The following is a 72,089-nucleotide window of genomic DNA, read 5'->3' as shown; positions in this document are numbered from 1 at the left end:
AATCCAAAAAAAATTGATTAAAATCGTATATTATAAGGCATTTTTGGTCAATGAGGTTATTTTCTCTTTGGGACCACCTATAGGGCCACTTAGATTTTTGCATAAGTTCGTAATGACCTGCTTTGTGCTCAACTTGCATCATTGGCGTGGAAGATCTTGGGGTCCGTTTGGTCAAAGCATAGCTCAAAGAGTCACCTAAAACATAAAATAGTAAATGCACTCTAACGCTGATGAAACATTATTTTTTTTTGAGATGAAATAGAATTTAATTTCACTGCAAGTCTTGAACACGATCGTTAACTTTGGATGATATCATCCTACGAGTTCATCATTGAATCTTATATTGCTAAATACTAATAATGGAATTTATTTTCACTTAAAAATTCAAATAATTTGTCCTTAAACATTTTAGCATTTTTGTTTTTTTATATCCTGTTGGTTCTTTGTACACTGCCAAACAATAGATTCTTTCAACAATTTAGAGTAGTTGTTCAAAATCGTTTTTAATTATTGACAATATATATGTTGTAAATACAATCGTTTAAACTCAAAACCTTTAAGAATAACAATATTATTTTTAACCATCGAAATCACTTGACACGGTTCTACATTTTTGTATTCTTAGGTGGCTGCTGCTTTAACTAGTAAGGTCGCGGGAATACATAAAAACGTGACAGGGTGGGGTTTTCTTCCATCTTATGGAACTAATATTTGTAATAAAGAAACGTGTGCAAGTTGAGCATATCGTTGTCCCTTGTGTCATGGCTGCTGGTCTTGAAGGTAGACGGAAGGTAGACGAAAGGTAGACGAAAGACTGGTATCGCATTGACCAAGCACTACAGCAAAACAAGTATATAGCGGCGTTTGTCACGGCGTTTTCAAAGCAAATGCCACTAAATTTGTACATATAACGACGTTTATATCCAAAACGCCACTAAATGATAACATTAACGGCGTTTTTCAACAAACGCCGCTAAAACTCGTACTTTAGTGGCGTTTATTCGACAAGCGCCGCTAAAGATAAGTACTTTAGTGGCGTTTTTAAAAAAAACGCCGCCATAGAATCGTTCTTTAGTGGCGTTTTTAAACAAACGCCGCAATAGGGTACATATATTGTGGCATTTTTAGATAAACGCCGCTAAAACCTAGTGCTTTAGAGGCATTTTATGCAAAAACGCCGCTAAAACTTGTACTTTAGTGGCGTTTGTAAACAAACGCCGCTATAGAATCGTTCTTTAGTGGCGTTTTTAAACAAACGCCGCAATAGGGTATATATATCGTTGCGTTTTTAAATAAACGCCGCTAAAACCTAATACTTTAGTGGCATTTTATTCAAAAACGCCGCTAAATACTCATACTTTAGTGACGATTTTAGACAAACGCCGCTAAAACCTAGTACTTTATTGGCGTTTAACCATTAACCCTTTCTCATTTTTCCCCCCTTAACCTATTTTTTCATTCCCGCCGTTTACCCAAACCATGCTTCTTCGCCAATCTCACTTTAAGCAACGCGAAACAATTGGTTTATCTGTGGGAAAAACGCCAATAAAGCGATTGAAATTTGCAATAAACGCAATCAGACAGATACCCACTTTTCTCTTTCAATTTACTTCTTACTTCCCAAAATCTGGCAACCGTAGAAGGACTGAGGGCTCGTTCATCCTTTAAACCTGAAATCTTTGATATTAACAGCAACGACGAAGCGTGTAGGCCTTGGCATCATAGGTTGTCAATGGCTTTCACCTGGGGCTCCTCTCTCAGAATCACTCTTCTTCTCCTCCTTATTGCTGCTATCGTTTTCTCTTGTTATTTCTTCATATTTTTTTCACATACAAGTGAGATTTATAATATTAATTGATAAAGTAAACTATCTAAAAATATAACATTTAAATTTATATATATAATATTTTATTTTATTTATTTAAAAATAAAAAATATTAATTATATCAAAATTAAATATAAATAAATAAATTTCAATAAAATATAAAATTACACCTCGTATTCATTTTGAATTATACTTCATTATAATTTAATTTTTATTATTAGATGACAATTAATATAAAATTTAAATAGACAAAACCTAATAAATATTAAATTACACCTTACATTCATCTTAAATTTTAATTCTATTACAATTAAAACTATTCATAGTTTTAGATAATAGTTATTGTTCTAAATTATACTTTTACTATAAATTAAATAAATTAAAATCATAAGATAAATAATATATTAATATTGAAATTTACAAGTAATTAAAAAAATAATTAACCACATAAATACACCTGTAATGTTACTTTGTAAAGAAAGGGTCATTCAACAACTTTTGCTTGTCCTTTCTATTTTTATCAGAAAAAGAATTGAACAATGGAACACGAAACTCAGCAGCAAGGAAATCCCAGTAACCCAACTGCCGATCAAAACGCTGCTTTGATCAACTCCTTCATCGAAATCACTTCTTCTTCCAAAGAAGAAGCCCTCTTCTTTTTGGAATCCCACCAGTGGGACCTGGACGCCTCCGTTTCCACCTTCTTCGACAGCAATTCTACCGCCGCACAACAACCGCGCTCAATCGCGCCTCCCGTCTCTGGCGCCGTTAACAACTCTCCGACTTCCTCACCCTCTGATTCCGCTGATTATTCTCCCTCGCAATCGCCTTCTAGGTCCCGCTCCCCTTCTCCTGCCCGCCCTTCTCGCCCCCCTTATACGCTTAGGTCGCGTCGCAACGCTGATAAGAAACCGTCTGGTAGCGACGGAAGCAACGCTCGTGGCGTTCGTACCCTCGCCGATCTGAACCGGTCCCCTCCTGGTGGGTCCGACAGCGATTCTGATGAAGGCCAGGATTATTTCACCGGCGGTGAAAAAAGGTATAACTCTTTTACCGTGGCCTTCATTTTTTGTTAGGATTTTTTGTTTTGCTTCTTTAGTTTGTTTATCTGGGTGAGCAGTGGGATGGTGGTTCGAGATCCTTCGAAGCATCACGATGTGGACTCGATTTTTAATCAAGCGAGACAAGCAGGAGCGGTGGAAGGATCTGATTATATTGCACTTTATTGCTTCTAGCTATGCACTGGAGTTGTTAAGATTTCGGGAAGCTGGAGTTGAAGTTGCCTTGAAGGTAATATTCTAATCTTCGATTCTAGATTTAATTGTATTTTTCATGATAAAGTTCCATTTTCATGATAACCTATATAAATATTTCAGGACTTCAGACATGGGACAGACATCCCCGTGCATTCTATAACTTATTTGGGCAGGCAGATAGGGTTGAGAAGGTTGCTGAAACCATCCAAAGATTGGTAGGGTTCGAGATTCCTATAATATATTTTGAAAGGTTAAAATAGTTGTTATGTTAAACTGTTGCAAAATGCTACATATTACAGGAACAGGGTGATCTGAAGCTTAGAGTGCAGACTTTGGAAGCTGAAAGGGCTTTCCAACGTGTTAATGTTGTTCAGAAGACAATAGGAAGTGTGAGTTAAATTTTATAATTATATATATATAATTTTTTTCTTTTTATCTAATTTTATAGTTTGGTATATGTTTTTAACTATGAAACCATTTAAAATTCCTTTAAACATTATTTTGCACTGCTGAATTATTGGCTTTCCCATATTTCCAAGTGGATGCAGGAAGTTTCTTTTTCTTTGGGTAACATTAAGTTCTCTTACATGCATCCTTCCATAGGTTGGCAACTTGTTAGCTAGGGATGTAGGCCCCGCATGATCCCCTTCCCTTACTGTACTTGCATTCCCTTGGCATTCTGTTCTAATGGGGTATTCTAGAGAACTTCGAAAGTGATGGGATTTTTGACAATGGAGTTCATGAGTTGCATGATGTGCATGCTTTTCATGTAATCGTTGTAATGGTTTTGATGGTACCAGTTGCAAAGTTGGGGTAAATATAAGCCAAGATTTATGAGGAATACAAGATTAAGTAGGGTCATGAATTCTTAAGGATTTCAGTTCTCCCTAGCTTTCCAAATATTATCTGTTAGTGCAATTACCCAGTTGGTTTTTCCCTCTATGTTGATGAAAACAAGTTTTCTTTGCAGATTCTGAAGGATTTTCTGTTATGGGTTGACAAGGATCTTGGACCTTGGGGTCCACTTGTGATGTAAGTCACATTGAAATCCTCCTATAATTTCTTTACGCTTCCATTAGCATCTATTTTTTTGTTTACTTTATGCATTGCATTTGATTTGCTATTGTACCAATCTAATAAACGAAATATATATTGTTCATTGTTGTCAAGACATTTTTCAACTGATTAGTTGTGAATAAAAATATCATAACGTTTTCCTTTCAACTTATATTTCTTTGTTGACTTGCAGGGTTGTTGCTTACTTTCCTTTCACACTTAAAGCTTTTGCATTGAAAGCCATTGTTCAGGTATTTTATAGTGTACTGGTTCATTAAAATAAAGAAATATGCATTTCAACGCAGAAGAGAGTGTGTATACATTCTGTCCATCGCTCTTATTAATAAATATATGTGCATCAATAACAAAATGGTTCAGCGAGATCTAGATGGAAATCGATGTTTCAAGTGATGAGCATTGACTTTTTATTTACTTCCTAATCTTTCATAATCATAATTAATTATAGTTAATTTTGGTAAGTAGCTTGTATTTCATAATTTTCATTTGATATATTAAAACAAGAAAATTGTAAGATTTCTTTTATCTTCTTGTGGAAAATTCACCATTAACAAAGGTAGCAAACCTTTGTATATGTTGTTTATCTTAATTAGGAACAAGTACAACCCTTTTCTAGGTTCATAACAGTTCCATGAATTATGCGCTCCTTTATTTTAAACATTGCTTTCAAAGTGCTCATATTTGTCTACTTGAATGGTTTATTTAATGTCCCTAGGTTTTCTGTGACCGATAATTTTAGGCTTTCGACTAACTATGTAAATTATACAATTTGATTCAACTAACTTTTGTCAAACTTCCTGTTCTAGGACATGGCAGGGTTGATAGGCCATGAATTGGAGATTAAGCTTGAGGAGTACAGTAGTGGGCAGCCTGCAAATATAACACATTTCTTCTTTCCCCTTTTCTGTATGACGAGAACTTTGAGTTTTATCACTAGTTCACTACTAGTGATGGTTGTAAATGGTCTGTTTGTGTGGTATAGACTACAAATTGTTCTTTCCCATCTTAGGTGTTATTATTGTTTATTCTAGTTAACAATGTTGAATTAAATTATATTTTACGTAATTTAAACTTTGATTTATTATTATGGATTTCAAGTTTCTTGTTATGGATTTCAAGTTTGTTGTTATGGATTTCAAGTTTGTGTCTTAATTAAAATTTATGGTTGTTAATTAGATAAAGCTAAATGATATTAAATTTAGGTGTTGTAGAGCAGAAATTAAATATGCAAAATCAATTAATATTAACTAATGAAAGGTAATTAGCGACGTTTGTATAGAAAAACGCCGCTATAATTCTCGACCTTTTGTGGCGTTTGTTCCAAAAACGCCGCTATAGATCTGACCTTTTGTGGCATTTGTTCCAAAAACGCTGCTATAAATCTCGACTTTTAGCGGCGTTTGTTCCAAAACGCCGCTATAGATCTCGACTTTTAGCGGCGTTTGTTCCAAAACGCCGCTATAGATCTCGACCTTTTGTGGCGTTTTTTCCAAAAACGCTGCTATAAATCTCGACCTTTTGCGGCGTTTGATCCAAAAACGCCGCTATAGATCTCGACCTTTTGCGGCATTTGTTCCAAAAATGTCGCTAAATATCTCGACCTTTTGCGGCATTTTTTGTTATCAAACGCCGCTAACTTTAGCGACGCTGGTATTACCGGTGCTTCTTGCGGCGTTTTTTCTATTGCCGCGATTACTTTTAGCGGCGCTTAAAAACGCCGCTATAGGACAATAAAAACACCGCTAAAGCTCTGTTTTGCTGTTGTGAAGTAAACCCACCCTTAGAAACTAAAAGTAATTATTGGAAGTGAGCGGATTCGAAATGAAACCTTTTAAACAAATTCCCTAACTTCAAATCTGGATAAATTGTAAGTTTTTGTACCATTTTAGTATCTAAATGTTGTTTTATAAAATTATATTGAATATTTAGTTTATGCTTTATTTTGATTTTAGCTTTTAAGTATTTAATATAATCGTTGATTTGACATTTTTTTCAATAATATAATATTATTTTATAATGATATATCAATATCACCATTAAGTGTTTAAAAATGAATATTAAAATAAAATCTAAATTAAATGTTAAACTGATTTAAAAATAAAATAAAATTTAAATACTTAAATAAAATAAAAATTAATAATTTAAGCATTAAAATATAGTTTAGCCTCAAAGTTTATCTCTCTTCCTTCATTGGCTTGTACAACATCTACACATGAGTTGCAATCACCATCTCTCTCTCTCTAGATTTTCTTCTTCCTCCTCCCACTCGTTCAATAATGCCGTTCAATATCTTGAATTCTTTACTAGTTAGTAGTTACTATATCAACCCCCACTACCTGCCTTTTCAAACCAGATCTTGTTCTTCAGTTGCCTCCCACTTTCTTTTACCATTTTAATTCAACTCTTGTTTGTTCTTCTCCTTCATATTTATATACCCTCAAATCACCTCCAACACCCAGATTTGTTTTTCTCTATACCTCCAATTTCTTCAATCCAATACCCTCTTTCATCAAGAATCCGGTCTAGTTTAATTCTCCAATGGCTAGTCCACTCTTCCACGAAACTCTCTCCTTGGGAGGCTCGGGCCATGGTCAGGGCCTGCAAATCCTTCCGTTTAAGACCAGTAAAGTGTCCTTGCAAGTTTTGCTCTTACATGGCAACTTAGATATTTTGGTCAAGGAGGCTAAAAACCTACCCAACATGGACATGTTCCACAAGAAGTTGGGAGATATGTTCGAAAAGATTGACTTAAAGTTTAGTAGCAAACTCGATAGCCACCATAAGATAACCAGTGATCCGTATGTGGCAGTCTCGGTGGCGGGTGCTGTGATCGGGAGGACTTTTGTTATTAGTAATTCCGAGAACCCGATTTGGATGCAACATTTTAACGTCCCCGTTGCACATTATGCCTCCGAGGTCCATTTTGTTGTCAAAGACGATGATGTTGTGGGTTCACAGATCATGGGAGCCGTCGGGATTCCGGTCGAACAGCTATGTTCAGCTACAAAAATTGAAAGAACCTTCCCTATCCTTAATGGCAAAGGGGAGCCTAGTAAGCCTGGAGCTGTTTTGACATTGTCAGTTAAGTACACTCCAATCCAGCAAATGGCTATTTACTCAAGGGGATTAGGTTCAGGACCGGACCATCATAGGGTCCCAGGTACTTACTTTCCTATTAGAAAAGGATGCAAAGTTACTCTATATCAAGATGCTCATGTCCATGATGGTTTGCTTCCCAATTTGGAGGTTGATGGCATTGTTGGATATGAGCATGGGAGCTGCTGGCAGGACATCTGCAATGCTATAGGTCAGGCCGTCGTTTGATACACATTGCAGGCTGGTCTGTATTTCATAATATCAGACTTGTTCGGGAAACCGATAAGGCATCGAATACCACGTTAGGCGATCTTCTTAAACTTAAATCTCAGGAGGGTGTGAGGGTGCTGCTCCTTGTATGGGATGATCCTACTTCTAAGAGCATTGTAGGATATAAAACGATCAGCAACTCAACAATCTCCTTTTATCTGTAATAGCATGTTCTAGCTTTGATAAGGCTCTGTAGGTTAAAGGGTCATTTTTCTTCCTTTCTTCCATTAAGAGTCTTTGTCTTGAGTAATTAAGGAGTATCGGTACCTTGTCATATAAGAATCAATTCGTTTGTTTTGTCCTTCAAGTAGAAATTAGTCTTTTTTTGGGCTTGAATACACCGATGGTCTCTAGGATTTGCAGGAAGGAATCATGGGTACAAATGATGAAGAGACTCGCCAGTTTTTCAAGCACTCTTCGGTGCAGGTATTGCTTTGCCCTCGATCGGCCCGAAAAGGAAGCTGGGTAAAAAAACCAGGTCAGGATCATTAGTTACTAGTTATGATCTGAGTGTTGTTGGTTCTGTAGTATTAGCAACTAATGCACTTTGTCGAAAAAAAGCTTATTGCCATATCCAGCAGGGGAATGTCACTTAGGCACATTACACTTGAAATACTCTAAAGCTGGAGTTTGTTCTCATTTGACCTTTGCTTACCAGTAAACTAGACCAATCTATACCCATCATCAGAAAACTGTGATTGTTGATGCCGATTCTAGTTACAACAAACGAAAGATTATGGCGTTTGTTGGTGGTCTTGATTTGTGCAAGGGTCGGTACGATACTCCAAACCATTCACTCTTCAGAACATTGCAAAGGGTGCACAAAGATGACTATCACAACGCTTGCTTCACGGTAACTTATTCAGTTTCCTCACTTTTCCCCATTGTTTGATTTTCTGTATGCAATATTTGACAGGAAGAGTTTATATCAACTGTCCAATATGATTTCTTTGACTTTTTCAATTAAATCACTAATGTCAAGTTGGGTTCATGGGAACTATAAGTGGCTGCTTGGTGCAAACATATGCATATAAGTGATGAATGTGTTAGTATCACGGTGACTGTTTTTATGCTAATCGATAACTAGATCGATATATAGCAATTATAATGCAGTATAAGCATATAGTATTTGGTACGAAGTGGAATAGACTTTGAATATACAAGCCCTGGTGTTGAGGAATCATCTACCACATGAGGCAACATTTTTACTAGCATTAGTCTTTCACCCTCTGTGGGAACCTAAAGCTTTTTGTCCAAGAGAACCTTGGCATGATTTGCATTGTCGAATTGACGGCCCGGCTGCTTATGACATACTCACCAACTTCGAGGAGCGAAGATGCATTTCTAAAGATTGAAAGGATTCCCGAAATTGTTTGGATGACCGAAAATTCGAGCAAGGATGATCCTGAAACATGGCATGTTCAGGTATTTTTCATGTTAATGAGCTGTTGGGGTTACTTATTTCTTTGTTCCATATTTGGCTTTTTCCTAATTCATTGTACCTGTTCCTACTTCCTATGCATTCCCTACTATGAAGGTTTTTCGTTCAATTGATTCCAACTCCGTGAAGGGTTTTCCGCATAATCCAAAAGATGCTACAAAAATGGTGAGAGAAGCCTATGGCTTTTACCTGTTCTTATCATCCATTGTTGAAAGATTAACGGATTATAACCAATTTGTATGTTTATATTTTGTCTAGAACTTGGCGTGTGGGAAGAATGTTCTTATAGACATGAGCATACACACTGCATATGTGAATGCAATCCGTTCTGCTCAACCCTTCATCTACGTCGAGAACCAGTACTTTCTTGGATCATCATATGATTGGGATGCACATAAAGATTTAGGTAAGAAACTTAGCCTTTAGGATGATGAATAAAGGAAAAAATATGAACTAGTCATGTAAAATTAGCTTTCAACTTAATTATCAATTGTTTGCAGGTGCAAACAATTTAATTCCAATGGAAATTGCTCTGAAAATTGCTAACAAAATCAGATCAAATTAGAGGTTTTCAGCTTATATTCTCATCCCAATGTGGCCAGGAGTTACAACCAGCGCTCCTATCCAAAGGATTCTCTTTTTGCAGGTAGACTCCAAGTTTTTGCATGCTAGATGACGTTTCGAGTAGTCATATTCGTTTCATGTCCGGCAGAATGCTCCGAACTGAACATGTGTTGAGTTTTAAGTTCTCCTTTTTAAGACCTTCTGTTAACTGTTAAAACTTGTTCATTCCATATAATTGTTGGTTTCTGCAGCATAAAACAATGCAAATGATGTATGACATCATTTACCAGGCATTGGTGGAAACTGGACTTGAGAATGTATATGAGCCTCAAGATTTTCTAAATTTCTTGTCTTGGTAACCGAGAGCCTGTCGATGGAGTTTCCTCTTTGAATGCTAGCGATCCCACCGCGTCAAATACTCCTCAGGTACCTCCCATCCCTACCTATGCAGACCTCAACATTCCAGCCTGCTAAAAAATGAACCGAATATTGTTAACGCAGGAGCCTGCGAAGAAGAGTCGCCGCTTTATGATCTACATCCATTCCAAAGGTATGATAGTAGACGTCGAGTGCGTCATAATAGGGTCCTCTAACATCAACCAACGCTCGATGGAAGGAACTAGGGACACCGAAATAGCAGTAGGTGCTTATCCGCCTAGCCATTCATGCTCAAACGAACGACACAATCCGCACGGGCAGGTAAGCCGAGATGATACATTACGATGCATTGATCCTAAATACTTGTGTTTGTGTTCCCCAATCAGACGTACTTAAAATGAGTGCAGGTGTACGGATATAGGATGTCACTATGGGCAGAGCATATTGGAGGTTTAGAAGAGAGTTTTAAGCAAATTGAGTGTGGAATGTGTAAGGAAGGTGCGGTCTTTAGGTGAGCAAAACTGGAAACGATACATAGCCGATAAAATGACCGAAATGAAGGGTCACCTTCTCAAATATCCTGTTGATGTCAATCGGACCGACAAAGCGAAGGCACTTCCTGGTTGTGAAACGTTCCCTGATGTGGGTGGGAAAATTCTGGGTTCATTTGTAGCCAGCCATTCAAGAAATTCTCACAATCTGAACCTATTCATCAAAGAAATATGGTGTCTTTTGTTGTAGCTTTGCTACCATGATGATTGGTTAGACCCTCTTTTATTCTTGTTTCGGAGGAGAAAATAGTTTGATGTGTATGTAGATTGAGGCAATTCATGGTTTCATTGATTATAGGTCAAATTTGTTCATTATAAGAGAAATTACGCATCAATATGTTCTCAAAGGAATGGTAAAAGGTCAATTGATCTTGGAATAGTGGACTCTCTTTCATTGACCTTGAATTTCATCATTGCTCTCTTATATAATTTCATGCTCAAAGGGAAAATGAATGACGTTTACTATAAAGGGTAAAATACGCGTTTAGTACCTAAACTATCAAACTTGATCAGTTTTAATACCTAAAGTTTTAATTATTTCAAAATCATACATATTGTTTAATTTTTATTTCATTTTAGTTAAAAACTTAACTTTAAGTTCTGAAAAAATTGAATTAGGTACTAAAACAGACCGAAATAATATTTTAGGCACTAAATATTTATTTTTTTAACGACAGGTACTAAAATGAAACAAAAATTAAACATTAGGTATGATTTTGAAAAAATTAAAAGTTTAAGTACTAAACATACTAAAATTGATAGTTAGATATTAAACATGTAATTTACCCTATTATAAAATAAGAAAAATAAATGAAAATAAAACGAAAAAAATTTACAACATAGCAAAAATGTACACATAACTTAAATTATAATATTGTTAACCCATAAAAGTTTCTATCAATATAAATTACTACACCAAAACAGGTATGTAGTACATATTGCGGTGCTTGTAAATAAAACGACACAAAATGGAGACGTTTGTGGCGTTTATAATAAAAACGTCGCTGTAGACTAATATGTGACGGTACAAAAATGCCATTATAAATATATATTTTAGTGGCATTTGTATAACAAACGTCGTAATAACATTCATAAATAGTGGTGTTTTATCTTGGATGCCACAATTGTATGACACTTAGTAGCGTTTGGTTTTACAAACACCACAATTGCACCAAATAATTCCTTTTAATATAATAAGAATATGAAAACCAAAAATTAAATTAAATCCAACTCACTCCAAAATCTTTCTTTTTTCTCCTCTTCTCTCTTCTACTTTTTTTCTTCCGCCACTGCGAGCACTGTTACTGCACTCGGTCATCGTCGACAATACTTCTTTTTCTTTTCTTCTCCGTCGTGTCGCTCCGGTCTCTCCTCACCAGCACTACTATCAAGGCCAACCTATCAATTGATTTCCTTATCTTTTGCCCCTTTTTTTATAAAAGGAGATTATGAATTTGATGATGAATGGATCGGTCATTGTTAGGATTAAGATGAAAGTCATTGAGATCAACGATGCTTAAAGCTGCTTGTTTTTGTTTATACAAATCATCAATTTAACTTCCTTAAACCTATGAAGTTTAGATTCATTTGAAGGGCAGCTGATCAAACATGTCGAATTCAGTTAGCCGATCACACATGAAGTTTAGATTCATTGGAATTCTTATGCCTTTCACAGGTTTTAATATTTTGGTGATCTTTTAGCAAATTTTGGAAATGGGAGGGGTATATACACGAGAATCTCAAAATCAATGAGTACCTTACGCATTACCATATTTATTAGAGAAAATAACTTCAGTGACCAAAAATGTCTTATAATATACGATTTATTCCAAATTCGTTGCGATTTGTTTCTTAAGAATTTTCTCTAAAAAGATAGTATTCGTGCGGACGTGTCGAAGACACGACCACGACCACGACCACGACCACGACCACGACCCGACCCGAGACGAGACGGTGGCGACGCGCGAGAGTCCCCCTTGTTCTCTATCACTCAACAAGGAAGTGGGAAAGCCAAGCCTTAAATATCATTCCCAATAGTGTTTCCAATACTATGTGGGATTGAGCATTACCAACACTTGTTTCCAATACAATGTGATTATTCAGGAAACAATTAACAATCTTGCACCTTAAAACAACTGAATCAGCAACCAATTACATTAGTATTATACGATTAAATATGTCATAATTAAAAGTCAATCTACAATCAATCGCGATTATTGCAATTTTAAGCAAAACATTCAAAAATAATATCACTATTTAAGGCTCAATTCCACATAGTATTGGGAACAAGTGTTGGTAATGCTCAATCCCACATAGTATTGGAAACACTATTGGGAATGATATTTAAGGTTTGGTTTTCCCACTTCCTTGTTGAGTGATAGAGAACAAGGGAGACTCTCGCGCGCCGCCGCTGCCGCCGTCTCGTCTCGTCTCGTCTCGTGGTCGTTGTCGTGGTCGTTGTCGTAGTCGTTGTCGTGGTCGTGGTAATACGTGTCTTCGACACGTCCGCGCGAATACTATATTTTTAGAGAAAATTCTTAAGAAACAAATGTGAACTTCGACTATCGCAACGCGAACTTGGACTATCGCATTGCGATCGCAATGCGAATATGTAAATCGTAATGCGATAGTCGAAGATCGTGTTGTGAATTATCGATCGCGTTGCGATTTAGTTGGTCATTTTGGCAAATCCAAAAAAAAATTAGTTAAAATCGTATATTATAAGACATTTTTTGTCACTGAGATTATTTTCTCTATTTATTACAGGTCAGAGTCTGATCTATTGTCTTTCCATCTATAATTATTTAATACAAATTTAATAATCATTTAATATGATTTATACATTAAATAAATAAATAAAATACACATATATGATATTCTAATAATTAATACATAAAAATAAAGGCAAAAAAGGCATAAAGGTCCATGTATTTTTTGAAAAAAAAAATCAATATTATCCTCGTATTATTTTTCTTTCAATGTGACTCTTCAACTCAAAAAATAAATTCAATGTGATAATTTGACTAATGTTTTTTGTCGTTGATTGTACAATATTGGGATGTCAGTTCACGATGTTGATGTGGTGGTACACGGTGCTAACTTAATAGCCGATATGCCATGTTAAAACTACCAATTTAAGTCATCTTCCATGTCATCTACCACGTTAATATGCCACTTTGAACTTTCATTTCAGCATCGTTAATTGCTACATCAGCACTGTAACGAAATGTGACCCTTTCACTAATATTTTTCCTTGTTGATTATACAATATTGGTGTGTCAAAGACATTTGATGTATTTTTGCCAAAAATAAAAGATAATATTAATGAGTTGTTTCTGTATACCGACTAAAAGGTACTCTTCACGTACTTTAAGGTCACCTAGAAAACTAGTTTTGTTTAAACAGACAAGTTGTCAATGAAAACAAGAAATTAAAAATGCGTGTGGGAGTAGTTTATCTTACAAGTGTGAATAATTTTTTGTTTATATTAGTTTTATATTGATTTTGAAAAGGGCTGTTGGAATATGTTTTTGAAAAGTGAACTTATAAAGTTGAATTTAGGTAAAAGGTACCTTTTCCCGTATTTGTTTAAAAAAACCAATGTGGATATTTTTTTGCAAGTAGGTTCTCAAACTTTAAAAAAGTCCAATGTATCTTTTTGATCGATAATTTTCTTTGTTGACTGCTATGATGATGATATGACATTTTATAATGTTAATGTAGCGATCTACAATACTAACGTGACAGTCCACAATGATTGATAATGTGACAGATGGGTTAAAGTAATTTTTTTAAGTTCGATGGTCAAATTAATTTTTTTTTAAAATTAAGGGTTTATTTGATTTTTAAAAAAAAAATCAAAATTATAAAAAAATTCAAAAACTTAAATAAAATAATACCAAAAATAAAAATTAAATTACTAAAAAATTAAAAATGTATATTACGACTTTTTTACCTCAAATTTAGCTTGACTTTTATTTATATAAATCCAAATTCGTTATTCATGCACAAATTTTATTTTATATATTTACATCTTATTATCTTAAATTTTAAGTGTCTTTATAAAACATACTTTACTATTTTTTTATAAAATCAAATTAAATAAATATTATAAAAATCTCAAAAATTAAAAATTAAAAATTACATTTGTTTATAAATTATCATTAAACTATATAACTAAAAAAACAAAAAAAAAATTATCCAATTATGAGGACCATTTTTAGTGAATATCACTTGATCTTATGAAAAAGTGAGAATATCGACTTATCTCATTAATTTTTATTAGATACAACTATATAAAGTCAAGGTAGATATGAACTTCACATGTTCAAAGATTTTTTTTATCACTTCAATATTTACTTTTAAAAAAATCCAGAAATGGAAAATACATCTCAATAAAATAAAATAAAATTTACATTAGAATTTAAAGGTGAATTTGAAATGAGTTTTTTTTTAAACAAAATAATATATATTTTTAGTTTTTAGTAATTTAATTTTTATTTTTGGTATTATTATATTTAAGTTTCTGAATATTTTTATGTTTGAATTTAAAATATTTTTATTTTTGAAAAAATAAAATAAGCCCTAAAACTTTTTTTAAAAAAATAATTTAGCCCTCGAACTTAAAAAAAATCCACTTTAGCCCATAAGCCACGTCACCAACTACTATGGACTGTCACATCAATACTATAGATCAACACATCAACATTGCAACATTCAACGACGAAAACTGTTGGTAAAATGATTACATTGGGTTCATTTCATAAGTTCGATGGCCACATTAAATGTAAAAAAATGTCGAGGGTCACATTGGTTTTTTGAACAAGTACAAAGGTCTCAAATACTCTTTTACCTAAATATTTATTAAAATGTTTTTGTTTTGAGTTTATTTCTCATAATATTTTAGAGGACTATCTTGATATCTATGGGTATAGTCGAATATCATAATGTAAAATTCTCAACTCTAATTTTTTTAAATTTCTTAAATTGTTTTATGGACAAATCTAATCTCGGATCTCAATACTCAGTATTAAAATTGTTTTTTTTTCTTAATTAGTCAATCCTTAATATCTACGGGCATCGAACTCTGTTCTTTATTATTTTTTATTCAATTATTGACTCCTTTCATTTTTACTCTTTTATTATATGTTTTTTTTCAATATTTTCTTTTATTATATATAGATATAATTTTATAAATTCTCATAATGTTTTTAATGTAAAAAACTTTGAAAAAATTAACTAAATTAATTGCACTAAGTGTCCCTAAACTATATCCTTTATTTTAAATTGATCCTTAAACTTTAAAATATTCCAATTTCATCCTCAAACTATGACCCTCATTCTAAATTACTCCTTAAACTTTTGAATATTCCAATTTTATTCCCAAACTATGACCCTCATTCTAAATTACTCCGTAAACTTTTGAATATTCTAATTTTATTCCCAAACTATGACTGTCATTCTAAATTGGTCCCCAAACTTATAAATCTTCCAATTTCATCCCTAAATTCATTCAAATATGTTATTAGTTCCAACCATAGTTTAACCTAATTTTTTTTCAAGGATATAATTATATAATTTTCCCTAGAAGTTTTATTAACAAGAAGTATATGTATAGTTTGGGATGAAAACTGTCTGTTCAAAAAGTTTAGGGACTAGTTTAGAATGAAGGTCATATTTTAGGGATGAGATTGAAATGTTCAAAAGTATGCCGACTAACTTAGAATGATAGTCAAAGTTTAGAGATGAAATTGAAATATTTAAAAGTTTAGGGACTAATTTAAAATAAAGATCATAATTTGAGGATGTATAATGTAATAATTTCTTATGTCTCTATTTATACAAATATATGAGTAAGAAAAATTCAAATGTTATGTGAAATTATTGACTTTTTCATATTTTTACCAATTAAAAAATAGAAGAATTATGAAATTTTTAATTGGTGAATAATTATTTTTTTTAACAATTTCACATAAAATTTAGGGATTTTTAGGAACAAAATAAAAAAATAAAGCACACCAATACATGTAAGGTTCAAATGATTACATATGTTAAATCTCGATATTGATGGATATTGAAGTCTAATATTAGAATTTTACATGGATTTGATTTAATTCAATTAATAAAGTATAAATTAAAAGAAAATTGAAGAAAGTAGGAAACATATATACTTTCAATGTTAATTAAAAGTAAAAAAAAAATATTTTTTGCATCAATGATTGAATCTACACCAGTTCTCAACACTTTTTTCATTAGAATATGGTAAATTTTCATCCTTTCACTTTCCATCCTCATCATTTATACATAGATCTTTAGAAGAGATCGCTAAATTAAATTTTTTTTTACTATATCACTGACCAATCAATGATTCTAATTAGGGATGATAATTTAATCCAGATCCGATAGATTTCAACATAATCCAACCCAATAAAAACATGTTTTTCCTTTAAAATTTTGGGTTCAAGTCTGTTTCACTATGTAATATTTTCGGGTTTGGATTGGAGTTGAATTGTGCGTTTCTTATATCGGACCAAAGTAGGAACATAATAAACATGACCGGCCCATTGTCATCCCTAATTCTAGCACCACAACTTTTATGATTCAATTATATTAAGCCTTTAATAGTTTTAAAATTATTAAAATCAAGTCTCATCTTTATGATTCTTTTTATTTAAATTATGGTTTAATACTTTATTATTTTAAATTATTGAATTTGAAGCCTCTATAAAATTTATAATTTTATTTTTTTTAAATCAATTAATCTTAAAATGAATAAAATTAAACTTTATTTTCTCATTTTTTATATCTAATTTTTTAAACCCTATAAAATTTAAAATTAAACAATCTAATCCTTCAACTTTAATATTGTCACCTACAAACAAAGTTTTGTGATGGTGGCACATCACATGTAGGAACAAAGACGATGGGTCACACTTGGAATATCTATATTGATTTTCTATAATAATTGATTACGCGTGAGATTCATCGTTGAAGAACAAAACGAAAAATTTATGGTACTTGTCAAAATGAAAAGTCCCCATCAACATAAAATTTCCTTTTAAAGTATAAAACGAGATTTTTTTTAAAAAAAATAGATTTTAATTTTGCTGACATCGATGTATTGTCCACTCTCATTTTTTATTTCAATTATTCATTAGATTATTCTCAATTCTAAATTTGAAGTTTGATCCGCTCATTTTCTACGTTTTAAATATTTTTTTAGTATTTTACTAATTTTAAAATTAAATCGGACACAAATAATTTAAGTTAAAATCAATTAGTATTATAGCATTATAAAAACTCAAATGATGAAATATATTTAGTTCAATTCAACTCGATTTTCATAAGCTTGATTTTAAAAAATTAAAGAAAATTTTAAATGATGAAATTATATTTGTAGCAAACATTTAATTTTTAGATTGGATCAATTTTCGAGTCAGGTGATTATTAGATTGATTGTTTTTTAGTTTGAGTCAATATTAGATCGGTCAATTTTCGGATCATGTTAATATTAGATTGGTCAGATTTAGGATCGAGTCAATATATGATCGGTTGATTTTTGGATTAGATCATTAATTATCAGTTCGAGTCAACATTCGTGTAACAACCACAAATCGATACATGTGACCCGATCCGAGGTGTCACATCAGGACCACCGGAGCGACCCACCATTAAAATCTCATAAAATTAATTTTTTTTGTTAAAACATATAAAATCTTAAAATAATTTATAAACACAAAAGTAAAATTTAATAATATTCAGAAATAAAATACATTTTAGACTCGAATATAAAAACAAAATACAAGCTACATGCCCCCTAATCACATGCACCGTACTCCGCAAGTAACACCAATGGAACTCCCTTACTGATGTCCATAGTTGCACTGGTTCAATCTTTTTAACCTGAAATAGTGAGTATCAGAGTGAGCTTTGGGAAGCTCAGTAATACAATACTACCAAATGATGTTGAAGGACATGCAGATAATATGTAAGCATAATTTTTCTTATTGATTCAGACATCTACAGATTTTTGTTTTGAGTGGAGGTCCCACTGATATTTCAGGTAGTAAAAGTCAGGAAGCTTTCAGTTCATAGTAAACATTCAGAGGACTAGGTTCAGGAGATCGGATTAGGGTGTCTAGTGTGTTCCCACAAAACCAATGAAAAATACATATCTTTTTAAAACAGTAACAGTTTAAAACATATTTTTAAAACCATAGTAAAACCCTCCAACCGAACGCCAATATGTAGTTCCCCAGAACTGCATCCATAAGGACTTACCCTAGGCCCGAAGGGCATAGGTGTCAACCTAAGGGAGCATCGTGGGTTCATAAGGTCTTACCCTAGACGAAGCGTAGGTGCCCACCTAAAGGGAGTGCCCTCATGCCCATAAGGATTTACCCAATGCACACAACAAATGAGCCACCCTAAGGGAGTACTTTAGGGTCCATAAGGTCTTACCACTAGGCCCATTAGGCCCAGATCCTACCCAAGAGTCACCTTAGGTCCATAAGGAATTACCAGTTCAATTGGTATGAACTTATATAAGGAATTACTAGTTTGACTGAGCTGAACCTGTAGAAATTTCATACCAGATCCCAGAGTATCCCGAAGAAATCAGTTTTTAGACAGTATATTATAGTAGCAAAGAAATTAGAGTTCAGACATATCAATTCTGTAGGAACAATATCCAGAGATCATGAATCAAACATGAAGACTCAAAACTTAGTAACTCAGAAATCTTAGTAAAACTAATTTTAGAACAAATAAAACAATCATATAACACATAAGAAACACACTATAGGATCTAGTTATTTTCTGAAGGTACTTAGTATTTATCATATAGAGAGTCATGGAACTTCTGTAAACTGATTAAATTTAGAAACAATATCCCTATAAAATGGTTTGATAGCTGACGGATTCATAAGATATTCGAAACACGATTTATCAAGATCATATAGTATTCGGATATTTTTTGGAGGCACTATGTAATTAGAAAGGTATTTGAAATCTCTTGCATCAGAGTTACTTGTGCTTTCAGATATGACAAAAGTGATTCCATTATTCAGGAAATCAGGGACATTGTGGACATTAGGTTCTTGGAAAATTCTTTGTACATTGATCTAATAAGGGAGAAATGATGATTCATGGTATTTAAGATTCGTGTCAATTTATCAGGAATAAATCCCATCATTGTGAGGTCAAATCGATGCACTTCAAGGGTATTAACATTTTAATACTGACAACTCTTGGAGTTAGAAATCGGTTATCCAGATTTTTAAGAAAAACAAGCATTTTTCAAGCACATCAGTAGTTTCATCAGATCAATATGTATTTTCGGAGTTAATCTTACACTTCCAGTGACAATTCTTATCTTCTTACAATATAAGGGTATTTTTGTAATTTTTTATCTCTTAAGGGTATTTTCGTAATTTTACCTAACAAAAGTATTGTCATAATCTCTCATTCAAGTACCTTTGGCATTTAACCTTTAAAGAGATAAATTAGAATTTACAAAATTTGAGGTTGATTGCTTTACCACTTAATCACATAACTTGTAATTTAATTCCTATCGGTCTCCTAATTTCTGATACGAGTCATCTGATTCATATTCAGTTATCGACTTTTTATTGTATCTGGATCGAGTTTAGAAATAATTTACTATACAGATGAGACCAAACATATTCATCCATTCATTTGCCAATTCCAACATGTTCCATAAAACATGCACAAGGTAGTAATGTATTACCTCGATTTCAGTGCTCATCGATTGAACATTTAAACTCTATTCGATCACCATCGAACTTGAATCCAACGTCCAATAATATCTCGGATACATATAAACAGAAATTACATAAGAAACGAGGCTTAATTGCGGAATATAGATCAAATCGGAAGGTAAAATGCTGAAAAACAACTTACCAATATTGAATTTGGGGAAACTAAGTTCGGATTCAGACTCAAGACGTCGAAAAACATAAAATATGACTTTAAAAAATTTTAACTTTTTGGGTCAAAGTTAACGGTCAGACCAGTCAAAGTCAATAGCCTGACCGGTCAACGGGTCATGTCAAGGTCAACGGGCCGGGTTGACTTGGTTATGGTCAAATAGACCCGGTTTGGCCCGGTTCAGTCCACTTGAACCAGTTCCAAAAGGTTCCCTTGGCTAGGGAAGAGCCCCACGCGCGTACGTTGGTGTGTGGTGGCTCGTGACAGTGGTGACAGGTCGGGGGATGGCTGCTGATTACTCCTTTTTCAATAACTCGCCAATATCAACCAAAAACATATAAAAACCCAACCAAAACATTGAGAAAATAATAGAAAAAGTGCTCAGAAACTTACCCAACTTGGACCGGTAAAAATAGCGACGGTAAAGCAACCCACCAATTGGATTTTTGGTCGCGAGACACCGAGGAGTACAAAGGTTGTGGTGGTGAGACAAAGAGACGTTTGGTTCGACCGGAAATCACAAAAATAACAACGGGTCTTGGATTTTCCAACGAGATTTCACTAGGCTGTCCACGACGATCGACGACGAATCTTAATGATCGATCACTTGGGTTATAATCGGATGAGAGTGACGCTTCGATCGATGGGGGCAGTGACTTTCACCGCTCAACGGTGACTGGTGATCGACGATGAGTTACTCGAACGATTTTCTATGATTTCGTGACGCTCGGCGGTTGTTTTGGGAGAACTGTGGTTGTGGTTAGGGACATTAGGAGTCGTCAGTGATGATGATTGTGACGATGCAGACAATCGTTAATCGGAGACGGGTGAACGGCGGTGGTATCAAGTTAAAGGAATTTGGTTTTGGGGTTTGAATCACGAACACGATGATTTATTTTTCATTGACTAAAAAATGGTCTAATATAGGGTTAAGTCCCTAAACTTTCCAAAGTTCCAAAACTGAGCTATAACTTTTTAAAAATTACAATTTGGTCCTCAATTTCCCCTTGTTACAACTTTAATTTGATACTTCAGATTAATAAAATTTAGCCCCTAAATTAGGGTGACATTTCGAATCAACTCAATTCGAGTTGAATTGAGTATGAATCTGATATGACTATATATAGAATTATTGCTATATTCATGTAAAAATGTCTTTTTTGTCAATCTTATTATTTAGGCTCAATTTCAACTCTCAATAGTTCAATATTTTGAATTAAATCATCATTTAGATATGATAATTTGACCTAAACCCAATCATATAATGCATGTTAGAGTTTGCGACCTAAATTTTATATGGGTAAATTACACGAATTATCACTATACTTGTTCTATTTCCTATTTCACTCGTTGTACTTTAAATTCGTTCAATTTTCTCACTAAACTTTACATATTTAGCGTCTTTGGTCACTCGTATGTTTCTTCCACTAATGACGTTATGATGTGAGTTTTTTTTATTTTTTAATTATCATTTTCCAAGTAAGAAAAAAGAGAAAAAGTTAAAATAAAAAGGGTAAATGAGAAAAAATATAATTTACATAATCTTGATTCCATGGTCTTCCATTGTAGAGTAAGAACTCATTTTGCCGATTTTCAGGCTTCCATTAATTCCGCCATTGCCGTCGCACATCCCACTCCTCAGCTCATGACCGCCACCGAAAAACGGTTGCTTCAAGAAGGGATCTTCATGCTTCCGTCACAATCCCCAAAATCCTCTTCTTCTCCATAAAAAACGACGACCCGTGAATTGAACTCATTCGAGCGCAAAAGCTCATCGGGCTCTTTCCATTCACAGAGTTACTTCTTTTCCCCAAACAATAATCACTTATATCTACTTGTTTGGATCATTTTAATTTAAAAAATAGGGTAAACTACACCATTTATCACTGAACTTTACTCTCTCCTAATTTACTCATTATACTTTCAATTATTTCAATTTACTCCTTAAACTATTGAATTGATCCTATTTTGGTCACTACAAATTATTTTATTATTATAATTCGATGACATGTAATTTTTATATATTGTTAAATAGAAAAATAATTTAAAATAAATGATAAAATAATATTTTTATTATTAAATTTGAAATGATTCATCCCTTCTTGTCACTATCAATCACCATCTAGGTTTAATTTTATATTTCTAATTATTTTTATAATAAATAATAATAAAATATCATGTCATATCAAAATAATAATAAAATAATTTAAATTGATCAAAACTAGAATAAGTTCGGTGCGTATTGAAAATATTGAAAGTAGAATGAGTGGAATAGGAGAAATAGTAAAGTTCAATGATGAATGGTGTAGGTTACCTAAAAGAATAATACACAAGTAAACTTTCTAATATTTTTATTATCAAAGGTGATACTAGTGGTAATTAAATTATTACCAAGGATGATGGTTAATTAGTAGTATAATACCAAAAAAAAAAAAACATTCATCACTTTACTATTCATCACATTGTTAAAAATATATATAATAACTAGGATGTGCAAATTCGAATGTCAGATTCGATCCGAAATGACCGGATATACAAATTTTCGGATTGGATATCCAATTATACGATCTAAATATATTAGTTATTCTGCCTATTCTTAATCCCATGTTTAATGGTTAAACTGTTGTTTAGCAAATTCAACTCTTATTAATAACTTCAAAAAATTTACCAATAGTTTTAGTGAAGAACAATTCATTTGCATTAATCCAAAACCTAAATCCAGCAACGCATCTTTGAATTCGGTACTATAACTTTTCTGATGTAATCAAGCCCTTATCTTCTGTATCATTGGTCATGGTATGAGCAATGTTGTGAAACAATAAACAATGACAACAGGTGTTTTCGCCAATAAACATCTTTGATACTTATGATTATTAAGATCCAAACAAAAGCAAATAATTAAGGATAGTTCAAACTGTGATGATACTGCAATAAAATATACTACAATCGTCATTTTAGGTTGGGAATTGGGAGAGAAAGATAGGACTACCGGCCTAAGGTTAAAGACCCATTTATTTTTCGGAAATTTTGATAATCCGAAATTGAGATTTCTCCAATCTGTATCCAATTCGATTATTCAAAATTTTTATCGGATATCCAATCGGAATTATCCAAAAACAAAATAGATCGGATATCCAAATATTGGCATCAGATCGTAAAAAAAAAGGATCGGGTCATTCAAATCAAGTATTTTTGCACACCCCTAATAATAACAATAAATCATTTATTCACTTTTACTTATTTATTGGGTTAAAGTCGGGTTAATGTTTGATTCGTATCGGATTTGAGTAAATTAAATTCAAATAGTTTTCAGTTTGGGTTGCTTTCGATTCAGGTTATTTTATATTCAGATTACTTCCCGTTATGGTTAATTTTGGTTCAAGTTGCTTTTGGATTGGGTTATTTTTTTTGTTTGAATTAAGTTCAATTCGAGTTGTTTTCAGTTCAAGTCAAATTAGATATGGATCCATATTGGTCCAACTAGGGTTGAGCGTTCAATCGAGTCGAGTCGAGTAAAAAAATTCTAGTTATTCGAGTTGATGAGTCGTCATATTTTACAACTCAAACTTGACTTAAAATTTTTTCGAGTTGAGTTTATAAAATTCAAGTTAAGTTGAGTCAAATTTTTTAGTTTCTGTTTAAATTTAATTGCAAACATTTATAATATTATGATATTATTTGGTTTCAATTTAAATGATTTTTTATAATCATATACAATATATATATATATATATATATTCATATTTTTTTCATATACAATATATATATATATCATATAGAGTCGAGGGACTCAACATAAACTTGAAAATCAATTCACTAATTACTAAAGCTCTAAAACTTTCAAGTTATTTGAGTTATTCGAGTCGTATTTTACAACTCGATTTGAATTTGAATTTTTTTAGTCGAGACAGGTTTATGAAATGAAAACTCAAAGTTAATTTGAGTCGAGTTGAGTAAAAAAATTGGTTTTTCGAGTAGAATTGAGTTTTGCTCATCCCTAGGTCCAACTAAATTTTGGATCGATTTTGGTTCAGGTCGAATATGATTCAGAATTCAGATCAAATTTAATCATCGTGTTCGGGTCTAGATCAAATATCGGATCGAATAAATCAATTCGAATAATCAGATTCAACTTAAGCTTTCCAAATCTATCAAATACTCACCTTAATAACCTTCTAACAATTTATAATTACAAATTATGTTACAAATGGTTTATTTAAGTTTAATGATTCTCAAAGACCCTCAAACTTTTGGGGAAAATTAATGTAGTCTTCAAATCAAGAAAAAAAATCAATGTGACCATTTAATTGACAAAAACTATCTTTGATCGTTACAATATTGATGTAATAATCCACGTTATAATCCTTAAACCTGACCTATACGTTATGAATAATTTTAAGACGTCACAAAACTTAAAATCAATGGTCATTTCAGATATGTAAGTGAAATTGAAAGTAAAGTTTAAAACCAACAGGGGTTTGTTTAAGTGGTAAGCAACTTGATTTCACTTAGGCAAGATTTCAAGTTCGAGTCCTTGTGTATGCATAAAATATATGCTGAGAGACTCGCCCACCAAAGCTAGGCGTGCGACGCGGGTCGATCCGGATTAATCAGGGCAAAGCCTTAGAAATGGGAGGGCAACCCAAAAAATAAAGAAAGAAAGTAAAGTTTTAAAATCTAATAAAATGATTTCAATAAAAATAATACTTACTTGAAAACAGAAAACTGAATGAACTCCACAACCTTAGGATAATGTAAGTCTGGTATTGAAGTACAATTTCATTTTGAAAGGGGAAAGAAAACATAAAATATCAATAAAGTTCAATGTGATCTCTCTATATAGAAAGTAACTAAAAATCATATTTATTATAAAATTTAACCAATGAACGAGCTACGTACATAAATTAATGCATAGAACAGTCAAGCATGATAAATGGATACACATACAATAAATCCTAACTACCCATCCATCCACTAATACTCCACAAGTTGAGTTCATAGTACTCATAATACTTCTTATTTCTTTAACGAACAATAATATGTATTCACATTACATAATCAAGTAGTAATAAATAATTGTATTATAGAATCGGACAGTAGCATGATGCATACTACAGAATCAATGACTTTCTCTTTTACAACCAAATCAATCTCATACATATTGTAGACAATTATGTTCATATACAAAATAGTCTTATTAGGCTATCCGGTAACTCTCTAAAGAAGTATCATTTAGAGCATTTTTATTTAGGTTGAGCTTGTACTTTAGCATGTTTATGATCATATTCAGATTAATTTCAACATATTTTGTATAATGGGAGCAAGTTAGTATTTCTTGGTCTAATTATGATATTTTGTTGTGAAATTGCTACACTGATCCTATAAAGTTGCCTTATGTTGCCGTTGTTGCTCTGAAGCAGGATTGTTGAACTGTTACGATAGCAATTGGTGACTCACCAGAGGATTAAGAAGAATCTGATGGAATGAGACAATTGTTTATTCCAACTGTAATATGACTAAAAATTAAAGAAAAAATAGAAATTTCCTGATTGAATGATGTTTTGACCGATTAGGGTTATGAAAGGAGGATGCACTCACACTTTTCATGCTTCTCCTTCAACCTCTCATCATCCTCCACTAATTTTCAAGCTTTCATTATACATTCTTCTTTCGCTACAGCCATGGCAGCGTAAACCACTATTTAAGGATGTAAAAAGCTACTCGGCCTACAAAAACTGATTTGAGTTAAAATTGTTTGTGACATGAGGTGGTGGTGATTCGAAATCGATTCGAGTCTGAACTGATGTTGACTTGAACCCAAGTTGAACTTGGAAATTGTGGATCTAAACCCAATCTACACCCGATCTGAGAACGATTTGAACCCAAATTAAATCGATAATATGTATCGAACCCAACATGCATCTGGCTTATATGAACCCAAACTCAAGATTAGTCTAATAAATAACTGGTATTACCCGACCTGTTATCAACCCGACTGTTATGAACCTGACATGTAATTGACTAAACTTGTAAATGATCTGACTTGTAATTGAACTGATCTGATTTACCTGACTTGATATTTACCTGACTTATAAGTTACAATTTATGAAATTGTGAAATTTTGATGAAGTTACGAGATTTTGAATTAATAATAAATTATGATAATTAATATGAATATTTTTTAAAAGTTAAAACAAATTATTAGTTATGATAATTAAATTAATAAATTTATTTTCTATATTAATTATAATCTTTATATTATAAAATTTAATTATAATCATTAAATTAATTTTATTAAATTAATTTTATTAAATAATTAATTTATTTAACATGATTTTATTAGATTATATAAAATTAATTTAAATATTTATAAGTTAAAAATCCACTTGTAACCCACTTTGCTTTTGATTTTTAAAAGTTAAAAATTTCCACTAATTTCGTCACTTTGTCACCGGTTTTGAAGAAGAATAAGGGAGGTGGGGCCCTTGCATTTATGGTGTTGATAGTTTTAAGGATTTACCAAGTTGCCATGCGACAATCCATGTGAACCAAAGTTAATTATAGAGAACATTAGATGAAGCTTTTAAATCATTATAATTTTTACTATTTTTACTTTTATGTTAAAAAAATAAAATTATGACATATATAAAATATATATACATCATACATATGTACATATATGTATGTATATATTTATATTTATATTTATATATATATACTTATATACACTTATGTACATACATCATTGATCATACATAATTACACACACATAAATATATATATATATACACACATGCTTATACATACTTATGTACATACATCATACACTTATATATACACACAAACTTATATATATATATATATATACTTATGCATATATATAAAAGTATAAGTATATATATAAATATAAGTATACATATGTATATAATATACATGCATATATATAATGTACTTATGTCTATAATATTATATACATAATATACATAAGTATATTATATATAATATTATAAGTATAATGGATACATAAGTGCAATTCACATTATATATACATGTATCATAATATTCATCATACATATTATATATAAATATTATAGTTATTTAATTTGATTGTTGCATGTTTTATTTAAATTATTATTTTTAATTTTATATTTAATCAATTTAGTCCTTAAAATTATATCATAATATCCGAAACCTTATAAACTTTTATTCCTCAACTTTTAAAATGAATGCAATTCAATTCATTTTTATATTAATTTCAGTTTCATATTTTACAATTATTTTGATTTAGTGCTTAAAATTGTATTTGAATATGAAATTAGCTCATACTTATTTATATTTTTTATAGTTTACTTCAAACTCACTATATCACATAATAAACTTTATTTCAAACTCTATAAATTATATCATAATCTCTAAACCCTAGAAACTTTTGTTCACCAACTTTTTAGATGGATTCAATTTAGTCCATTTTTATATTAATTTCAACTTAATATTTTATAATTATTTTGATTTGATCTCTCATCCATGCGTGTTGTTTAATATATTTAAATTTCAATTTGCAATTTGCAATTTCATGTTTGTTCAATTTAGTCCTTAAAATTATGTTTTTATTAAAATTGACCCATAATTATTTATATTTTTTTTGTAATTTACTCCAAATCATATACAATTACAAATTACAAATCGTCATTAAATTAACGTGATCCAAACCCGAACTGAATTTGATATCAAATCAACCTAAAAAAAGCCGAATTGATTTGACTCAAACCTAACCTAATCCGAGTTAAACCATCAAATTCACCTGACACGACCTTTATCCGATTTAACTTGACTTGACAGGATTCGACTGAAACCAGAACGATTACCTAACTTCATACCCCAACCACTGTTGGGTAGAGTGGCAATGAAATATGGAGTAGTGAGACCGTGAGAGAAGAGGTCATTGATTGATTGGGCATCTTCTTAAGCTTTTGGTTTCGAGCCCGATAGGGAGAAAACGTTTTTTTGTTTAAGATTGAATGTTCGGATTTATGGATGATGTCAAATTTAGATGATACTTGAATTTATTTATATATTTTAAAAATACATTTTATTTTGTTAGTTGTCACATTATAATAGAAATCTAATGATCATAATTAATTATGTACTTTAAATGGTGAAGAATTATTTTATTAGTTATTGTGTTATAATATCAGTTGTCAATTAAAAGTTTACAACTTACAAATTAAGTAAATATCAAGTTGAGTATATATATATATATAGGGGTAGGATCCACTTACACGTAGTGTAAATTTTTTAGTTTTACACATTTTTAAGATCGTTGGATGTTGGGAAATCAATGACTGAGATTAACTCATTATTTTTTCCAATGAATATCTTCTCATTTTCTACTGTTAATCTCAGCCTTTGATTTCTCCTCATCCAACGATCCTAAAAAATTGTAAAACTTTTTATTTTTATACTATATAATTGGATCCTAGCCTATATAATATAGTATAATATAATATATATACATACATATACATATATATATATATATATTAAAATTAAATTATTAATCAATTATTACATCATAATAATATTTAAACTTATTGATATTTAAAATCATTTTATATAATCTAATTTTTAATCTAATAAAATTAATAATCAATAAATTAATTATTTAATAAAAGTAATTTAATGGTTATAATACCTAATGATCATAATTAATATAGAAAGCTATAGAAGACAATTAAAATCTCAATTTTACTCAACGGGTCTCTGACGAAGGAATTTCATATGAGGAGAGGGTTAAGACAGGGGACCCTCTATCACCATTTTTATTTATTTTGGTGACGGGAGCATTACATAAATTGTTTGAGAATGCAGTGGCAATGGGGGAGATTGAGGGTATAAGTAACATTGTACATGGGCTATATTTGTCTCACCTTCAATTTGCGGATGACACCATCTTGTTCCTAAGACCGGAAGAAGAATGTATAATCAATGTGAAGCGTATTTTGCGAGGTTTGCTCAGGACTGGGTATTAACTTCAAAAAATCTTGCATGATTGGCATCTACGGAAGTTAGCAGGTTGGATTATTAGGCTCAAATTTGTGGCTGTCGAATTGTTTCGCTCCCTCTAAAATACTTGGGCATACCTCTGGGGGTAGACGCTAGAAAAATCAGCATGTGGGAGCCGGTGGTGGAGCATTTTTATCAAAAGCTGACAGGTTGGAAATGCAGATTATTATCTTTCACAGGAAGAATGAATTGTATTAGCAAACTCCGTTCTAGCCGCATTGCCCCTATATTACTTATCATTATTCGAAGTTCTGAAGGCAGTGCTCTTGAAGATTGATAAAATTAGAAGAAACTTCATTTGGGGTGCTAGGGAGGGATCGAAGAAACTAGTCTGGGTTAAGTGGGGTTTAATGTGCAAGCCGAAGAAACATGGAGGTGCGGGGGTGATTAATTTAAAAATAAAAAAATAGAGCTTTGTTGGCAAAATGGGGGTGAAGGTATTCAACTGAGAGAGAGGCTCTTTGGAGGAAAGTGGTAAACGCTAAATATGGCAAAGAAGATTCGAACTGGCTTGACATGAGTACTCATAACAGGAACGTTTAGATTGTTTGGATGGGCATTTTAAGGAATTTATTCGAAGATGGGGTAACCAAGTGGATGAATCGATTTGCTTTTAGATGGAAATGGGCAATCAATTCTGTTTTGGGAGTTCCTATGTTCAAGGGGAGTTCAAATTAATTCTGGACTCGAGTGTCCATGGTGCGATTTAGATGTCGAAAATGCGAATCACCTTTTTGTTGAGTGCATGTTTGTGCAAGGTTTTTGGATTGAATTCTTTGCATGGTGGTCTTTTGCAGGGATTGAAATCAATGGAACATTTGCTGATTCTTTCAATTCTTGTTTCAACGTGAATTGGGTGGGTTATGTTAGATCAGCTTGGTTTGTTTCCTTAGCAGCAGGGCTCTGGAGTATTTGGTTGGCCAGGAACGATACAATTTTTAAAGATAAGACGATAGCTAAAAATGAACTGGTTTTTTGCTCCAAAATGAGAGCGTTTATATGGATAAAAGTAGGATATTACATGGATTTTATTAGAGGGTAATTGGTGGCAATGTCCATTGAATTGTATTGATCTAAACCGAACCAGTAAGTCTGTTTCGGATTGGTGCCCGCCATCATCAGGTGCGACAAAGTTTAATGTGGATGGGGCAGCAAGGCTTGGAAGGGCAGGTTGTGGAGGGGTGCTCAGAACAGATTCGGGTGAGGTAAGAATTCTTTTCTCCGGGCCAGTGGAGAGTTTGGGACCGGAGTATGCAGAATTAATAGCCATCAAAACTGTGCTGTCAGTGTTCGTAGAGGCAGGTTGGGCAGGTAAATCTTTCTTAGTGATAGAATCAGACTGTTAGGTTGTTTTGAATTGGATTGCTTCTCCTCTCATGAGACCATGGAAATGGTGGAGTGTTTTCGATAAGGTGGATAGGCTGTCTCGAGCCTTAACTCAGGTTCACTTATCTTATGTTCTGAGAACTGAAAATGGCATGTCTGACTTTCTGACGAAAGAAGGTATGTCGAGGGCGGAATTATTCAAAGCATGGTGGTAGGATGTTTGCCTAGAAAGGATATTCCTGACTCGGTTGCAGCTTGGGGGTTGCTGAATGTTTTGTTTGGTTGGTTTTGCTGAGTTAGAAATTGTGAATCGTACTTTTGTTGAATCAGTGTTCGTAGGTTTAAGAAGGTTTTTAACAAACCTTTCAACTTTGGTATTTTACAAATCAAGTAAATATCAGATCAGTTCAATAATAAGTCGGATTATTTATCAATTGTGTCTTACAAGTCAAGTTTATAATATGTCAGTTTGATAACAGATCGAATAATATCAATTATTTATCAGGTTAATTTTAGTTTTAGATTCATATCATGTTAGACACAAATCAAATTTAATTATCATATTATCGATTTAATTCGAGTTCAAATCATTCTCATTTCACACCTAAGTCTAAGTTGTGTGAATATAAATTTTTTAGGTTCAACCTCTATTTACATCGACACCCTCACTCAAATTGATAATGGCTCACACCACCTGGAGCCACAAACAATTTTGAGGTTTCTACGTACACCAACCACGTTTGCATCGATGAGCATGTAAGTCAAATTGCTACCTTGTCCAGATTCCTAAAGCATCTCTTTATTTGATATTATAATTATCTGCTCGTCATATCCCTGTACTCTCCACTTATTCACTCACAAAACACACTAATGGAATCAAAGTCCTTACGTTTCCTCTTCTCCTTCGTCGCCATAGCTTTCCTGCTCCTCCTCACATGGACTCACCTCCTCCACGCGCCACCCCCTGACCTCACCACCCTCATTGACTGCGCCACTAACTCTCACTGGTGCACCTCCAAGAACCGGTTCCAGTCCAAACAAGAACAACCCACAGTCACCAAAGAGCCAGGCGCCTCCACCTTCGACCGGGTCCGCCGCCGCCGCCACGAGTCAGCTGTCCCTCGCCATCCACTCGACCCGCTCACTGTCCAAGAGTTCAACAAGGTCCGCTCCATTCTTTCTTCCCACGCGCTCTTCAAGTCATCCAATAACTACGCGTCCCATTCCGTTGTCCTGGAGGAACCCGACAAAGACCTTGTCCGTCAATGGGAAAAAGGCCAACCGCTCTTCCCCAGAATAGCCTCCGTCGTGGCACGCGCCAATGGGGTGTCACACGTGCTGAGCGTCAACCTAGAAACCGACGAAGTGAACGTTCTAAACACGGTTCCTCCGACCGGTTACCCGACGATGACGATAGAAGACATGACGTCGTCTATCTGGGCTCCACTTTCGAACGCCAAGTTCAACCGTACGATCATGGATCGAGGGGTCAACCTCGATGATTTGGCGTGCCTACCCATCTCCTTGGGATGGTTCGGGAAAAAAGAGGAGAACCGGAGGTTAATCAAGGTCCAGTGCTACTCCATGAAAGACACTGTAAACTTTTACATGAGACCAATCGAAGGTTTAACTGTCTTACTCGACATGGACACGAAAGAAGTGGTGGAGATATCGGATACGGGCCGGGCCATTCCGATACCGAAAGCCGCCAACACCGACTACCGTTTCTCGGAGCAGAAGAAGCTTCAGCAGGAGCTCAACTTACTAAACCCCATATCCATTGAACAGCCCAAGGGTCCGAGTTTTGTCATAGAAGATGAACATTTGGTGAAATGGGCAAATTGGGAATTTCATTTGAAACCCGACCCGAGAGCTGGTGTGGTGATTTCCCGGGCTAAGGTCCGTGACCTTGACGGTGAGGTGATGAGGGATGTGATGTACAAAGGGTTTACGTCTGAATTGTTTGTTCCTTACATGGACCCCACTGATGCATGGTATTTTAAGACATACATGGATGCGGGTGAATACGGGTTCGGGTTGCAAGCTATGCCACTTGACCCGCTTAATGATTGCCCCAGAAATGCGTATTATATGGATGGGGTGTTCGCCGCCGGTGATGGGGTGCCGTATGTCCGATCAAATATGATTTGCGTTTTTGAGAGTTACGCCGGTGATATAGGGTGGCGTCATGCCGAGAGTCCAATCACGGGAATGGAGGTAAGAATCTTTGAGTCTTGATACTTTTTCAAGTCATAGAAATGTGCATTTAGTATCTTTTATTTTTATTTTATTGCCATCGATGCATTTGGTTGAAGATTTAATATCCAGGTCAAATTCGATTCAATTAAAATTTAATTAATGTACAATTTGAATTGACTCGGCTTGAATTCCATTTTGATTTGAGATTTTAATAAGTTGAGTCCATCAAAATCCAATTTGATTGTCTTTTTAGTCTTATTTTGATAATTAAAATTTAAATTGTTTTAGTTTAACAACTAAACTTTCAAATTATTTATGTTTTGGTCACTTTGATAGTATAAATTATTTTAATATTAAATTTATTATGGATATTATATATTTTTTTAATATTTAATATCAAATATATTTTTAAAATGAATAAATAAAATCATTAAAAACCTCCAATCATATCCCAAATCATAACCCTAATTCATACTCATTTAAACCCTTAATTCCATCCACAAACTCTAATTGTGGGACGGGTGTTACGATTTAGGATTTGGGTGTTATGAATTGGGATTTTTATGTTGTTATGAATTGGGATTTTTATGTTGTTATTTTGGTTTAGAGTTTAGAGTTTAATTATTTTGATGTAGAATTTGGAGTTTAGGTTTAAGTTTGAGGTATGATTTGGGTGTTTGAATTTCGTTTCTTATTATAATCCTACGTGACAATAATAATAATAATAATAAAATATGTCATATTATTAAAAAAATATAAATAAAATAAGTTAAAGTGACTAAAACATAATTTTTTAAAGTTTAATTGTTAACTTGAATCTATTTAAACGTTAATGATGAAAAAGAATAAGAAAATAATTGGATGAACAACAATGTAATTTACCCTTATTTTATTCCGATTGATGCATGAAAAATATAGCTTGGTTACAATTTTGTTATTTTTGCAGATTAAGGAAGTGCGTCCAAAGGTGACATTGGTGGTTCGAATGGCTGCATCAGTTGCTAACTATGATTATATTGTTGATTGGGAATTCCAAACAGATGGACTTATCAGGGTTAAGGTTAGTCAACTCTTTATTTATTCATTCGTATTTTTGTTTCGATCAAAATTTAATTGATATAAACACTAAATCCAAGGTTTAATCATATCAGATTGTCAAGAATAAAATATTATATACGAAAATACATTTGAATTAATTGAATGATTTTTTTTTTAGATAAGTAATGATTGAAATCTCTAAATCTTTACTTTTGTTATCTTTTAAAAAGATAAATTTTCTCTTGCCCTAAAAATTATTTGACGGGACAAGAATAATACAAGTTTTTTCTTGGAGATCACTATCTCTTTATATAAAATGAAGGCTTAATACAAAAATAAGTTCATAAATTATATCTCAAATTGACTTTTGGTGCTTGAAGAATTTTTCGTTAAAAGTAATATTTTCTTCGTTATACTTTTAGGTGTCTGGTGTTATATTTATTTTATTTTTTTAAAATAAAAATATGTTTTTTTCAAAAAAAAATAAAAAATCAAACCTCATGCGTCATCTCTCTCCCTCTCATCCCCCATCTACGGAGACGAAGGGTTACTATCGACTAGATATTTTTAGGAGTAGGGCGAGGAAGTCAATGTTGACGGTCGTATAATGTACAGACAAATGCGGCTGTCGAAATCGTCGAAAAATAATAAAGGGAGCCCTAAATATCTGACGACCCTTCGCGGTGATTTTCACGACGATTGACAGTTTCACGATGTGTAGGGCATTAGATTTTGATCGTGGTGGCAAGACTATTCTGATGGTGTCAACGGTGACAGTTACAGACCGACGTTAGGCGATCAACGTTTGAGGAAATAATTTTTGAGTTTTTTAAAATTATAATATTGTGTTTTTTAAAATAAAAAAATTAAAATTTTATATGTTTGACACACGTAAAATAATGATCAAATTTAATGGCGATTATAGTCCAGACACTTATTAGGTATAGGTTAGACACTATTTAATATTTATAATGTTGTCCCTCATCAAATTATAAATACAATTTATGATTTTTATATTTTAATAACTATAACATAATTGGTCATTTAATTCCGTGTGATACATTATAAATATATGTGCCAATAATTTAATCCAACATAATTTACTTTCCACTCGAAAATTCTTTATTTTACAGGTAAAGTGAGTGAGAAAGCTCACCAATCTTTCGAGGAAGAAAAAATTAAGGATATTTTCTGCCAACTTATGTTTGACAAAAAAATATGGTCTCAATCTGAAATAATCGTGTGGTATGTTGAATATATTGAACATAGGTTGGACTGAGCGGCATTTTGATGGTGAAAGGGAGTGAATACGACAACATGAATCAAGTGGAAGAGAATCTCTTCGGCACACTTTTGTCCGAAAACGTCATCGGTGTCATCCATGATCATTTCATCACCTTCTACTTGGACATGGACATCGACGGCTCAGATAACTCCTTCGTTCAACTAAATATCAAACGACAAGACACTTCTCCTGGTGAATCACCAAGGAAAAGCTATCTCAAAGTTGTAAGAAATGTTGCTAAAACGGAGAAAGATGCTCAAATTCAGCTTAAACTCTATGAACCTTCGGAGTTTCATGTGATCAATCCGACCAAGAAGACTCGGGTCGGGAACCCCGTCGGATACAAGGTCGTTCCTGCTGGCACAGCCGCTAGTTTGCTCGATCATGACGATCCGCCACAGAGGAGAGGTGCATTCACAAATAACCAAATATGGGTCACTCCATATAACAGAAGCGAGCAATGGGCTGGTGGATTATTTGTTTACCAGAGCCAGGGTGATGACACTCTTGCTGTTTGGTCTGAAAGGTAAAAAGGAAAAAAAGATTGTTCTTTAACTTCAAAATGATCATCATAGAGAACGTACTCATTTAAATGTTTTTATTTTTTTGGCAGGGATCGACCGATAGAGAACAAGGACATCGTGGTTTGGTACACATTAGGGTTCCATCACATTCCCTGCCAGGAGGATTTTCCTATAATGCCAACGGTGTCGTCGAGCTTCGATTTGAAGCCGGTTAATTTCTTCGAGAGCAACCCGATTCTTCGAACTCCGCCCAATGTCGAAAAGGATTTACCAGTATGCAGGGATGCAGCTTCTGCATGAAAATGAATTTGTACGTCTTATCTTAGGTAATGGTTAGTTAGCATGGATGGGGATCCATGCTTAAATATGGTCAGAGGTTAACGGTAACTCATGTAATGGTTGATAATGAATGAACATCATCCTTGGTAATAACATTTGTGTACAAAAGATGGATATTATTCGCTGGAATCATACCATTTTCTAACACTCCAGAGACCCCACAGATTCAAAAGTGGTATTTTTGGTACAATGAACATACAGCCATGCCATGATTAGAAGAAGCATAATTAGGTTAATTGTACTACCACATGTATTAATGGAAAATACAAAAGGAAATGGGGTGGAACTTTAAGAGCTTATCGTTGCTGCTTCCACTGGATCTTTTCTGCCCCCCATTTTAAAAGACAAACAAGTTCCAGTAGAAGGAGCAAAAAGAAGCTGAGGAAAGCACCTACCCTATTCTATTAGGACTGCAAAATTACATTCAAAGTTCAACCAAAGGATTTTAAAATCTGTTCAAAGTACCCCCCTTCTTCTCTTGCACATTTGTCTTTTACATGCACATGGAGTTTGGTTTACTAACTACCAGATTGTAACCATCTTGACTTGTAGGATTTTGCCCTTTTAGGCGCAATCACCTCCAGAGCCCCAACAATACACTTCCTATACGAGAAGTCTACAAACGTCTCGTCCGTTCTTACCAATGAGAAGCAGCGAGTATTTGGATATTCGGGATGGTTTACTACCTGCAAAACATAGGGAAATGAAGCATCAGAATTGTCTCATGGTTTGCTTTCGATTTCCAATTTTGCAGGATAGTGTACCTTTATTTCCTTAGCTCCACATCCAATCTTCTCGTCTCTTCGAGGGTGAAAGTACAATGCCATCATCAAGGTATCCCACTCGGCCTCGCTTACCCGGTGATCAATAGGATACCTACAGTCAACACAACCATGGGCTCAGAGAATATAACATCACCAATACCATGTACTATGCCACAAAGAGGACAGGGAATCATTCAATGGAGGAAAAACTTGATCACTAAAAACATAACTGCTAATCGGAGGCAAGCTTACTTGTGCAAAATATTCCTTAACTCGCGCGAAAGCTTCATGACGTCATTCAAGGTTAAAAGTCCTCTCAAGATTGATCTTGTTTTTGTTTCAATCTTCTTCAGCTCATCAAAGGCAGAACCACAGAAAGCTCCCACAAACGGAGAACTATGTTTCTCGGACTTAGAGTTAAAAGCTTTGGGTACTTGAAACTCTATATCCTGCTTCTTGGAATTCACAGATTCTCGCAGCAGCTTATACACGTCAAATGGTTCTTCAAGCTTTTGATCCTGAAAAATAATAATGGCACGGATATAAACTTCAAGATTATAACATAGCTAAGACAAATAACATCAAAACGTACTCATGCACAGGATCATTCAGTGCTTGAGATACAAAATTGAAATCTTTGACCCCATTAGTTCTAAGTCTAGTGATACTACCATAGGATCCTTACAAGATTTAGACGAGAAACATTTACCATTAAGATGCATATTCTTCTAATGAACAAAAACAGTGCATACTCCTCTATATGTACTTCACTCAGCAAACTTGCTCCCTCTCGAAAACCAACATTCTGAAGAGATAACCTATTACCACAACTCTATTCGGTATCAATCACAGTAATAAAGCCTCAGTCCTTTAACTCCTTATCACTTTCAAAATGCATCATTCATAAAAGAAGTTGACAGTATGTTGTGTCACCCCATTCTTTAGAACCAAAAACAGGGAGATTTCAGACACATTCAAAACCCTACATTTCCCAATCAGTTAATTGCAACTGTAGTGCAAATCTAATCCGCAAGGCTACTACTTTAAAACAACAGCAAGAACTAAACAAAATACCTTCATAGAATATACTATATCAAAATGTCCACCAGTCCCAATACGAGGGACCTTTCCCCAAGCCAGTGTGTCAATGGTCCCCTGAAGATCATCCAAAACTTCGGCCTTAGCAGCTTTGACAAAGCAAGCACTAGGATTCTGCCACAATTGTAAAAAGCTAAGTTGACTATAAAAATGTCTTACTCAAGCATCAAAGTAGAAACAATGACGGGAACTAACCGAAAAGCATGCTTGCATGAAGGGGGAAGAGACAAATGCGTGTTCTCTTTGTTGTTTCAAGCCTTTTGAATTCAAGCCAACAAACTCCCCAGTAGCTGACAGACAATTGGCGGCAAGGTACAAATGTTCGTCTAGTATAGTCTTGCCAGTATCTGATATTGCACTCTTCATATTCTGCAAAAGAATGGAATGAGAAAGTTAATATACGCAATTACCCCTATGATTTTCTGTAAATAGAAAACAAGGGAACGAATTACAAGGAAAACAAACTTTGAGAAAAAATCTCCATCCAGCATCTATTCCAAATGCCAAACAAAACTGATTTATGTTATCTGGATGACTTCGTGTCCAATCAATCACATCCATCAATTGGAGGCAATCATCCATAAGCACACCCCAGAGTTTTGTTATACCAAAAGCACCAGATACAGAAACCCTCAAGTAAAGTTCACCATTAGCAGTTTTATGAGAATTTGAGGCTCTCGGTTCATCGTTCCATAAAATATCCACCTTCTTGATCTCCGGAAATCCTAAAGAAAATTTTGTAAATTCAAAGGGAAAAAAAGATGAATATCACCAACTTGTAATCAACTAGTAATGCATATCTACATAAACAATGTAGGAAAACATAATTTTCAGAAGGATGTCACTTCTTTAGGCTATTTGATTTTCTAGTGGTTTACATTGTCTTTTACATTAGAATAGACCCTATAGATTATGTTTTCCCTATCAGAAATTGGGTCATACAATGATACAAGTTCAACTATTAGAACTCCCACCAATAAACAGACTAGAGAACTAACAGTGATGGATAAATAGGAAGTACACACTACGGGAAGGTGTATGACGTTCAATAATTTCAAGAACATAAGAGTAATAGAAATAGTCTAATGGCAATCCACATGGAAAATTTAGATTCCAGCTATATATACTTAATTTTGATGGTAGATGTTGAAGAACGATGATGCTAAACCCAATCACTATCAAGTTGTCTCTTAAAAGAATTTTAACCATTAATATAGGTTTAAGTCATTTTACAAAAAATCAGCCCTCAAATGGGATTCATAATACCAGTCAATTTGGACATAAGAAGTACAAACCTTTTACCACTGCTTCCAGAAGGGAAGGTATCACCATGTCTCGAATCACGTCCAATTCTATGCGAGAACTTTTAGAGCATTCAACTATTGTGACAGTGATACAAAATGTATCATCTTTATTTTGCAAGTCATTAAAAGAACAATCCCTGCCATTCAATCAAAAAATTAAGCAAAAAAGAAAAAAGCTTTAGAAAGTAAAAAAATAATTCCAGCGGATTCAATTTAAGCTTCCTTTTCCCACCCTTCAGAGCTCAAATGCATTGGAACAACTACATTTGGAAGCAATATCTTGATACCTTCAAGCCCTCAAATGAAAAAAAGTAAATTATGGTGATTATAATTCTTCATGCATCCGATCATACAACTTTTAGAAAGGGTGAGATTGGATTGATGTGCACCACAAAAGCAGGCCAAAACTAAGGTGTAGGTCATAAAAACAAACGATTGAAGCTCTATTTCTCCATCAGAAGTTAATAAAAAAAAAGTACAAAGATAGAGGGAAAAGGTTTTTAATTACATCCACATAGCATAAATAAGAAAGCTAAAGGTATGAAGGAGCAGTGACATATGTAAGAAGTAATTCCGATGACTGAAATCTGCTTTATTCCTATATCCTTGGCCTACTTAGGTGTATAGGAATTAAGAAACATAAGGGGCAAGCATTTAGTAAAATTGCGGAAGGATGGTGAATAAATATAACAAAAAGATGAAATTCTAGGAAAGATCACCAAATTTTACAATTTTTTTCTTCCCTCATTATTTTATTTTGTTTTATCTATGATATTTTATTTGCATCTTACTTTTGGTATATTTTTCTTTACTAAATTTAGTACAAGTACAAAGAAATGTATAAGTTGGGTTTGAACCGAACATTCAGAAAAGAACACTTGAAGTAAATACAGCTAGTAAGAAACTGCAAGCTGGTGGAGTGTACGCAGGCTACACATATTACCAGTGTATGTCCCAGCGAGTAACTCTTTTTGGCAACAACTAGGCATGGTAAAAATGGGAAAACTTACTTGTTTGTAACTTGCAAGTCAGGCAAATCGATTTTCCACATTCTTCTGGCATTGGAACAGTGCATGTGAAGAGAATCAATAATAGAATGCACAGTAAGCCTCCTCTTTTTCACAAGATCCTGGAAAGTACATACTTTTATGGTGAAACTCTGAAGTGGAAGTTTAATCAACATAGATACAACATTTATGTATCACATTACCTTGCACACATGAAAATGGCAAACCCAAGGACTAAAACGGTTTTCACTAGACATCAGTGGAGAGAAACTAGTGCCATAGAACCCGTTAATAAATCTCAAGAATGCATTAAAGTTAAAATCAGGAGAACAAAGCATAAAACAAGGACAAGACAAAAAGAAAGGAATTTAAACTCACATTATTGAGCAAGTAGACACAATATCTTTAAATATCAACCTCTCCAAATGATTCTTGACTTCTAAGGCTCCATACTCCTGACCATGCTTTCTCCTTCCAAGTTTACCAGATAAAAATAGTGACATAGTCTGGTCAGCATTGCTTCGTTTAGAACCACACTCAAGAACCCTCTGAACAATTTAATCAGAATAATATGTTAGTGTTCAACCATTTGCAATAATTTATACATCAACAAATAATAACTGGCAGAGTGCCTTGTGGTGGTACATGAACATAAAAAAAAAATCATGACTTAATCTACTAGATGATATGTTACAAAACATCATGTATCGTAGTTGATCATGAGCACATAAAGATCATGTGTTTTTGTTCTCAATAGCATCAAGTTGTTATATGGTTCTTATAAACTTCACTACGTAAGTTTCAACGTAGTAATTAGAATCCGAAGTCACCAATTTCCTCATCAAGTTGGAAAGGAAAGAAAATTTCTTTGATGTTTTCTAGTTCTTTACAACGCCATCAGGGGTGGCATGACGGGAAGGGGGGGGGGAGAGAGAGAGAACCTTCAAGTTCAGCAATGGTGAAGATTCAAGTAGACTAATTGGCTGGTCCAATGCGCTATATGCAGCCTCAGAAATAGCACAGGCAGACAATGAACCAACAGGTTGGCCACCTATCCCATCAGGAAGACTCTTGCCCTGACTTGCTAATTTGTCAGCACAACTAGTTGGACTAGATATACCCTTATCAATATTATAACAGAACTGAACAACCTGGTCTCCATATGCATTCCTCACAGTTCCATCATACGATGTGCATAGATCACGCATGAAGAACATCAACCGTCGTGAAAGCGTCCCAGGAAGGTCAGCATTGTCACTGAAAGATGTGTCTCGAGTAGTCACTGAATGAACAAAACATTCTAGTGGGTTCAGACCCTTCACAAAAGAACTCTCAACCACAGCATAGGGGATATATTTCTTAGCAGACTCATCAGTATCATTCACTTTCTGGGTTAAGCCGTGAGACTTTTGGTTATTCCATGCTGCACATGAAAGCTGATAAGGAAATCTGAATGATAAAGGTACAAGTGCATGTTGCAGTCCAAGGCACATGCTATGTTGTACTAACTTCAGCAAGTTACCCTTGCTCCCTGCTTTGAACATGGTGAATAGCGAATTGTCTTTATTTGCATACTTGTAGAGCAAATTCTGAATATCACGAAAAACTTGCTTAAAAGAATCAACAGAAACTTGGCTAAGTGCAGCCGATCTTTGCTTCTCATAACACATCCGCTCAACATCCATAGCCATAAAACTATTAATTTCTTCATCATTTCCAGCAAGGAGATCATGATAAGAATCAACCATCAACTGCTTAAAGTTGCAAGTCTGCTCTGCCTCTTGCAGACCATAAAAGATTTCATCCATCATGTTCTTTTGTGAATTTGAGTCAGGAGATAGATATATGTCTAAGAGCGAAACACTCAAACCCCTCATTGACAACCACTCACAAAGAACTTCCTGGGCAGCATACAAAAAGCCAAGGACCTCTCCTTGATAGTATTTAATAAGACTTTCAAAGAGGTTGCCATCAGCATCTCGTAGCCAGGTAGACCCTTCAGATGAACATATAAGCTCTCCATTATGAATAACAACATCACTTGGAGAAAAAACATAATCAAATTCTGGAGGAAAGAGCATGCTGAATAACTGCTTTCCAGTCCAAACAGAACTACTCAATTGAGGAGCTTTGACAATTGCAGGTAACGGTGAATGTTTGGGACAAAACATTTCAAGCTGTTGCAACTGGAATAGATTCAATATAACCCCATCCTCCTTGACCAAATAAGCAGCCGTTAAACTATCGTGACTGAGTGAGAGCAGATTTTTACCACTTTGACCATTGATTAGCTGTCTATTCAGAGAAACAAGCTCGCTGAGCTCAACCCTTGTGTTGATAGACTGAGGAACATAGCCATGAAGGCAATCACCATCAAAATCTCCACGAAAAGGGGAACAAATTAGAGGGTTTATTGACACAACTGAACTGACAGGTAAAACTTTAACAGATAGAGCAATGAGAGAGTGTTGATGTATAGAAGGAGGTCTGTTTATAAGCACCGTATCCCCATCGTTTAGCGGCCTATAGATAGTGTCGCCCACTTGGACCTTTTCATCATGGCGAATTCTAACCAATTTACCATCTCTCCTGATGCGAATCTCACCTTTCTCAAGAATACGCAAATTACAACAAGTTTTTAGTCTCTCCTCATTCCAGTTGTTCAGTTGCTCAGCAATTTGCAACTTCTCGGCAACATGACATGGGATGCCAATTTCATACAGTTTAAGGTTCGGGTCTCCAGTAAGAACCATGCGGAAACAATGATCATTTCTCTTGCCTAGAATAACATCTTTCATATATCTTAAACCAGACATGTTGGAACTAGAATCTTTATTCTTTTTCAGAAAAGAAATAAGCGAAGAATCTTCATTTGATGGCTTCTCCACATGCAGCTGCACATTGATGTAATCAAAGAATAAAGCATAAGGTTTCATGAAAGTTGAACCAATTCAAAAATAAATAAATAAATAAGCAATATAACTTGCCTTAGAAATTTGTAGGCATTCCAATACATGAGAGCCCAATTCATTTGCTAGCCCTCTAAAATCAACCAGTTTCTTGTACACCCTGGTTCTTTCATCCTACATCAAAACCATTAATCAGAAAGTTCAGCCAAACCAAAAAGAAAATAGATGAAATGTATATAATTAGATAACCCATCCATATCAACCAAAGACCTTTAAAGCATGTAAATGTGGATATTTAAAGAAAGACTTACAAAGATCAGTCGCTGTGCATTGGAAGATGAATGCATTATTTCTGTCACTCGATGACTATTAGGTGTCACAGGAAAAAAGCTGAGGAAAATAGAGTCCGCATTTGAAATAAACTTGTTAATGAACTCTGGATCAACATCCATCAACAACTGTCGAACCTGAAAACCAATAGGCATTATTTACTTGTTAATATGGTAAGGAAAAGGAAGGTCTATCTTATATAAGGGAAGGGGCGGGCAGCATCAATGCTTTTAAAGAATATCCGAGACATGAATAATAATTTCCAAAACAAAAATACCCTTGAAGTACTGTAGCAACTGGGATATATTTACACGAGAAACTAGTTATGAAATATTTTCCCTTCATTTTTTCTTCCTGGCATGCAAGTGACAACAGTTTTCCTTGCCAAGAAAGCCCATTTAAAGCTTTATCTATTATAATATCACAATGGTTATATAGAGAGGAGAATCCCATTAAAACCCATTATAGTTTTCAAATCACTAATAGTATTAAGTAAAATGATATTATTGTACGACAAGATCCCAAAACTATTAGGGAAACAACCAACTCACTATCTTCCACCCTCCAAAACTACCACCAGATATTGTTAAGAATTAAAAAATTAAGATATTCTTTAGCTTCATGGTTAAAATATAACAAAGAAAATAAAGGGTTTTTATTGAGGAAAAAAGTAGTATTAGTAAATATCATGACAACAACATAAAGTAGGTAATAAAAGAGCACTATAAACTCATTGCAAAGCATATATCAAAAAGAGTTGTGAATTGGAAAAGAACAAGCTACCTGGGAATGTGATAGGACTCTTCTAAGTGGTCTCAGAAAACCTTCTTCCTGTTGTTGATCTTTTGGAATAAAATCCCAGTAATCTGCAGGTAATGCTTGCCTTCCTCTCTTTCGGACCTTCATTAAAGAACTTTCACTCACCTCTACCATAATTGCACTTTTTCTGAATAGCTCTTTTGACGTTATCTTGAATCTCATGGGTGGATACCAGTCTATTGAATTCCCCTGTTCACCAGACATCATTAGCACAGAGAAAGTAAGAAAAAAAGAATCAAGGAAACAAGAAGCTAGACGAACTTACAACACAATATTTACACCCCATGGTTCCAAGTAATCTGGCTACAGTATTAGCACCCTGGTACATGCATGGGAAAATAAACCATCAACATTGCGTACTATGGAACATATTTTGCTCAAAAAAGAAAGAAAGCATGCGGAGACTCTATCAGAAAATCAGATCCTGGAGGTTAATCTCACTCCAATAATTTCTATTTTATCCTTTTCTTTTTCTTTAGGATGATAAAAAGTAATAAACAATATTATATTGCAATGGAAAAAAAGGAAAAAGTATAGCAGTATGATGATCTTCAGTAGAAGAGGAGAGGTACCTGACCTTCATCCATATATCTTTCCGGATCGATTTACATCCTGGACAAATCTTATTTAATATATGTACAACTTCTGAAAGAAAAAAAGGATGGAGTATTGTGTATGGAAATTTAATAACCCCGAAATGGCCTGCAAAGATGAATGGAAAGAAATCGGTACTTTATGATAGCTACATTAACAAAAAAGTAGCTACATGAAGAAAAAAGTAAACAAATACAAAATATGATCTAAAATTTTTAATTGGACATCCACCTTCACATTGTTTCATATTTGTGGCATCACAAGTAGCACAGTGATTAGAAAAATTCGGAAACCCCAACCTAGGATCAGACACCTCACCCGGTGCAGCAATTTCCATGATAGACATGTTCTCCTGTCACAATATCAGAAAAGAATGATAAGTGCTCAAATTGTCACATGGGATAGTTTGCCGCCATGTCCAAAACAATGTGAAACATAAAGTACAGAAATAAGGCATACATAACCATGAAGCAAACGTTGTACTTAAAACATGGAGCGCAATATAATACGCTTGTTTCAACAATGAAAAACGAAAAGAAAGGTTCTTAGAAACGAAAAAAGAAAGAAAGAATCAGTGGCTAAGACATAGAGGAAGGAAGACAGTGGCAGGATAAAATAGTTAACAATGAGTGGGCATCATAGAAAGGAATTTCGCAAACTAAAATGAAAAAAAAAAATATATATATATATAGTTATAAGGATCTACATGGAGAGAGATAGGCACCCCAAAGAGAATATAAGCATAAAGCATACATATCGGACTGTGTTTCTTATTTACAATGAGGACATGGATTGGGTAATCCAAAATAATCAACTAATTATAGTATTAACAGTTCCAGCATACAAGTAAACATGAAACAGTATTGAAATATACTTACATTATCAGCATCTGTGGAGACATGAAATTTTATGCCAGTCAGAAAGGCATTTGGATTTTCTTCCTCTTCATACAAGTCGCTTTCCAGGGAAGACATTGGCTTTCGACTTCTGTTGACCAATAAACTATCAATATAGCATGCCACGAAGCATTCAAATGAAATTTAATATAAAAATACAAAGACATAGATAAGACAATTAAACATGTATTACAAGAACTAGGCTTTAAACTATATCTATTTCAAAGGCCAGATAAAAAGTGAGTTGCCGAGGAATTATAACGCACACTGAAAAAGTCTTAACACATGAAGATCTATGAGCACAACACACCCATAGTAATATAAATAACCGATAAATCAATTATGGAGGTCCAAAAATGTACTGGAGGAAAGGTATTCTAGAGCGAGAATCGGCTTGTCAAATTTTGTTAAATGCTACCTCTTTAATCTAAAGCCCATGCAATATCCCAAGCCAGTTGCCTATGGCAACTGAACGGACGAAAAGGGGTGCTCCATTATAAAGAACTGGACAGAACTCCAGATTGTACTTTTCCAAAATAAATCTTAAACATGTTTCTGTACTTTTTCCAAAATAAAGCACTACATCAATAAAGATGATGAACATTTAGATTTCATTCCACCTTTTCGGTCAAAGAATTCAATTCATTATCCAAAAATGTTTAAAGACTGATTCTCTTGTTATGCTAGTCCAAAGGAACATAATCAAAGTCAACAAAGGGGCAAGAAAATTTATGCTCATAGATCATTACCAAAAGATGGAAATTATGTTTAGATCCTTCTATAGGGGATTCCTATTCGTCCTACAATTTCTTGAAGTCTTCTATAATCCCTTGGTTACCTCCCCCTATGGGTTTCGTCAAGGTAAATGTGGATGCAGCCACTAGCAGTGATTGGAAGAAATCAGGTCTTGGGGTCTTATGAGGGATCAATCTGGTGCAATCCTAGGTTCTTTTCAGGAGCCGGCTGGTTCAGGACCTCCAACAAAGGGGTATTTCTTTCTTTGCCTCTTTTCAAGGGAGGGTTAAAGATAGGCTGATTGTTGAGAGTGATTGCAGGGTTGCAGTAGACTGGATAAATACTATTGACTCATGTCCAATTGTATATGGTTTTATTGTTGGAGATATTGTTGATAGTCTTAGAACTTTCGGGGGGGGGGGGGGGGGTTCTTAGATGGGTTGCAAGGACAGCGAATATGGATGCTGATGCTTTAGCAAAGGCCGGTATAGGTTGATTTTTATGTTGTTGGCTTCTTTAGTTTGGTTTTCTGGCTCATGTATTGTTGTAAGGGTTTTTTGGAATAGTTGTTCCAAGGTTGTAATTCTATTTTCTATAATGAAATTATAAGGCACTCTTTTCCTCCTTCCGATGATTAAGAAGCTTCTATACAAGCTCCATTAATCAAGAAGGAGGTTTTTAATGAGGCCTTCAAATCTTATCCAAAAAAAATGTTTAGATGCAAAAAAAAAAAAAAAAAGCAATAAATAGTCTGGAGGTCAGCAAAAATAAACAGGCAATCAAACACATTAAAAGAAACCAAGTAAATGCAGCAAGCCGGAAAGTATGCATTATTAGGCCATAAACCGTCCATATACCTCTATGCATACAAGAGCTACCCTTTATATTCTGGTCAAGTTTACTTACCAGTATGGAGAATAAAACGTGGAGTTAATGAACTGAAAATTTTGGAATAAGCCTCGGATCAGAATTCAAACTGCCATTTATAGCAGCTATAACCCGCCCCAAATGAAACAAATGCACATCACCATTGACAAAAATTTCGAAACAAGCATCGTACTCACTAGGTCAACTGATCATAGTAAAAATGCATGAGCCATGGACATCATCACTTTAAATATGAACACAAAAAAACAGTAGCACAAATTATAATAGCAAACCACTAAAACTAATCATATAGATAATCCCAAGTTCTTGATCAGGTCAATCAACATTAACTGCCGACAGGTAGTGAAGAGTACACCACTGATTGGAAGTAAAACATGAACTATAAGAACACACACAAGAACCAATATATGATCGACCACTGCTCACAACGCTGAATCAATCATACAAAACCAAAAACAGAATCCCCTGCTTTAACTTGCTAAAGTTCATCTAAATACCACTGATATAACGATCAAGTTCATCAACAAACATGATAGTTCCAAGCACATTGCTTAATGCTCCATGTTTTGAAACCAAAACAATGCCACAAACAACAAAGGGAAAACGCTTTAAAACAACCCACCATGCAGAACAAGAAAAACCTCCTTATTGAATAAAAAGTCCCAAAAACCATAATCAAGTGGAAAAACGAACAAGATCATGACAATCAGCCAAAAACCCGTATTGGAGGAAAACACGGAAAAGCAAAAGAACAGAACACTGAAAGCCAATCAAAACAAATAAACATGCAGCATTGATCAATACCCATAATCCAAAAAACAAAATACATCAAGACACTTAAAACAAAGATACAAACTTTACTCACTTCCGATGAAAAGGCAATGTACTTCTTCCACTGAAACGACACTCTCGATGAGTAAATGAGAACACAGAGATAAAGAGGGATGGGGTTATAGAAGGAACATCATTATGAAAGTCATTCTCTTTCAAGTGAAGCTATTTAGAAAAGAGAGACAATAGTGGGGAAAACTATAAATAAAAGAAAGAATTAGGGTCAAAACAACAACCTCGAAATTGGGTTTTTGTTAAAAGAGGGAAAAAAACACACGAGAAAGAGAGAGATAAAGACGCCGCCGGTTTGTAACGAAGACAAAAATAATTCCACCCAGTTCAAGAACTAGACTTTTGAAGACCAATGCCGAAAGGGTCTGCTTTTTTCCCTTCTGTCGGATCAAATTATCCCTGTTCTTCGATCTAATTACGAATCTGGGATCAATTTTATTTTTGAATAAACTAATTATTTAGTTACTTAATTATCATTTTAGTTCTATTTTCTCTCTTAACTATTCTTACTTTTTAAAATCATATATAGTATTACATTTTAATTTTATTTTGATTATATATTGTTAAAAATAAATAAAATTAATGAGATAATAAATTTTTATTTTGTGGTGATAACATCATTAACTTTATAATGGCATGTGAACACAATATAATTTTTAAGTAGGATTTAAAAAAATAATAATGGAATTATTAAAATAATAATTAAATGACTAATATAGTTTACTCTCTTTTCGGTCGCAGTAGGTTACTGTGTCGCTCTTGTTTTCGGCGTTTTGACGAAAAAATCACATTAAAAATAAAATATTCTCGATTAATCATTTTTTTTCAAATATTTTTCGATCCAACACTCTTTTTAAAAGATATAAAATATATTAGTGTGTTATTGGTGGGTAGAAAATGCATAACATATCTATTTCTAAACTATATCATTGTTAAATTAAAAATATATATAATAGTCACCTAATTTTGGCCAGTAGGATGGATAGAGAGGACGATCGTTCATCCAAAAATTTGAAATTATCATATATTTTTAATTTTTTTGTATATTTTCTATTGAAAATATATTTTTGTCCCATTAGAATTTTATGCGTTCAAGTTCGTTCTCTTAAGTTTAAGTTCACCCCCTAACATAAAATCATGTGTCCATCTCTGACCATTAAAATTGTGTATTTTCATATTCGAATTTAATTTGATTTAAAAATGGATATCTAAATTATGAATCGGTAAAATAGTGATTTATATTAGATTAAAAAAATTAGAGGTCTAATTTAAAATATCCAATTTTTATATAGGATATTTAGATATTCGAACGTATGTCATGATTTAATATAATTTTAGGTATGTCTATTAAAATAAATTTATCCGATAAAATAAATATATCTGACATAATTTTTATAGGTTAATTTCTTTTGAAATATAAAAAAAATAAAGTAAAATAAATACATATTTAGATCGGTTTAAGTATTTACATCTCTCATTATTCCTTTTGAAAAAAATTAAAATTAAAATTAAAATGAATATATAATTACACCAAGCATGCACATCTTGCACTTAAAAGTTAAACGGGAACTTACATTGGTGTGAGTATATACATTTCTCACTAAAAATAAGTACATATAATTATTTATTATATGTGTATGTTTGTATTTGATTTTAAATAAAGTGGTTTTGTATATTTGTATAAGTATTTAATTTTAAAATACTTACTCATATTCTTAATCATATTTAAATTATTATAGACTTAGACCATTTATTTGTATATATAGATCGTTTGTATTATTTTAAAATATTTTTAATTATATTTAAATTATTATAAATTGTGACACGCTACTGATTTGCATTATAAGATCTTAACACATTTAATGTTTGCGTGTTATTCGGTTCATGTTTGCGTGTTATTCGTATTATTTTAATGGCTTAATTATAAAATAAATGTATAAATTATATTTTTTATAAATAAGTGCCTAAATTATATCGTTTTTTATAAATATGTGTTCAAACTTTTTTTTGAATCATTTAGGTGTCTAATGTTATAAATGTTACCACTTTAGGTGCTCAAGCATAATTGTCGTTAAATTTTACCGTTAAAAGGCGCGTGTCACGTTCTGGTAATTATAAAATTTTTATTTAACATTGAAAAATTAAAATTATATTTTTGAAAAACACAAAAATTTTGAAACAATTTTAAAAATCCCCAAAACTTTGAAAATTCTCATTTCAACCCCTAAACCAATGTTGAATACCACCCTTTGTCGTTGACGAAGCTTCACCCGACCTCACCTCCACTTGATGATCAATAACCCTATGAAATTTAGACCATTCGACGTGTGTACCACGATGAGCCCTACGCTGCAAATTGTGACCCCACACGATCCCGACGGCCAATCGATGGCAAGTATGTCGACATATGATTAGGAAGATGACAATGATTATACCAGTGATAGTGGTCGTGGTCGATAAGGACAACGTTAGCAGGTTAGGGATATAGGATTTTTAGGGATTTGAGGTTTTTTATAATTTAAGAGAAATTAGGGTTTTTTATAAATATAATAATATTTTTATTTTTTTAAATAACATTTTTAAAATTACCAAAACGTGACATGTGTCACTTAACAGAGAAATTTAACGGCAGTTACGATCCGGACACCTAAAGTTGTAACGTTTATAACATTAAACACCTCGATAATTCAAAAAAAAAAGTTTGGCACATATTTGGTGGAAAAAATGATATAGTTTGTGCACTGATTTTATAATTAAGTCTATTTTAATATATAAAGACACAAAATTAATAATATGCCACAATTTATAATAATTTGTATTATAAGATCTTAACATATTTAAATATTTGTGTGCGTATCAACCAAATTATTTCATTGGTTAAAGGAATTGTTGTTATTCTTAGAGAGTTCAGGTTCGAACATAAAAAAATAAAAGGTAGTTGAGCATTCATTGTCAAATGATTAAGAGTTTTTAGAATCGATTTTGATGTTGGTTATTGATCGTTAGTTTTTTTATTTGTTTTTTTTTAGTTTTTTTAATATGAATAATTCTTTGTTTCTATGGCATATTTTTCTGTCGTTTGGCACATTTTTCATCTTCTTTCTCATACGTTTGGTCGTTCTTTTTATTTTATGTTTTCTCAGAGTTGCATTTGATGACGCCACGACTGATCAAGATGATGTTTATTTTTAATCATATTAGTCTTTCTTACTATATACCCTTATATTGAATTTAGATACTCGATTTTATATTTGTGGATAGTTTCTCACAACGCTTAACTCTGATTTATTATTTTTAGTGATCTTTCAATAACTTAATCTCCTTTTGTAAGTCGTTTGTTGATGGAGTCAGATTTGTTCATATCTATTTTTATGTTCGAGTCTATTGGTCGAGTTTTTAACCTTTTCAATGTATGATCGATCTTTATATATATGATCTAAAGCGGCTAGTTTCAATATTATAAAAAAATGTCCAACATTATGTATTTAGTTTGCGATGATAGTTGTAAACCCTTATTGTAATTTTGGATATTTTCACTTTTTAACTAGATTAATGACTTCAAATTTTTTTAAAAAAAATTTGTGTGTTATTGAATCCACCACGTGATTTTAGTGTAAAAGAAAAAGTTGTTATTCCTAGAAGTTATGAGTTCAACTGTTCAAACAGTTACTTCTATATAATATGTATGTCTTGTCAATAAGTTAAGAAAATTCTGAATAAATACTATATTATAAGCATTTTAGATTATTAAAAAAAAGGACCACGATTCATAATAATTTAAAATATAATAAAAATTCTGCAAAATAATTCAAACAATCCATATATACACAAATGATCTCATTTTATATAATATAAAAAAATATGATAATAAATACTTTTATTTACATGCTATTATTTTTAAAAACGATAAAATATCACTATGAAAATATTTAAAAAATAATTATTTTTTGTAAAATTTATATTTTATCGTAAAAAATATGATAAATTTATTTTTTTTAAATAATTTAATATTAATTATATAAACATAATTAATTTTTAATCCCAAATTAAGTGAGAAAGTATCTTTAATTTAATAATTATTCAATCTAAATATTTATTTTGGTAAAATATTCTTAATAAAGTTAGGTGGTCAAGGTCTTTGAATCTCTATTTCACATAGTTACTGCTAGGAAGGTTAGGGTTCAATTCTATTTCTAAGTATCAATGATATATTCTATCAATCGAATATAATTATTAAAGTATGATGTGAACGTTGTTGAGGCGACAGAAAAAATGATGTTGAGAATCAATAGATAGATAAATAAAGTTGATCAGAGAGTTTGAAACAAGTGGTTGGCTATGCTTGTTTATTAGGTTTGTCACATGGAAGCACTTGGCTTTAATGTTTTTCATGCAACTTTTATTGGAATGACCAACAAATATGTGAATTTGGGTTTATCAATAAAGAAATTAATGAGTCCTTGGAAGCAACAAAGTTGCATTTGAATTCTAACATGGTTCTCACAACTAAGATGATCTTCACATTCATGGAGAATAAAATGGATACAATATTAACACTTTTAGAGGGTAGGTGAAGTTAGGTTGTTTATGAATCGTTCATATAATATTTATACATGTTCGTTTGTTAAGATAAATAAGCATATTTAAATAAAAAATTTATGTTCACTCAACAAACGAACGAACACGAACATAAGTGTGTTTGGTTTGTTTATGTTTACTAACAAACTTGTTTATCGACTCATTCCTTTATGAAGCTTAAAGAGTTTAAGCATTGGTAGCGTACTTTTACCATTTTTTAGTTTGCAAATGAATATGTTTGCGGACATATAAACGAACGCTAAAAGAACAAGGTCGAATACCTTCAAAAATAAATAAATAAACACAATATTAAAAATTTGAATGAACACGAACCGAACATGAAACTTTTAAAAACAAACAAACGAATACAAACATAACTTTACTCGTTCAAGCTCGGTTCATTTACGTTCAAATTCAAATAACTTTACAGAACTCGATATTTGATCACAACAGAATAAAATGCCAAGTTAAAAATCTGAATGCCCCAAATATTTTGCATTAAAATACATTACCTTAATATGAAATATTTCCACAAGGGAATTCCATTGTGCACTTGTCTTTATCCCACATGCAGACAGTGGACAGCTAAAAGAGTTGAAACCTAATTCAAAGGCACATAACTTTTCTGGTTTTAAGTAAACTCTCTCATCTACTAAACAACAGCTCAAGCCTGAATAAAATTTTCAAAAGCAAAACATGTCCCTGAAGAAGCATACATCATTTTGAACAGCAATTGTTGGCTTGAAATCTTTTGAACCTTTGCCAATACCCTCCTTTTGTTTAATTGAAAGCTGCCCTGTGCCTTTATCTTTCCATCCCTCTATCAGTCGGATCAGTTGACTGGTCTAATAAAAGGAAATGGAAAGAAATTACACAAGTCAAGAGTAGGGGTATCCACATATTGCTACTTTTTTACCTCTTTGATTAGTCTTTGGGGTGATTACTAGATATCATATGTTCTAAAAACTCTCATCCATACAACAATGAACGCTCAAACACCCCAGACTTCCCGTGTAACACCCCAAAATAGGGGCTAAATTTTAAGTTTATGAATTATTAAAATTTAATTGGTATTTTGGAAGAAACGGTGGATTAAATTGTACAATTTCAAAATTGGCAGACCGTTTTAAGAAGTGCAGGAAATTTAGTGAATAAGCTCATGGTTTACCCATTTTTGTCATGGGATGAATTATAACTCCTTTCCCGTGTGTTTTTTTCTTCTTCAGAATTTCCTTATTTTCTTCCTCCAGTCAACTCACTTAGATCTCCGATCTACTCTATCCGACATCCGTTTGACGAACCGAAACCACCATCTTGTTCGTTGTCAACTGATGAACAAAACCCCTCAAACCTTTCGTTGTGAATCATCGTCGTTCATCGTTAATTTCAGTCGGAAGTATCGTCGGTTTTAACTTGATTTCCATTAGTTTTTCGTCGATTCATGACGATCTGACCATCCGTTTTCGACACCTCCCACACCATCTTGTTCCTTGCATCGTTCCGAGTTTGCCGGTGTCCTCCGTTTCTCCGTCGTCGCCGGAGCGTAGAGGGGTGAGAAAATCAAAATTTTTGATGTTTCGGAATCGAGCTCTCCGCCGTTCAAAATTGTGAACCGAGCTCGTTAAGTGTCTCAAAATGTCTTAAAATAATTATTAGGAATTTTTTCGAGAATTTTCCAACACCATATCATTGTTCACGCGCCTCCACTGCGCGTAGGGGGTGTTAGTTTTGTAATTAATTTCTGTTAGGGTGATATTTGTGTAAAATTCAGGTGTTAGTTTTGTAAATATTTGTAGAAGGTAGCTAATTTTGTAATTAATTTATGTTAGGGTGATATTTGTGTAAAATAGTCGACTATTGACCGTTGACCGGCGTTGATCACTGTTGATTAGAACTTTTACCGGTGTTGACCGGGCGTTGAACGACCTTTGACTTTGACCGGATATACCTATCCTGACGTTTTTCGACGTTCTAAGTCTGATTCCGCAGTCCGTTTTTCAAAAGTCGAACCCGAAGGCCTCGAAATTGCCAGTCAAACCCGTTGACTTTGACCAAAAAGTCAAATTTTTTGAAAAGTCATATTTTATGTTTTTGATGTCTCGAATCTATTTTTGGGGTCTGTTTCGCCAAACTCGAACCCTGTAAGTTGTTTTTGACTGATTAATCACCTGATTCGATCCGTTTTTCAGAATTAAGCTCCGTTTTGATATATTTTCTGTTGATATGCATATGAGGAATTATTGGAAGATGATTTCAAGATCGAGGTAATACATTACTACCTCTTTATGTTTTATAGAACATGTTGGTATTGGTAAATGCATGAATGAAAATGTTTGGTCTCATATGTGTAATTAATGAAGTTCTACACTCGATACGAATGCGGTAGAAAGTAGGTAACTGAATATGACTCATATGACTATTATAAGAATTAGAGGACAATTAGAATTAAATTACAAGTTATGGAATTAAGTGATAAAGGAATCAACTATGGATATGTAGATTATAATTTATCTCATTAAAGGTAGTTGGATGATAAATTATGAGAATATTTTAATTAAGTAAAATTATGAAAATACCCCTATGTTGTAAAATGATAAGAATTGTTCCTGGAAGTTGATTAATAACTCTGAAAAGACTTATTGATCTGATAAAATTACAGATGTGTATAAGAAATGCTAGTTTGCTTAGATAATTTGGATAATCAGTTTTTAACTCCAAAAGGGTTTGTGCAAGATACTAGAAGTCTGTTAAGGGAATCATTTCAAGATCAGAGAATGTTCAAGAAAGTAATTAATCATAGGATCTCTAAATTATATTATTTTTGTTAAGAGTTAATACCAAAATTATCTGGTTAAAAAATTACAAAAATGCCCTTGAAAGGTAAAAATAGTCTAAGTTGATTCTGAATGAGAAAATACTTTGAGGATTCGTATTTAACTCAATTAAGTACGGATTTGATTGTTAAGATCCTGACTTAGTGAAGAAAATTTCCTGATATTTCGTTTGTAAAATCTGAGAAGACACTTGACCCGAAAATATCCGAGTTATGAGTAAATACCTGAAGAACAATTTATTGAGAGTATTCTTTTGTCAGAATTGTTCGAATGGACTGAAAAAATGATAAGTTTGAATTTAATAATAAGATCAGACGGAAAGAAATGATTGAAATACATTGGATCTGTAAAATGACCAAAATACCCCCGAAGTAACTGGAATGGACTTGACTGCTAAATAAATTAAGTAACCTCAAGGACTAAGGATTAAATAAGTGATTTGGATGAGTCTGGAAACGTTAATGAACATATATGATGTAATGTTCTTATGGATCATGAATTACAAATCAAGTACGTCAACATTTCATGATATAGTGAAAGCGTGAACATGAAATAAAGACATTGGAAGATTTGTGATGATTCCGAAGATGATATATAGACTAGAATTTGTGGTATTAAAGTGTAAATACCCTGTAAGGACAATGAATTGACCAGCCGACAAGCATTAATTCTGGGAGATACTCATTTGAAGTTGTTTGATAATGAAATCAATCGACATAGACTGTAAATATCCTGAAACTTCATTTCTTCTTTATCAGCTCAAGTCATATTCTGAATAACTGATGAATCCGTCAGTTATTGAACTCTTCCAATAGTGATTCTAAATTCCAACATTCTATCGACATACTGAAGATCTGTGTTTCTCTGCTTGATAAGATTATCCATTACCTCTGAATAATATCTATAAACTATGGTGTGTTCCCTAATCATATAAATAATATTTTATCTAATTTCCGACTTGAATTCTGTTATGATACATGACCTGAATTTTGTTCTGATTTCTGTTCTGGATTCTGTTCTGATATCTGTTTTGATTTCTAATATCTCCGTTTACTGACGGAAAAATGTTTTTAATTGGGGGGTATTGTTGAATGAAGTATTTCTGCAGGTTCCTCGGCTTTGTGCTCAGGGCCTTACAAGTTGTGTGGGTTGGGAGTATGGTTCTGGGGAACCTACACATTCTGTTGTGAAAGGATGGGGGTATATATATATATATTAAAAGATATATATTTTTTTACTGGTTTTACGGGAACACACTAGATAACCTATTTTGATCTCCTGAACCTAGACATCCGAAATATTTCTCTGAACTGAAAGCTCATTGTCCGTTAACATCTGAAATATCAGTAGGATCTCCGCTCAGCATAAAAATCTATGGATGTTTGGAACCAATAAGAAAATATATGTTTATCTGTATTTGCACGTTCTTCAGCATCATCTGGTAGTTCTGTATTACTGAGCTTTCCAAAGCTCACTCTGTTACTCACCTTTTCAGGTTAAAAGAATCGTACCAGTGCATCTATCGACATCAGTAAGGGAGTTCTTCTGGCGTTGCTTGCAGAGTAGGGTACATGTGATTGGGGGCATGTAATTGTATTTTGTTTTAAATACGAGTATGAAAATTTGTTTTAAATACGAGTATGAAAATTTGTTTTATTTATGCATACTGATAAATGATTTTATAAGTTACATGTTTTAATAAAAGTTTTAAATTTTCCGCTATTTTTATAATGGGTCGCTCCGGTGTCCTAATGTGACACTCCAGATCGGATCGGGTTATCCGCATTGGTCTGAGGGGATTACATCCCGCTTGATTTCGGGACATCTAAGGATAACAACCATCTCTAAACCATATATTAAATAGAGGTTTATTGAAGTAAGCAAGAGATGAAAGAAAAAAATGAATGGCAAGAGATGAAAGAAAAAAAATGCATGGCAAGAGATGAAAGAAAAAAAATGCATGGCAAGGTTGAATTTGATGAAGTAATAGCTTAAAACAAGGAATATACTCTAAATAAGGACCCAAAAGGTAAAGTTACATTGTCCTACCATCATCTTCTGTATCTGATGCATTGTTGTTAACAGTAACTGAGCTTTGAGTTCCTAAAATACCGAAATAGGATGTAAACTAAAACGATTAGCATCTGAATTCTTAACTTCAATTGACGTTTCAACTTAAAACTTTTGCACTGTTATTCATATATAGGATTGAGCAAAACTCGACACGAAAAATTGACATTTTCGACTCTACTCGATTTGATTAAAAAATCAAATTCAAATTGACTTCGGGTTATAACTTCATCAACTTGATTTGACTCGAAAAAATTTCAAATTTATATCGAGTTATAAAATATAACTCGAATAACTTGAAATTTTTAATAATTATTGTATTAGTTTTCGAGTTTTAGTCGACTCTCTTGACTCTTTATGATATATGTATATCATATATCACATGTGAAAAAATATGAAGAAATATATATGTATCATATGCTACTATAAAAAACCATTTAAATTGGAATCAAATAGTATCATAATATTATAAAAACGTACAATTAAATTTAAACAGAAACTCGAACAACTAGATTCGACTCAAATTTTATAAATTCGACTCGACTTGAAAAAGTCTCAACTCAAGTTTGAATTATAAAATTGGACTCGTCGACCTAAGTAACTCAAATTTTTTTGACTCGACTCGTTCAAACGCTTACCCTTGTGCACAAGCAATTGTCTTAATATCTTCAATCCACTAACAACTAAAATCCTTGGTAAATATATTTGCTAAAGAAAGCCGATGCCATACTTACCAAACAAGACAGGAGTGTGCCTATTGCAGAATACACCAGAACACCAACGAGTTGCAGAACTCTTAGTCATGCCGGATGAAGTATAGGTAGCTGATTTACTGTGAAAAGTATTTGTAGTTGTACAAGACACACTCATGATTGATTTTATGTAAGGGGACGAACTTTTAAAATTTTAGAAATATATTAACTTATAAAATTTAAGGAGTAAAAATGAATTTTCAATAGAAAATACACAAAAAAATCTAGAATACATAACAAATTTAAATTTTTAGGGAACATTATCCTCACCGACCCCTTAATTCATCTCTGAGTTGAGCCACCAAATGTTAAGCTTGAGATAGAAACAACTGTAAAGCTTGTAGAACTAGAAGAGGTGAAACTTGCAGAAGCACACTGATGAAAATTGCTAGTAACTTATCCCAAAAAAGAAGAATTGCTAGTAGGTGCAAAATATATGGAAACAATGGTAGCATGAAATCACAAGAACAAAATCGTTTAAAGGGACAGATCAATTAATAAAACAGAAAGCCCTAAATGTGCAATTAAACACAATCACACAGATAAAGACCATGCAACTAATCTAATTATCACTAAATTCTAGATATTTATAATATTTAATATTATATCTAAAATTATCTATAAAATAATCTAGATACCGGTAAGATTAAATGATTAAGATGTTGGCAATTATTAGCCATATAATGACTACTAAATTTTATAAATAGTGGTGGAATTTTTTCACTGTTGTAAGTGCAAAAAATATGTCGAGTTGTAATATTCTAAAGAACCATCAAAGTGTGAATCAGTAGGCTTCGAATCAAATTCAAACTGTATACCATTATATATTTATGGATTGATGCCTGTCCTTGTTCCTAATTGGATTCTAAGTCCAAATTAGAATCCAAAATCCATACATCAAAAACTAAATCCAAATCAGAATACCCAAAAATAATAAAGCTCCAATTAAATACAAATGTCCATACATTTTTTTACAAAGCAAATTACTCTTTTAAGACCCGATTAACCATAGCCTACTTAACCCAAATAAGCCATTTTATTTAGATCCAACAACAAATTCAACCTTAATCCATTGCGCCATCATCCAATACACAGTTGGATGATAGAGAGATTGGAGGGCTCAGATTAAATCAGACTACATTTAGGGTTTTATAACCCTAATCCTAAGGATCAGCTATATCAAACACATCACACAGTGGTCCCCCAACAATCCAGTAGTCCCTTTTCGCTCGAATGCTTCACAGCAGCATCAAGGGCCTTCCACATAACCATCAGGTGGTCTCAGCTTCTCCCAAACCTCCACAGGAAGCTACGAAAGCCATGACCGAGCTCTCAAAATGTCTCATCACCAAACCATGCAAATAAAAACCAAAAAATAAAAAAATAGAAATTTTCATTTTACATTTCTAGCCTTGTAAAAATCGGGTTTAAAACCCTAAAATTTTGTAACAAAAGGGGTAGGAAATTTCATAAATCAAAAGTGATAAGAAATGAGAACCTCTTTTTTAAGGTATATTTCATGGTGGTTTCATTTTCCAATAGATATTTGTGTGTTTGATGATTTCGAAGCAAAAACCATAGTCAGATAGAGGGGAGTGATTTCTCGTCTTACCCCTGTCGTCAGTTGTCACCATCATCAGTCGTTGGAGTTTAGAAGTCCCCTGTCGGAGGTTGAGTTATCGAAGAGAGAAGAGCAACGGTCGTGGGTTTTATAGGAATTAGGTAGGTTCATTTGGGTTCTTTAGGCTTGGTTTGGGGTTGAATATAAGGTTTGTGGTTTGGGTTCATCATTTTTAGGGTCTTGGTTTTTGGGTTGGCAGGAAGAAAAGTCAATGTACGGCTTGAGAGAGGTTTAGGGTGCTTCTGTCGAAAGAAATAGAGCGGTAGGTAAGAAGAAACATGGGCCTTCGGTTAATTTTATAACACCCTAATCCAGTACGACTCGAAGATCATTAGACCATGATGTTACATGAGTCCACCTAAGTGACTAATCCAAAAATTTTCTTTAAAAATAACTAAATAAAAGCATACGATGAAATTCAATCCATAATAAATAAAGTAAAGCATGATAATAATGTTTACAAATATGGGGGAGTTCCCAAAATATCAAAATAATACATTTTAAATTCCAAATAAGTTACTACTGAATACAAAAGGAGTCCATAAATAATACATGTCCTCTAAGAATAACTCAAGACGTACTCTAAAATGCTCTGACTAATTTGATCTATTGTACTAAAATGTCTGATGATGATAACTCCCCACGAGCTGCCTCCTAAGAAAATGCGTACGGAAACACATTCCGAACACTAAGCTTATGAGCTCAGTGCCTCATAAAAAACTGTAATGTACTACATGCATTCACTAAATGCGCTAGCTGGTGGCACATGTATAAAGACATAAGAATTACTGATATGTTATATTGTGGTTGGCATCATGGTGCAACTGAAGGTTTTGTATCTCGGAGCTCGTACACCTCTCTAGCATACCGAAATACCCTTGGGTACTATGAGGTGAGATCCGTCATTGCATCGAAAACGTCGAGACATGGGGCAACTGTGCCTATTTGGTGGTTAAGTGCCTTGGCACTGATTGGGATATCCAACTGACTGTCGTATTTTGTTAAAGTAACTCGGGTGTCCTGACTGTGTCCTGAGCATCACACAAGGACAATTTTATGTCATCCTAGTTGTTTCTATTTCTAGCCGTTCTGAGTTAATTATTGTTCTCACTTGAAGTTTTATTTCATGGCATTTAGATATAAATAAGATCCCTAAAGTCTACCCCTTTGAGCTCTTGGGTTATCTGCCCAAAACTGTATGTGGATACCGATACTGGCCCTTCACTATCGATATTGACCCCTAAGTATCAATATTAACTTTAGGCTGAGAAAAATGGGTGGGTTTCAATACCCCTAGTTTGTAGTATCGATACTTGTCTGAGTATTAATACCAATTCTTTCTTCGATGTTTTGAAAATTTCCTGAGTATCGATAGCCCTATTTAGGTTATCGGTACCAAATTTGGCTTTGGTGTTCTAAAAAATACCTAGGTATCGATACTCCTATGGGAAGTATCGATGCTTTACCCCTGGTATTGATACCTATTGAAGGAGTATCAATATTTCTGTCCTAAAACCCTTTGTTATTTCAAAGTCTGAAGAACAATATCGGTACTGTTCTTCTAGTACAGATACTTGTTCCCAGAAATATCCTGTTGTGGGCACAAAAAATACCAACTCTAGACCCAAAACATCCTACTGAGGGTCGAAACTATTATTAATGTCTTATGTATGGTTATAGGGGTCATAAAGAGTCTATAAACATGTTGGAAAACTTCGATTTTTGAATTCTACCATGAAAATGCTTCATAACTCATACAACTTACCGAACACACTTTAATGACCTACATTGGTAGAGTTGAGTTTGAAGTGAGTTACCTTTGACTTCTAAGTTGCTGGAAGTGTCCAAAGCTCAACCCAAGGCAAGTTTTTCCTTCATCTTGCTCTTGGAGCTTTCTTCAACTTCTTTCACTAAGCAAGAAAACAAAGCAAGGGCTACTAACGTGGTTGGAAGACTTATGGGAGAATTTAAAACGTTTCTAGAGGCTTGAATCTCTAAAAAAAATTAGAATCATTTGGTTTTTAAAACCCCCAATAAACCCATGTTTTGTCCACCTTAACTAAAACTTACAAAGAATAGCTTGAAATGAAACTTGAAAGGAGATGATTAAGTTTCTTACCTTAATGTTGTTGGTTAAGGCTTAAAAGGTCTCAAAGTTCCAACATTTCTTAGTTATCTTGAAGAAGAAGATGAAGAAGAAGAGAGAAAGAAACAAAGAAGTGTGAGAAATGGTGAGGGAGGGTGAATGGCCAAATTTGTGTATCTCTTGCCGATTACATCACCACCAAATAAGTGATTTTCAGCTTTTGAAACACATGAGAGGTTAATCACACTTTTGGTCCTTCTTCTTTTATCTTAATATTAAAAATACCCCTTTGAACAACAATTGGGCCACCATCAAGCCCAATTTCACTTCACTTGGGTTTAGGCTCTATTACAAGCTAATGGGTTTGTAGCTTTTGGCTAGGGAGAGGAAATGGGTGTTTGAGAGATTTTCTCATGATTTAGGGCGGTTAGGGTTAGGTTTATACCCAAAATAGAAAAAAACTTAGCATATACACTTAGGTGCAAGTGAACACGAATAGAGATGTTAATGAACTATGAATTGTTTATATAACATTCATTTATGTTCGTCTGTTAAGATAAATCAACAATTATAAACAAAATTTTTATGTTCATTTAATAAACAAACGAACACGAACAAAAGTGTGTTCAATTCATTTATGTTCATGAACAAACTCGTTTATTGACTTATTCCTTTATGAAGCTTAAAGAGTTTAAGCATTGGTGGTGTATTTTTACCATTTTTAAACTTACAAATGAACATGTTCGCGAACGCTAAATGAACATAACATTTTTGGTTTTAAAGCTAGTTTAAAGGCACATAACATTTCTGGTTTTAAGTTAACTCTCTCATCTACTAAACTATAGCTCTTGCCTAAATCAAATTTCTAAAAGCAAAATATGTCCTTGAAAAAGCATACATCATTTGAACAGTAATTGTTGGCTTGAAATATTTTGAACATCTGCCAATACCCTCATTTCATTTAATTGAAAGATGCCTTGTGCCTTTATCTTTCTATCTCTTTTAGAACATTTTATAATTATTTCGAGAGTATCCATCTTTTATGTATGTTGTTTAATTCAATTAAATTTTAGTTTGCAATTTTATGTTTTCTCAATTTAGTCCTCAAAATTATAGTTTTTCAAAATTGATCCATAATTATTTATATTTTTGTAATTTACTCCAAATCGCATGAAATTAGAAATTACAATTCGACTTTCATGAAATGAAAAAATAATTAACCCAAAAATGACTCAACCTGAAGTCAATCTATACCTGATAAGATCTGTTCTAAATTTTATTTGTCAATGATGTGACGTGATCTGAACAAGATCCGACCTAAAGTCCATCTGAACCTGAATTAGCCTGGTATTTAACTGATTCGGACTTGAACCGTTTTGACCTGAACTGATATATATCCAAACTGAAATTAACCCAACTCGAACCCGAATTGAATTTGATTTCAAATCAACCTGACTCAAATTGAATTGAGTCAAACAATTAAATTAACCTGGCCCAACATGTATCCGATTTGACCTAACCTGACATAATCTGATTGAAACCTGAACGATTACCTAATTTTATATCCCTAATAGCAACTGAGCTTTTTATGTGATCCAAATCAGCAGCATCTCCAACTTTTCACAATAATCAAAGGGGGATTTTTTCTAACTTACTCTTTCTTTATACCATAGTTATAATAATAGTTTACATACATTACATTTTATAGTTATGATGATGATATTATGTAATGTATAAAGTTATTATTATGAACCACATATTTATATGTTTATATCCTATATTACTTATCTTATATTATGCTTTCTTTTTAGGTGCATATTCGACCACATGATGGGAGCTGACTTAAAGCTAGCATTGGAGTCCTAGAGCTATGAAAACTTGACTAGGACAACTCTGAGACAGCTCAAGAATATTTTGGGACAAAGTTGCCAGCTGATCCCCGAGCTCATAGCTGACTTGAGCTGGACTTTTGAGCTAGCTAAAGACCTCATTTCAGCTGGAGAGTTGCACCATCATCATCACCACACATAGCACTACAAATATGGTCTAGGTCAATTTTTGTGGATTCGTACCTTTTCGCGAAGAGTTGCCATTCCGAGAAGTGCATTTTCACAAGGAGCTATCCTAAGACTCACATATATGTCCTTCATCTATGGCCAGCCCATCTTCAGCTCAAACACATGGGAAATAGCTCAAATGATAAAAGGTTGCCTTACACAAATGTGACCTTTCATAATAAGTTGTTGCCCCATTGATGCCATGTCACTTAGATGAAAGATGGATGCCAAGTCACGCCTAACTTGCTGCTTATCTTCACGCCAAGGAGGAGCCACACCATAAGCACCCTATGCCACCCATGTAAGTGCCTCATGACCAACCACCCATGTTCCATGCGTGTGGGATGAAATGGGCACCACAGTGAAGAGGCTTCTCTCTATTCGGCCAAAGTATCACCTTACTTCAAAGTTGGCGCCAAGATGAACAACAAGGAGACCATTCGACCAAGGACATCTCCCCTCATCCAAGCATCATTTACTTTTATTTTAAGACATGTATTTTGCCGAAAAGCCTTGTATCTATTCGGCCAAACGCCTTGCACGCCTATAAATAGGCTTTAGCATTTCATTTGTAAGACAACCCTTTTGATAAATTAAACTCTTGTGAGAATTATTCTCTCTTTAATTTCTTTTTAGAACTATATCGATTAAGCAAGCTTATTTCTTAAGTTTTTGGCATCAAACCCCTTCCATTGATTCTTCTGGTTCCTATCTCTTTATAGACAGTGGGTCAAAGTCCTTGCTACCATCCCTTATAATGACTTATAAGAAACGTGTCTTTTCTCTTTATAGCATTGGTTCATTCTTAGTCTCATAAGATACTATCTTTCCATCACCATATTCCATCACCTTCATGCCAAATCTACCAACATTTCATTATCATCTTCAATACCATTGAAGCATCATTCCTTCATCATTGAGGCAACATCCAACAACAACATTGGAGGCTAATTCAAGTTCCATTGAAGGATACTTCTTCAACACTTCCGTAGCCTATCTTTGATAACATTTCTATCCATGTCAATTCTTCCCATTTCCATTCCCTTTATTAAATTCCAATTACTTAATTATTTCTTTCTTATTTTGTACAGATTACTTATTGATTCAAGTGTAGCATTTGGTGTCTCTCCTAGATCGGGAAACAACAAGGCTGCCAAGTTTTCCATTATTGAAGAAGCTTGAATAGCTTTACATCAAGCGGTAATCAGAGCTTAGTCGGATTGACAATCAAGTGCTGCAATAAAAAAACAAAAGAAAGAAGAAAAAAAGAAAAGAAAAAGACTCCTACATCAAATTTGGAGTGCAAAAGAGAAAGAAAAGAAAAGAAGAAAAAAAATTCAAAGCAAAAGAAAGTAAAGCAAAGTTTCAAAGTACATTCAAAGAGAAGCACATTACAATCTGCCCAACAACAAACTAGAATGAGGTATACTTGTTGTTTCTTGTGAAGGAAGATAGTAAGTGTTGCAACTTGAGTTGTAAGTTATCTTCATTTTTTTACTATTTCATTTTCTTAATCTTTCATCTTTTCTTATTTCATTACCTTATCATTTTCTTAACCTTTTCTATCATACCTTTACCTTAACCATTTCTATACCCGAACCATTTCTTTTAAGCCGACACACAAATTAAGAAACTTGGTCAATCTTGAGTTAGTTCTTAAAAGGACCCATAAGAGAGAATTGAGTGGTAAAAGGAAAATGAGAGGGTGAGATCAGAAGGGGGATCAAAAAAGCCAAGACTGTATCCCCGAGTGCAAACACGAGAGTGAGTGGAGTACAATCTGAACTTTCTTTGGAGTGAACAAGTGAGGCTTTTGTGAGTGTGTTGGTAAGGTTTAATTTATTTTTTTATTGCACTAACCATGTCTCAAAGCCCCAGAGAAATTACTGGAACACCAAACTTACAGATGCAAGCACTCATTGGCAAAATGATGCGAATGTTTGCACTCATTGGCAAAATGATGTGAATGTTTCGTGAAGAGTTCAATGCTCTTCATGAAAAGATAGATCAACGTCAGGATCCACCACCAGCCTGGAATAATGGAGTCTCGAGAAGACAACAACAACCACCACCTCCAGAAGACGATGTTCAAGAAAATATTGACGATGGAGAACAAGCAGCATACCAGAGTCCTAAACGTGCTATTATTGATGACAATCTGAGCAATATAAAGATCAAAATTCCTCAATTCCAAGGAAAGATTGATCCTGAAGCCTATCTCGAATGGGAAAGCAAGGTGGAACACGTTTTTAGTTGCCACAACTATTCTGAGATGAAGAAAGTGAGATTGACAGCCATGGAGTTCATAGATTATGCTTTAATATGGTGGGATCAACTTACCCTTAACCGAAGGAGGAATGGAGAACGTCCGGTCTCAACTTGGTATGAAATGAAAGGTATTATGCGAAAATAATTCATTCCTGTTCACTATCACTGATACTTGTTTCAAAAGTTACAGAATCTCAAACAAGGCCAGAGAAGTGTGGAGGATTACTACAAAGAAATGGAAGTGGCAATGATCCGAGTCAATATTGAGGAGGATCGTGAAGCAACTATGGCGAGATTCCTTGCTGGACTTAATCCCGAAATTGTCAACACCTTGGAGTTATACCATTATATTGAAATAAATGAAATGGTGCAAATGACCATGAAGATCGAAAGTTAACTAAAGAGGAGACATACATCTCGCAATGTTGCGCCCACACCATCAAAATAGAGTCTAAACAACATAAAGAAGCCTACTCATCCTCTTGTCAAAGAACAAGCTGAATCTTTAAAGACTCAAGAAGTAAGTAAAGACCCCAACCGAGAAAAGCAAACCACTGAACGTTCCAGAGACTTTAGGTGCTTTAAATGTCTAGGGAGGGGCCATGTAACTACACAGTGTCCTAATCGGAACACCATGCTCTTACATGGAAATGGTGAAATAGAATATGAATCTGAAGAAGAAGAAGAAGAAGAGGCACCCACTGAAGTCAATGAAGAAATAACTCTTGCAGATCCTGTTGATAGAGGAAAAGCCTTGGTAATTAAAAGAAGTTTAAATCTTCAAGTCATGGAAGATAATACATAACGAGAAAACATTTTTCATACCCGATTCCATGTAAATGAAAATGTATGTTTTGTTATTATAGATGATGGAAGTCGCACTAACGTGGCTAGTACAATAATGGTGGAAAATCTTGGCTTGAAAACAATGAAGCATCCATATCCCTATAAGCTACAATGGCTCAATGAACAAGGGGAACTCAACGTTAGCAAATAGGTGATAGTTCTTTTTTCAATTGGAAAATACAAGGACAAGGTAATATGTGATGTTGTCCCTATACACGCTAGCCATCTACTCCTTGGAAGGCCATGGCAATATGATAAGAGGACTATTCATGATTGTTTTACCAATCAATACTCGTTCAACCATAAAGGGAAGAATATTATCCTTACTCATTTAACGCCGAAACAAGTTAAGAATGATCAAGCCAAAATGAAACAAAGTGTTAAGGCTATAAGAAAAGGAAAACCATCAGCAATAGTGGAGGAAACTGATCCAATAACAAGTGATTATTCTTCAAAGTGCTTGATACGAGAATGCCTACTAACAAACTGTAAGGTTGAAGATGATTATTCTAAAGTTGAACATGCATATTTTTTTATTTAACTTGCAGGATGTACCAAGAGGCACCATTTGTCAAAATGAAGGTTTGGGAAACGTGATCTTTGGGAACCAAAAAGATGTGTCCATTGAGCAACAAAAAGATACAATTTTTCATTCAAAGGACGTGTTCTTAGGAGGACCAATGGACGTGACCTATGAGGACTCAATGATCATGCCTATTGGAGAATTAGGATACACCACTGTTGGGATGTCAAGGGACCTAAACTTTCAAAGAAAAACTACATGGGTATATCTCACCCAAGTGACTATTGAAGGGATCCCTACTTTTGACAAAACATCAACTATGGGATGGAGGAATGATGAAAAGAAACCACCCTTCGATTTGAGGACAAATCGCTTTAAAGAAGGGGGATGATGTGATCCAAATCAACAACATAAATGGACTTGCATCTCCAACCTTTCACAATAATCAAAGGGGGGTTTTTTTTAAAATTACTCTTTCTTTATACCATAGTTATAATAATAGTTTACATACATTACATTTATAGTTATGATGATGATATTATGTAATGTATGAAGTTATTATTATAAACCACATATTTATATGTTTATATCCTATATTACTTATCTTATATTATGCTTTCTTTGTAGGTGCATATTCGACCACATGATGGGAACTGACTTAAAGCTAGCATTGGAGTTCAAGAGCTATGGAAACTTGACTAGGACAACTTCGGGATAGCTCAAGAATATTTTGGGATAAAGTTGCTAGCTGATCCCCGAGATCATAGCTGACTTCAGCTATACTTTTGAGATAGCTAAAGACCTTATTTCAGCTGGAGAGTTGCACCATCATCATCACTACACAGAGCACTACAAATATGGTCTAGGTTAATTTTTGTGGATTCGTACCTTTTTGCGAAGAGTTGCCATTCTGAGAAGTACTTTTTCACAAAGAGCTGTCCTAAGACTCACATACATGTCCTTCATCTATGGCCAGCTCATATTCAGCTCAAACACATGGGAAGTAGCTCAAATGATGAAAGGTTGCCTTACAAAAATATAACCTTTCATAATAAGTTGATGTCCCATTGATGCCATGTCACCTAGACGCAAGATGGATGCCAAGTCATGTCAAGGAAGAGCCACACCATAAGCACCCTATGCCACCCATGTGAGTGCCTCATGACCAGCCACCCATGTGCCATGCGTGTGGGATGAAATGGCCGCCAAAATGAATAGGTTTATCTCTATTCGACCAAAGCATCACCTTGCTTCAAAGTTGGCGCCAAGATGAACAACAATGAGACCATTCGGCCAAGGACATCTCCGCTCATCCAAGCATCATTTACTTTTATTTTAAGACATGTATTTTGCCGAAAAGCCTTATATCTATTCGACCAAATGCCTTGCACGCCTATAAATAGGCTTTAGCATTTCATTTGTAAGATAACCCTTTTGATAAAACTCTTGCGAGAATTATTCTCTCTTTAAGTTATTTTTAGAACTATATCGATTAAGCAAAGTTATTTCTTAAGTTTGTGGCGTTAAACCCATTCCATTGATACTTATGGTTTCTATCTCTTTATAGATAGTGGGTCAAAGTCCTTGCTACCATCCCTTATAACGACTTATAATAAACGAGTCTTTGCTCTTTATAGCATTGGTTCATTCTTAGTCTTATAAGATACTATCTTTCCATCACCATATTCCATCACCTTCACACCAACTCTACCACCATTCCATTATCATCTTCATCACCATTGAAGCATCCTTCCTTCATCATTGAGGCAACGTCCAGCAACAACATTGGAGGCCAATTCAAGTTCTATTGAAGGATACTTCTTGAACACTTCCGCAACCTATCTTTGATAACATTTATATCCATTTCAATACTTCACATTTCCATTCCCTTTCTTAAATTCCAATTACTTAATTATTTCTTTCTTATTTTGTGCAAATTACTTATTGATTCAAGTGTAGCATTTGGTTTCTCTCCTAGATCGGGAAACAATAAGGCTGCCAACTTCTCCATTATTAAAAAAGCTTGAATAGCCTTACATCAGCTTTAAGTTCCTAAACTACCAAAATAAAAAAGTAAATGAGATTTGAGTTCCTAAACTACCAAAATAGGATGTAAACTAAAATGAATAACATCTAAATTATTAACTTCAATTGAGTTTTCAACTTAAAACTTTTGTTGTTATGAACATGCAATTGTCTTAATATCTTTAAGCCACTAAAAACTAAAATCCTTGATAAATATATTTGCTTTAGAAAGTAGACGTTGTTGGTAAAATTGAAATTTCCATTTGTGGGAAGAATAATATGAAAAATTTTCAAATGGTATATTTGGGTATGATTACTCAGACATCGATGATTCGGATTTGAGCTCGTCTTCAAATAAGGAGTGGACAAAAGAAGACTATGAAGTTGATACTTGATCAACATAAGGAAATAAGTAAACTTGTAGAAGAGAACAAGGAGATAAAAATCAAGGATGAGGAGAAGGAGGAGGGGGAGAAGAAGAAGAAGAAGAAAAAGAAGAAATATTATGAAGACTTATCGATCCGAAGTAGCAAACGACTTATAGAGAGAAATGAAGAAAAAAAGAAAAATAATTATGTATAAATTGAGAACAATGAGATAAAAAATTGTTTTTATGTTGAATAAATGTTTTAAATATATGTATGAATTTGTGTTTAGTTAAAAGTTATTTATGAGTAGTTTGCAATTATGTATGAAAAGTTCAAAATTTAGATGGATAATGATGTTCATAGATTATCCAAAAAAAAGTACAATAAAATAACATGATAATAGAACTACAAAGGTTTTATCGGTCTGCTTGATATTTAGAAAGATATGGACAAGACAATGCTTCCTATTGTGGCCTTCACCTTTGCAGTGGCCACAAAACTTTGACAGACCTTGCTCTCGTTGAGGATTATCCATATCAATATGAATTCGACTAGATTCAGTTCAACCCTTCAACTTCCTTTTGTAATTTTGTTTTTGATAGCCATTCTTCAGAAATTTTTGGTAGCCAATAAGCATCGTTTGGGGGATTCTTAACTTACAGTTGTATATGTTGCGTATAGTATGCAAGTTATAACAATCATCAACATACGAGTATGAGTCAAAATTAACATGTATACATACAACAACAGCGTGAGCGTATGGATATCTGAAAGCTTGAAATAGTCTGTAATCAAACTATCTTCTATTTAGATTACCAGTGCATGTGGTAGAATTACCAATCTCATGTGGTCGAACAAATTCTTGGATAATGTAATCAAAATCAAGTATGGTGAAATTATGAACAAATATTGATGTTGCATGTGTTTGATTTTTGTTCATTGTCTTCTCCAAATCTAGAGCCAATTTCTGCCATCGTTGATCATTGCCTCTATTTGTGCACCTTTGTCCGCCCAAACTTTACCCAGTCGAAAGTAAGTCTCCCTAAAATACTTGCAACGGAAGATGTCTAGTCCCTTTAAGCACTAAATTTATACATTCGACAAGATTGGTTATCATATGGTCGTAATGTTGAACCTGATCATTATATGCTTATGACCATCTTTCCCGAGGTATTTTAGTTACAAAGTTGTAAACATCTTTTCCACATTTCCTCAAATTTTCCAGCCCTACACAGAAGTTCGATTGTAGTAGGGCATATCCTGAAAAAAAAAAGTTGAATTTTAGAATAATAATAATTGAATAACATAAATAAAACAAAAATCATGAACGAAAAAAAGAATAAGTTACCCATGTTGATAATATCTTTTTTAATCTTTTTGTTTTTAAACGTCGTCATAGCATTGGAAGCAATATGACGTATGCAATATGCCAAGTATGTGTAGGGAGGTGACCACCTACTTCCCAGTCTATCAATCATGGCTAACAACCCAGCTAAACTATTTGATATCATACAAATCCCATCTTAAGTGACAACATGAGAGCACAAGTTGGAGAGAATGAAATTCCACATTTCTTCCAACTCATTTTTAACAATGGCGAATACAATGGGAAAATGTTTCTATCACCATCTTGTGCAGCAACTATCATCAGGATGTGTTTGTATATGCCATACTGAAAAGTCCCATCCACTTGAGCC

At 33.6% G+C, this 72,089-nt stretch overlaps 3 protein-coding genes and 1 pseudogene across 6 annotated transcripts; 3 read left to right on the top strand and 1 right to left on the bottom strand.

Annotated features, from left to right (window-relative positions):
* The first annotated feature begins 2,318 nt into the window (after nt 1-2,318).
* On the top strand, nt 2,319-5,164 carry LOC120198777. The gene is made up of 10 exons (XM_039200047.1): nt 2,319-2,864; nt 2,946-3,042; nt 3,255-3,296; nt 3,381-3,470; nt 3,630-3,684; nt 3,783-3,874; nt 4,052-4,113; nt 4,331-4,388; nt 4,962-5,027; nt 5,138-5,164. Exons 1-10 carry the CDS (start codon nt 2,365-2,367, stop codon nt 5,162-5,164), a joined length of 1,089 nt encoding a protein of 362 aa, XP_039055978.1. The 5' UTR covers nt 2,319-2,364.
* Nucleotides 5,165-6,460: 1,296 nt separating this feature from the next.
* Nucleotides 6,461-10,706, top strand: LOC120198806 (annotated as a pseudogene).
* A 20,910-nt stretch (nt 10,707-31,616) lies between these two features.
* Nucleotides 31,617-36,270, top strand: LOC120198804 (primary amine oxidase-like). Its single transcript, XM_039200075.1, has 4 exons — nt 31,617-33,009; nt 33,938-34,051; nt 35,299-35,840; nt 35,928-36,270. Exons 1-4 carry the CDS (start codon nt 31,663-31,665, stop codon nt 36,136-36,138), a joined length of 2,214 nt encoding a protein of 737 aa, XP_039056006.1. The 5' UTR covers nt 31,617-31,662; the 3' UTR covers nt 36,139-36,270.
* Nucleotides 36,271-36,418: 148 nt separating this feature from the next.
* On the bottom strand, nt 36,419-48,644 carry LOC120198803 (DNA-directed RNA polymerase IV subunit 1-like). 4 transcript variants are annotated; one of them, XM_039200071.1, is made up of 19 exons: nt 48,387-48,636; nt 45,881-46,004; nt 45,234-45,354; nt 44,986-45,110; nt 44,674-44,727; nt 44,373-44,597; nt 43,571-43,726; nt 43,338-43,433; nt 41,292-43,244; nt 40,729-40,898; nt 40,554-40,620; nt 40,354-40,472; nt 39,335-39,480; nt 38,505-38,764; nt 38,235-38,408; nt 38,016-38,153; nt 37,194-37,459; nt 36,942-37,053; nt 36,419-36,863 (listed from the first exon to the last, which is right to left on the bottom strand). In XM_039200071.1, the coding sequence occupies exons 2-19, from the start codon at nt 45,974-45,976 to the stop codon at nt 36,696-36,698; spliced, it is 4,446 nt and encodes a 1,481-aa protein (XP_039056002.1). In that variant the 5' UTR covers nt 45,977-46,004; nt 48,387-48,636; the 3' UTR covers nt 36,419-36,695. The 4 variants fall into 4 exon arrangements, with proteins under 4 accessions (XP_039056002.1, XP_039056003.1, XP_039056004.1 ...); XM_039200072.1 differs by having other exon boundaries at nt 45,881-45,989; XM_039200073.1 differs by lacking the exons at nt 45,881-46,004; nt 48,387-48,636 and having other exon boundaries at nt 44,981-45,110; nt 45,234-45,258.
* Nucleotides 48,645-72,089: the final 23,445 nt, after the last annotated feature.

The sequence above is a fragment of the Hibiscus syriacus genome, unplaced genomic scaffold, assembly GCF_006381635.1.
Source record: "Hibiscus syriacus cultivar Baekdansim isolate YM2019G1 unplaced genomic scaffold, ASM638163v2 tig00004797_pilon, whole genome shotgun sequence".
NCBI classification, from domain to species: domain Eukaryota; kingdom Viridiplantae; phylum Streptophyta; class Magnoliopsida; order Malvales; family Malvaceae; genus Hibiscus; species Hibiscus syriacus.
Note: the sequence above shows the minus strand (reverse complement) of the source record. Positions and strands in the feature narration are given on the sequence as shown.

Bases quoted from the DNA above. Each gene is read 5' to 3' on its own strand.
- LOC120198777 (XM_039200047.1), top strand. From the start codon at position 2,365: ATGGAACACGAAACTCAGCAGCAAGGAAATCCCAGTAACCCAACTGCC. The intron at 3,471-3,629 runs GTGAGTTAAATT...AAGTGGATGCAG, and splicing joins TTCAGAAGACAATAGGAAGT to GAAGTTTCTTTTTCTTTGGG. The intron at 5,028-5,137 runs GCAAATATAACA...TGTGTGGTATAG, and splicing joins AGTACAGTAGTGGGCAGCCT to ACTACAAATTGTTCTTTCCC.
- LOC120198804 (XM_039200075.1), top strand. From the start codon at position 31,663: ATGGAATCAAAGTCCTTACGTTTCCTCTTCTCCTTCGTCGCCATAGCT. The intron at 34,052-35,298 runs GTTAGTCAACTC...TATTGAACATAG, and splicing joins ATGGACTTATCAGGGTTAAG to GTTGGACTGAGCGGCATTTT. The intron at 35,841-35,927 runs GTAAAAAGGAAA...TTTTTTTGGCAG, and splicing joins CTTGCTGTTTGGTCTGAAAG to GGATCGACCGATAGAGAACA.
- LOC120198803 (XM_039200071.1), bottom strand. From the start codon at position 45,976: ATGTCTTCCCTGGAAAGCGACTTGTATGAAGAGGAAGAAAATCCAAAT. The intron at 43,245-43,337 runs GCAAGTTATATT...ATCAATGTGCAG, and splicing joins AATGCCTACAAATTTCTAAG to CTGCATGTGGAGAAGCCATC. The intron at 36,864-36,941 runs GTACACTATCCT...TATGTTTTGCAG, and splicing joins GTGGAGCTAAGGAAATAAAG to GTAGTAAACCATCCCGAATA.